This window comes from Ursus americanus, chromosome 17 (genome assembly GCF_024610735.1).
Source record: "Ursus americanus isolate L20-20 chromosome 17, mUrsAme1.1.p, whole genome shotgun sequence".
In the NCBI taxonomy this organism is placed as follows: domain Eukaryota; kingdom Metazoa; phylum Chordata; class Mammalia; order Carnivora; family Ursidae; genus Ursus; species Ursus americanus.
This window is the reverse complement of record NC_142143.1, coordinates 58,381,910-58,453,998: the sequence shown is the minus strand read 5'-3', so window position 1 is coordinate 58,453,998 and position 72,089 is coordinate 58,381,910.

Below are 72,089 nucleotides of genomic sequence, written 5' to 3'. Positions count from 1 at the left end.
GTGAACTTCCACTGTCTGTCCCTTTAGACGATGGACCCTAAACAGAAGGGGGAATGAACCACGAGAGACTATGGACTCTGGGAAACAAACTGAGGGCTTCAGAGGGGAGAGGGGTGGGGGATTGGGATGGGCCAGTGATGGGTATTAAGGAAGGTACATATTGCATGGAGCACTGGGTGTTATATGCAAATAATGAATCACGGAACACTACATCAAAAACTAAGGAAATACTGTATAGTGACTAACATATCATAATAACAAATTATTAGTAGAAAAAAATTAAAGGTAAAAAAAACCAATACAGCTTTTCTGTTTCAAGAACAATCACAATTGAGAAAAAACTAACTTAAATCCCTAAAGCAAAACACAGACCAAGTTCCATTTCACTCCCCTTTATTCACATTCTCTGTGGGTTCTAAGCTATTTCCCTACCTCCTTTCCTGCTCAGCAGGGAGCCCGGGCTCGATCCCAGAACCCTGGGATCATAACCTGAGCCAAAGGCACATGCTTAACTGGCTGAGCCAGCCAGGAGCCCCAGCTCCATGTTTTTCTTAAGCAAAAGGACACTTTCTCACAATGCGTTCACATGACTTCACATGGTACCAGAGACCTGCATTTGCTTCTAGGAGGTTGCAGATGAAGGCAATTGCAATCTCTTACAGTGGTTTATCAAATACAGTGACCTGCCTGGTGACAGTGAAACACTTGTGAGCCCACGAGAGGGTGCTGTGACACTCAGCTGTGGCTGGGCTGGCACAGAGAACCAAATCCATTTCCCTGCCTGATGTCTGTGAGGAACAGATGCCCCCACTGTGAATGAGACCCTGTCACTGAGCTGTCCAGAGATGACCATCCTCACGGAGGATGAGGATAAAGGACAATGCCTGAGTAGACCTCATCTGTCTCTTATCTTTTTATATTTTTGACAGTGGACAAATCACTGCCTAGGAGTCCCCAACTACCTTAGTCTCATCTGTGAATGACCAAGAGGTTTTACAAAACACTTAAGATTTTGACCTCACAAATGCCCACAACCACTTACCATAGGGATTCAACATTAAGCAAAGATACTGTTCGTTGGAAGAGAGGTCCTGCCCACTGTTGTTTCTCACTTATATGCTCATCTTCCTTACCTCATGGTAACATAACCACCTTGATTCCTGCTTCCATCTTCAGGAAGGCTGAGGTGACTTGAAGGGCATTACCCTGACATCGTTCTTTCTTAGCAATAAGATGTGGACATTTCCCTAGTCCTACACACCCAAAGTTGAATTGGAATCAGGATTGAGGAGGCTGATGAGAGTTGAAGGTGTTTTACTGTACAGGGTGGTTTATTACCAATAAGGATGGGTCAGAGTCCTCGAAATTCCAGAACCTTTTCATTAATGCTTCCTACTCCTGAAAGATGATGTACTTTGGTCTTTCCCTGCATAGTGTGGAGACTCAGAGAAAAGTGCTTAGCCCTTTCATCAGACTTCCAGGACCACCTTGGGGCTGGCTTCCATATTCAGAAAGGATGATGTTAGGGCTAAGAGGGTTCCTGTACACTGTTATTTCTTACAGATAAGTGTATGGCATTTTTGTTACATTGCCAGAACCACTTAGCGCTGGGCTTGCCGTCCTCCTGGGGACAAACCCTAACCCTAGTCAGCCCCCAAGGGGCCCCTCCCAAGGGGCCTGGCACCACAACGCCAGGGATTGGGGACCGCCGAGGCCAGCGCCTAAGTCTCCCTGCCGCCCCACAGCAACCCGGGCTGCTAAGGGCGCCGCCAGTCATTCAGGGCGAGAGAATGGGCAGGGCCCTCCAAGCCCCGGCGACATTCAAAGGCCCCCCGCGCCAAAACGCTTGGGCCCACACTCCCTCTCGCCAGCACCTTCACCTCGGCCTGCCCCTCCGCCTGCTGTAGAGCTGGGGGAACGGGCCTGCTGGACTCCTGGGGGCTAACACTTACCCTAGGTCGGCCCCCGAGAGGCCCCTCCCAAGGAGCCTGGCACCGCAATGCCGGGGATTTGGGAACCCCGAGCCCCAGTGCTGGACTCACTCTGCCACCCCACAAGCACCCAGGGCGCTAGGGGCGTTGCCAGTCATTCAGGAAGTGAGAACGGGCAGGGCCCTCCTATCCCCCTGCAACGTTCGAAGGCCCCCCGCGAAAAAACTCTGGCTCCCACGCTCCTGCTTGCCAGCGCCCTCACCTCGGCCCACCCCCCGCACGGTGCAGAGCTGGTGGATGAGGCCTGCCCTCCTCCTGGAGGCTATCCATAACCCTAGGTTTGCCCCTGAAGGGCCCCTCCATAGGGGCTTGGCACCGCAATGCCTGGGATTGGGGACCCCCGAGTCCCAGTGCCGGACTCATCATGTTGCCCCGCCGCCACCTGGGCCGCTAGGAGCACTGTTGGTCATTCATGGAGGGAGCACAGGCAGATCCCTCCAAGCCCCTGGTGACATTCGAAGGCCCCCCGCGCCAAAACGCTTGGGCCCATGCTCCCGCTCGCCTATGCCCTCACCTCGGTCCACCCCTCCGCTCACAGCACAGCCAGTGGATTGGGACTGCCATCCTCCTGGGTGTTACCCTAACCTTTGGTGGGCCCCCGAGGGGCCCATCCCAGGTTCCTATTGCCCCAACACGGGGAATTTGGGAATCCCGAGCCCCAGCGCCCGACTCACCCTCCTGCCCTACTGCCACCTGGACCGCTAGGGGCACCGCCGGTCATTCAGGGAGGGAGAAGGGGCAGGGCCCTCCAAGACTCCAGCGACCTTCGAAGGCCCCCCGCACCAAAACGCTAGGGCCCACGCTCCTGCTCGCCAGCGCCCTTACCTCGGCCATCCCCTCAGCTCGCCACACAGATGGCGGATCGGGCCTGTGGGCCTTCTGGGGGCTAACCCGAACCCTAGGTCGACTCCCTAGTGGCCCCTCCCAAGGGGCCTGGCGCCGCAATGAGGAGGATTGGGGACTTCTGAGCCCCAGCGCCGGACTCACCATGCCTCCCACCGCCACCCGGGCCACAAGGGGCACCACCAGTCATTCAGGGCGGGAGAACGGCAGGGCCCTCCGAGCCCCCAGCGACTTTCGAAGGCCCCCTGCCTCAAAGCGCTTGGGAACACGCTCCCATTCACCATCGCCCTTACCTCGGCCTGACCCTCCTCTCGCCGTACAGCCCACGGATCAGGCCTCCCAGCCTCCTGGGGGCTAACCCTAACCCTAGGTAGGCCCCCCAGGGGCCCATCCCAAAGGGCCTGGCGCAGCAACGCCGGGATTTGGGACTACTGAGCCCCAGCGCCGGACTCACCCTGCAGCTCAGCCACCACCCGGGCCGCTAGGGGAGCCGCCGGTCATTCAGTGCGGGAGAACCGGTAGGGCCCTCTGAGCCCCCGGAGACCTTTGAAGGCTCCCCACGACAAAACGCTTCGGCCCACGCTCCCACTCGCCAGCGCCCTCACCTCGGCCCACCCCTTCGCTGCACACCCGGCTGATAGGGACTGCCGACCTCCTGGGGCCTAAGCCTAACCCTAGGTCGGCCCTCCAGGGGCCCGTCCAAAGGGGCCTGGCGCCGCAACCCCGGGTATTGGGGACCCCTGAACCCCAGCGCTGGACTCACTGTGTTGCCCCGCCGCCACCCGGGCCGCTAGGAGCACTGTCGGTCATTCAGGGAGGGAGTACGGGCAGATCCCTCCGAGCCCCTGGCGACCTTCGAAGGCCCCCCCACGCCAAAACGCTTGGGCCCATGCTCCCGCTCCCTGTGCCCTTACCTCGGTCCGCCCCTCCGCTCGCTGCACAGCTTGTGGATCGGGACTGCCAGCCTCCTGGGTGTTACCCTAACTTTGGTGGGCCCCCGAGGGGCCCATCCCAGGTTCCTATTGCCACAATACCGGGGATAGGGGACCCCCGAGCCCCAGTGCTGGACTCACCCTCCCGCCCTACCGCTCCCTGGGCTGCTAGGGGCACCGCCAGTCATTCAGGGAGGGAGAACGGGCAGGGCCCTCCGAGCCACCGGCGACTTTTGAAGGCCCCCCACACTAAAACGCTTTGGGCCCACGCTCCCGCTCACCTGTGCCCTTACCTCAGTCCGCCACTCCGCTCGCCGCACAGCTGACGGATCGGGCCTCCCAGACTCCTGGTGGATAACCCTAACCCTAGGTAGGCCCCCTAGGGGCCCATCCCAAGGGGCATGGCGCCGCACCGCCAGGGATTGAGGACTCCCGAGCCCCAGCGCTGGACTCACCCTGCAGCTCCGCCACCACCCAGGCCGCTAGGGGAGCCGCCGGTCATTCAGTGCGGGAGAACGGGTAGGGCCCTCTGAGCCCCCGGAGACTTTTGAAGGCTCCCCACGACAAAACGCTTCGGCCCACGCTCCCACTCGCCAGCGCCCTTACCTCGGCCCTCCCCTCCACTCGCTGCACAGCTGGCGGATCGGGCCTGCGGGCCTTCTGGGGGCTAACCCGAACCCTAGGCCTACCCCCTAGTGGCCCCTCCCAAGGGGCCTGGCACCGCAATGACGAGTATTGGGGACTCCTGAGCCCCAGCGCCAGACTCACCATGCCCCCCACCGCCACCTGGGCCACAAGGGGCACCACCGGTCATTCAGGGCGGGAGAACGGCAGGGCCCTCCAAGCCCCCAGCGACTTTCGAAGGCCCCCTGCCTCAAAGCGCTTGGGACCACGCTCCCACTCGCCATCGCCCTTACCTCGGCCTGCCCCTCCGCTCACCGCACAGCCAGCGGATTGGGCCTCCCAGCCTCCTGGGGGCTAACCCTAACCCCATGTAGGCCCCCTAGGGGCCCATCCCAAGGGGCCTGGAGCCGCAACACAAGGGATTGGGGACAACTGAGCCCCAGCGCCAGACTCACTGTGCTGCCCCACTGCCACCCAGGCCCCTAGCTGCACCGCCGGTCATTCAGGGCGTGAGAACAGGCAGGGCCCTCCGAGCCACGGGCGACCTTCGAAGGCACCCCGCATCAAAACGCTTGTGCCCACGCTACCGCTTGTCAGCGCCCTCACCTCGGCCCGCCCCTCCACTCACCGCAAAGCTGGCTGATCTGGCCTGACGGTCTCCTGGGGGCTAACCCTAACCCTAGATTGGCCCACGAGGTGCCCCTCCCAAGGCACCTGCTGCTTCAATGCCGGGGATTGTGGACCCCTGAGCCCCAGCACCGGACTCACCTTGCTTCCCCGCCACCAACCGGGCTGGTAGAGGCGCTGCTGGTCATTCAGGGAGGGAGAACGGGCAAGGCCCCCTTAGCCCCTGGCGACCTTCGAAGGCTACTCACGCCAAAACGCTTGGGCCCATGTTCCCGCTCGCCAGCACCCTCATCTCGGCCCGCCCCTCCGCTCGCCACACAGCCGGCAGATCGGGCCTGCCGGCCTCCCGGGGGCTAAACCTAACCCTAGGTCCGTCCCCAAGGGGACCCTCCCAAAGGCCCTGGCGCCGCAAAGCCGGGGATTGGGGAACCCCGAGCCCCAGTGCCACACTCTCCCTGCCGCCCCGCTGCCAACCGGGCCACAAGGGATGCCGTCGGTCATTCAGAGCAGGAGAATGGGCAGGGCCCTCCAAGCCCCTGGTGACCTTTGAAGGCGCCTCGTGCCAAAATGCTTGGGCCCACATTCCCCGCTGGCCAGTGCTCTCATCTCAGCCCGCCCCTCCGCTCGTCGCACAGCTGGCAGATCGGGCCTACTGGCCTCCTGGGGGTAACCCTAACCCTAGGTCGACCCCCGAGCGGGCCTTCCCAAGGGGCCTGGTGCAGCAACGCCGGATTTTGGGGACCCCGAGCTCCAGCGCTGGACTCACCCTGCCGACCCGACACCACCGGAGCCGCTAGGGGCGCCACCAGTCATTCAGTGCGGGAGAACAGGCAGGGACCTTCAAGCCCCTGGTGACATTTGAAGGCCGCACTTGCGAAAATGCTTGGGCCCACGCTCCTGCTCCCCAGCACCCACATCTTAGCCCACTCCTCCACTTGCCGCACAGGCTGCAGATCAGGCCTGTCGGCATCCTGGGGGCTAACCCTAACACTTGGTTGGCCCACAAGGGGCCCCGCCCAAGGAGCCTTGCGCCGCAACACCGGGGATTGGGGACACCCGAGCCCCAGCGCCAGACTCTAGCTGCTGCCCCACCGCCAACTGGGATGGTAGGGGCACCACCGGTCATTCAAGGAGGGAGAAGGGGCAGGGCCCTCTGAGCCCCAGGCAACCTTCGAATACCTCCCTCACTAAAACGCTTGGGCCCAACTTCCCCATCGCCAGCACCATCACCTTGGCCCTCCCCTCCGCTCACCGCACAACCGGCTGATGAGGCCTGCAGGCCTCCTGTGGGCTAACCCTAACCCTAGGTCGGCCCTCGAGGGGCCCGTCCGATGGGGCCTGGCGCCACAACGCCTGGGATTGCTGACACCCGAGCCCCAGCGCTGGACTAACCGTGCCACCCTGCCGCCACGCGGGCCGCTAGTGGCGCCGCCGGTCATTCAGGGTGGGAGTACGGGCGGGGCCCTCCGAGCCCCCAGCGACTTTCGAAGGACCCCATGCCAAAACGCTTGGACCAATGCTGCCGCTCGCCAGCGCCCTCACCTCGGCCCGCCCCTCCGCTCTCCAAACAGCGGGCGGATCGGGCCTGCTGGACTCCTAGGGGCTAACCCTAACCATAGGTCGGCCCCCGAGGGGCATATCCCAAGGGGCCTGGCTCCGCAACACAGGGCATTGGGGACCCCCGTGCCCCAGTGCCGGACTCACCGTGTCACCCCGCTGCTACCCGGGCCACTAGGGGTGCCGCCGGTCATTCAGGGCGGGAGAACGGGCAGGGCCCTCCGAGCCTCCGGCGACCTTTGAAGGCCCCCCACGCCAAAACGTTTGGACACACGCTCCCACTTGCTAGCGCCCTCACCTCGGCCCACCCTTCGCTGCACACCCGGATGATAGGGACTGCCGACCTCCTGGGGCCTAAGCCTAACCCTAGGTCGGCCCTCGAGGGGCCCATCCCAAGGGGCCTGGCGCCGCAACCCCGGGTATTGGGGACCCCCGAACCCCAGCGCTGGACTCACTGTGTTGCCCTGCCGCCACCCGGGCCGCTAGGAGCACCGTCGGTCATTCAGGGAGGGAGTACGGGCAGATCCCTCCGAGCCCCTGGCGACCTTCGAAGGCCCCCCCGCGCCAAAACGCTTGGGCCCATGCTCCCGCTCCCTGTGCCCTTATCTCGGTCCGCCCCTCCGCTCGCTGCACAGCTTGTGGATCGGGACTGCCAGCCTCCTGGGTGTTACCCTAACCTTTGGTGGGCCCCCGAGGGGCCCATCCCAGGTTCCTATTGCCACAATACCGGGGATAGGGGACTCCCGAGCCCCAGCGCCAGACTCACCCTCCCGCCCTACCGCCCCCTGGGCCGCTAGGGGCACCGCCAGTCATTCAGGGAGGGAGAACGGGCAGGGCCCTCAGAGCCACCGGAGACTTTTGAAGGCCCCCCGCACCAAAACGCTTTGGGCCCACGCTCCCGCTCACCTGTGCCCTTACCTCAGTCCGCCACTCCGCTCGCCGCACAGCTGGCGGATTGGGCCTCCCAGACTCCTGGTGGATAACCCTAACCCTAGGTAGGCCCCCTAGGGGCCCATCCCAAGGGGCATGGCGCTGCAACGCCAGGGATTGAGGACTCCTGAGCCCCAGCGCCGGACTCACCCTGCTGCCCCGCCACACCCGGGCCACTAGGGGAGCCAATTGTCATTCAGGGCGGGAGAACAGATAGGGCCCTCTGAGCCCCTGGAGACCTTTGAAGGACCCCCGCGACAAAATGCTTCAGCCCACGCTCCCGCTCGCCAGCGCCCTCACTCGGCCCACCCCTCCACTCGCCGCACAGCTGGCGGATGGGACCTGCCGGCCTCCTGGGGGCTAACCCTAACCCTAGGTCGTCCCCCGAGGGGCCAGTCCAATGGGGCCTGGCACGACAACGCCTGGGATTGCTGACCCCTGAGCCACAGAGCCGGACTCACCATGCCGCCCCCCCGCCACACGGGCCGCTAGCGGCACCATTGGTCATTCAGGGCATGAGAACAGGAAGGGCCCTCCGAGCCACGGGCGACCTTCGAAGGCCCCCCTCAACAAAACGCTTGTGCCCACACTCCCACTTGTCAGCGCCCTCACCTCGGCCTGCCCCTCCGCTCACCGCAAAGCTGGCCGATCGGGCCTGCTGGCTTCCTGGGGGCTAACCCTAACCATAGGTCAGCCCATGAGGGGCCCCTCCCAAGGCAGCTGGCGCCGCAACGCCAGGGATTGTGGACCCCCAAGCCCCAGCGCCAGAGTCACCCTGCTGCCCCGTTGCCACACGGTCCGCTAGGGGTGCCATTGGTCATTCAGGGCGGGAGAAGGGGCAGGGCCCTCTGAGCCCCAGGCAACTTTCGAAGGCCCCCCGCGCCAAAACGCTTGGGCCCATGCTCCCACGCGCCAGCGCCCTCACCTTGGCCCGTCCCTCCGCTAGACTCACAGCCAGCGGATCGGGCCTGCCGGCCTCCTGGGGACTATCCCTATTCCTAGCTTGGCCCACTAGGGGCCCTTCCCAAGGGGCCTGGCGCAGCAATGCTGGGGATCGGGAACCCCCGATCCCCAGCGCCAGACTCACCCTACTGCCCCGCTGCCACCCGGGCTGGTAGGGGCGCCGCCGGTCATTCACGGCGACAGAATGGGCAAGGCCCTCCGAGCCCCCGGCAACCATCGAAGTCCCCCCACGCCAAAACGCTTGGGCCCTCGCTCCCGCTCTCCAGAGCCCTCACCTCGGCCCACCCCTCTGCTCAACGCACAGCTGGCGGATAGGGCCTGCTGGCCTACTGGGGGCTAACCCTAACCCTAGTTCTGTCCTCAAAGGGCCCCTCCCAAGGGGCCTGGCGCCATAACGCTGGGGATTGGGGAACCCCGTGCCCCAGCGCCGGACTCACCCTGCCGCCCCGCCGCCACCCGGGCCGCTAGGGTTGCCGCTGGATATTCAAGGCTGGAAAACGGGCAGGGCCCTTTGAGCCCCCGGCAAACTTCAAAGATACCCCGCGCCAAAACGCTTGAACCCAGGCTCCCGCATGCCAGCGCCCTCACTTTGTCCTGCCCCTCCGCTCACCGGATAGCCAGTGGATCAGGCCCGCCGGGCTTCTGGTGGCTAAACCTAACCCTAGGTCAGCCCCCGAGGGGCCCCTCTGATGGGGCCTGGCGCCACAACGGCTGGGATTGCTGACCCCGAGCCCCAGCGCGGGACTAACCGTGGCACCCCGCCGCCACCCCCGGTTGCTAGGAGCACCATCAGTCATTCAGGGCGGGAAAACAGGCAGGGCCCTCCAAGGCCCTGGTGACCTTTGAAGACCCCCGTGCCAAAACGATTGGGCCCAAGCTCCTGCTCGCCTGTGCCCATACCTTGCACCACCCCTCCGCTCGCCGCATAGCTGGCGGATCGGGCCTGTGGGCCTCCTGGGGGCTAACTTAACCCAAGGTCGACCCCCAAATGGCCCTTCCCAAGGTCCTGGTGACACAACGCCGGGCATTGGGGACCCCCGAGACCCAGTGCCAGACTCACCCTGCTGCCCCGCTGCCACCAGTACTGTGAGGGGCACCGTCGGTCATTCAGGGAGGGAGAACGGGCAGGACCCTCTGAGCCCCTGGCGACCTTCTAGGACCCTCCCTCTAAAACTTTGGTCCCACATTCCCACTCGCCAACGCCCTCATCTCAACCTGCCCCTCCGCTCGCCACACAGCCGGCAGACCGGGCTTCCCGGCCTCCTGGGGGTAACCCTAACCCTAGGTCGGCACCTGAGGGGGCCCTCCCAAGAGGCCTGGGGCTGCAACGCTGGGGATTGGTGACCCCCGAGCAGCAGCGCCGGACTCACTTTGCTGCTCCACTGCCACCGGGGCCGCTAGGGGCCCCTATGGTCATTTAGGGTGGGAGAACAGGCAGGGCCCTCCAAGTCCCCAACGACCTTCGAAAGCCCCCCCAGGCAAAACGCTTCACCCAACACTTCCGTTCCCCAGTGCCCTCACCTCGGTCCGCCCCTCCGCTCGCCGCACAGCCGGTGGATTGGGTCTGCCGGCCTCCTGTGGGCTAACAGTAATGCTTGGTCGGCCCCCTAGAGCCCTTCCGAAGGGGACTGGCACCCCAACGCCGAGGACTGGGGACCCCGAGCCCCAGCGCCAGACTCACCCTACCACCCTTCCTCTAACTGGGCCGCTAGGGTAGCCGCCTGTCATTCAGGGCGGAAGAACGTGTACGGCACTTCGAGCACTCGGCAACCTTCGAAGGACCCCCCCGCGAAAACTCCTGGGCCCGGGCTCCTGCTTGCCAGTGGCCTCACCTCCGCCCGACACTCCGCTCGCCGTACAGCTGGCGAATCGGGCCTGCCGGCCTCCTGGGTGCTAACCCTAACACTAGGTCGCACCCAAGGGGCCCCTCCCAAGGGGCCTGGCGCTGCAACAACAGGGATTGGGGACCCCCGAGCCCTAGCGCCGGACTCACACTGCTGCCCCTCTGCAACCCGGGCCGCTAGGTGTGCCGTCGGGCATTCAGTGTGGTAGAAAGGGGAAGGACGCTCTGAGCCCCCGACTACTTTCGAATTCCCCCCCACGCCAAAACGCTTGTGCCCATGCTTCCGCTCGACAGCGCCCTCACCTCAGCCTGCCCCTCTACTCGCCACACAGCCGGCAGATCAGGTCTGCCGGCCTTCTGGGGGCTAACAGTAATGCTTGGTCGGTCCCCTAGAGCCCTTCCGAAGGGGCCTGGCGCCCCAACGCCGAGGATTGGGGACCCTGAACCCCAGCGCCTGACTCACCCTACTGTCCGTCCTCTACCCGGGCTGCTAGGGTAGCCACCAGTCATTCAGGGCGGAAGAACGTGCAGGGCCCTCTGAGCCCCCGGCGACCTCTGAAGGCCCCTGGCACCAAAACGCTTGACTCAAGCACCTGCTCGCCAGCACCCTCATCTCGGACCACCCCTCTGCTCCTTGTGGAGTGGGCGGATCAGGACTGCTGGCCTCCTGGGGGCAAACTCTAACCCTAGGTCGGCCACCGAGGGGGCCATCCCAAGGTGCTTATCGCCGCAACGCCTGGGATTGGGGACCCCCGAGCCCCAGCGCCAGACTCTACCCTGCTGCCCTGCCACAACCCGGGCCGCTAGGCGTGCTGCCGGACATTCAGGGCGGGAGAACGGGCAGGGCCCTCCGAGCCCCTGGCGACCTTCGAAGGCTGCCTGCGCCAGAACACTTGGGTCCACGCTCCGGCTCACCAGCGGCCTCCGCTCGGCCAGCACTTCCGCTCTCCACACAGCCGGCGGATCCGGCCTGAGAGCCTCCTGGGGGCTAACCCTAACCCTAGGTCGGTTCCCAAGAGGCCTGGCACCGCAACGCGGGGGATTGGGTACCCACGAGCCCCAGCGCTGGACTCAACTTGCCGCCCCCAGGCCACCCGAGCCGCTAGGGTCGCCGCCGGTCATTCAGGGCAAGAGAACGGGCAGGGCCCTCCGAGCCACTGGTGACCTTCGAAGGCACCCGTGCCAAAATGCCTGGGCCCACACTCCCGCTCGCCAGCGCCCTCACCTCAGCCTGCCCCTCTGGACGCCACACAGCCGGCGGGTCGGGCCTGCCGGCTTCCTGGGGACTTACACTAACCCTAGGTCGGCCCCTGAGGGGCCCCTCCCAAGGTGCTGGTGCCACGACGCTGGGGATTTGGGACCCCCAAGCCCAAGCACCGGACTCACCCTGCCCCCCCTCTTCCACCCAGGCCCCTAGGATAACCGAGGATCATGCAGGGCGGGAGAACCGGCAGGGCCCTCAGAGCCCCCGGGAAATTTCGAATGCCGCACGCGCCAGAACGCTAGGGCCCACGCTCCCGCTCACCAGCGGCCTCACCTCGGCCAGCGCTTCCGCTCTCCACACAGTCGGCGGATCGGGCCTGCCAGCCTCCTGGGGACTAACACTAACCCTAGGTCAGCCCACGAGGGGACCCTCCCAAGGGGCCTGGGACCGCAACGCCGGGTTGGGGACCCCGAGCCCCAGTGCCGGACTCACCCTGCGCCCCACCACCACCCAGGCTGCTTGGGGCGCCACCGGTCATTCAGGGCGGGAGAACGGGCAGGGCACTCTGAGTCTTCGGTGACCTTCGAAGGCCCCCCATGCCAAAATGCTTGGGCCCACGCTCCCGCTCGAAGCGCCCTCACCTCGGGCCACCCTTCCACTCACCGCACAGCAGGCGGATCGGGCCTTCTGGCATCCTGGGTGCTAACGCTAAACCTAGGTCGACCCCTGAGGGGCCCCTCTTAAGTGCCCTTGCACCGCAACGCCGGGGATTGAGAACCCATGAAACCCAGCGTCGGACTCACCACGCCTCCCCATCGCCACCTGGGCCGCTATGGGCGCCGTCGGTCTTTCAGGACGGAAGGACGGGCAGGGCCCTCCGAGCCCCTGGCGACCTCGAAGGCCCCCCAAGCCAATACGCTTGGGTGCACGCTCTCGCTCGCCAGCGACCTCATCTCGGCTCACCCCTCCATTCACCTCACAGCCAGCGGATCAGACCTGCAGGCCTCCTGGGGGCTAACACTAACCCTAGTTGGCCGCAGAGGGGCCTCTCCCAACAGGCCTCGTGCCGGAACGCCCGTGATTTTGGACCCCCGAGCCCCAGCGCCAGACTCACCCTGCCGCCCCGCCTCCACCTGGGCCAATAGGGGCGCCGCCGGTCATTCAGGGCGGGAGAACGGGCAGGGCCCTCTGAGCCCCCTGCAACATTCAAAGGCCCCCCCGCCCCAAAACGCTTAGGCCCATGCTCCTTCTCGCCAGCGCCCTCACCTCTGCCCGTGCCTCCGCTCGCGGCACAGCTGGCGGATCGGGCCTGCTGGCCTCCTGGGGGTTAAACCTAACCGTATGTTGGCCCACGAGGGCCCCTCCAAAGGGGCTTGGCACTGCAAAGTGGGCATTGGGGACCACCGAGCCCCTGTGCAAGACTCAACGTGCCGCCCCTCCTCCACCCTGGCCTATAGGGGCACTGCCGGTCATTCAGGGCGGGAGAACGGACAAGGCCCTCAGAGCACCCGGAGACCTTCGAAGGCTCCCCACGCCAAAACGCTTGGGCCCATGCTCCCACTCGCCAGCAGCCTCACCTCGGCCCGCCCCTCCGCTCGACGCACACCTGGCTGATCGGGCCTGACGGCCTCCTGGGAGCTAACCCAAACCATACGTCGCCCCTTGAGAGGCCCCTCCCAAGGGGCCTGGCACCGCCACGCCGGGGCTTGGGGACCCCCGAGCACCAGCGCAAGACTCACCCTGCCTCCTCGCCGTGACCCTGCCCGCTATTAGCGCCGTCCTCATTCAGGGCGGGAGAACAGGCAGGGGCCTCCGAGCCACCAGCGACTTTCGAAGCCCCCCCCGTAACAAAACGCTTGTGCCCACGCTCCCGATGGCCAGCGCCCTCACCTTGGCCCACCACTCCGCTTGCAGCACAGCTGGCGAATTGGGCCTGCCGGCCTCCTTTGGGCTAACCCTACCCTAGATCGGCCCCCGAGGGACCACTCCCAAGTGCCCGGCGCCACCACGCCGGGGATTGGGGACCCCTCCCCAGTGCCGGACTCACCTTGCCGCCCCGTCACCAACCGGGCCGCTACGGGCGCTGCCGGTCATTCAGGGCAGGAGAACGAGCAGCGCCCTCCGAGCCTATGGCGACTACGAAGGCCATCCGCGCCAAAATGCTTGGGCCGACGCTCCTGGTCGCCAGCACCCTCACCTCAGCACGCCACTTCAATTGGCACAGAGCTGGCGGATCGGGCCTGCCGCCCTCCTGGGGGCTAACCCTAACCCAAGTTGGGCCCCAGAAGGACCCCTCCCAAGGGGACTGGCGCCGCAACGCCGGGGATTGGGGAAGCCGAGCCCCGACTGCGGTCTCACCCTGCCCCCATGCCACCACCCGGGCTGCTAGGGGTGCCCCCGGTCATTCAGGGGGGCAGAACTGGCAGGGCCCTCCAAGCCCCCGGCGACCTTTGAAGGCCCCCGTGCCAAAATGCTTGGGCCCACACTCCCACTCACCAGGGCGCTCACCTCGGTCCACCCCTCTGCTCGCTGGACAGCCAGCAGATAGGGCCTGCTGGTGTCCTGGGGGTTAACCCTAACCCTAGGGCGGCACCCAAGGGGCCCCTCCCAAGGGGCCTGGCGCAGCAACCCCAGGGATTAGGGACCCCCGAGCCCCAAGGCTGGACTCAACATGCCGACCTGCCACCACCGGGGCCGCTAGGAGAGCTGACAGTCATTCAGGGCGGGAGAACGGGCAGGGCACTCCAAGCCCCTGGTGACATCCGAAGGACCTCCGCGCCAAAACGCCTGGGCCCATACTCCCGCTCGCCAGCGGCCTCACCTCCGCCCGCCCCTCCACTCGCCGCATAGCTGCCAGATCTGGCCTGCCGGCCTCCTGGGGTCTAACCCTAACCATAGATCGGCCCCCGAGGTACCCGCCCAAGGGACCTGGAGCCGCAACACCGGGGATTTGGGAACCCCGAGTCCCAGCGCCGGAATCACCCGGACGCCCCGCCGCCACGCGCGACGCTAGAGGCGTCGCCGGTCATTCAGGGCAGGAGAACGGACAGGGCCCTCCGAGACCCCGGCGACATTCGAAGGCCCCCCGCACCAAAACGTTTGGGCCCACGCTCCCACTTGCCAGCCCCCTCACCTCAGCGCGCCCATCCGCTCTCCACACAGCCATGGGATTGGGCCTGTCGGCCCCCTGGGGGCTAACCCTAACACTAGGTCGCACCCGAGGGGCCCCTCCCAAGGGGCCTGGTGCTGCCACACCGGGGATTGGGGACCCCCGAGCCCCAGCGCCGTACTCACCATGCCATGCCGCCACCATCTGGGCGGCTAAGGGCGCCTCTGGCCATTCAGGGCGGGAGGACCGGCAGGGCCCTTGAATCCCCCGGCGACCTTCCAAGGCCCCCCGCGCCAAAATGCTTGGGCCCACGCTCCACCTTGCCGGCGCCTTCACCTTGGCCCGGTCCTAAGCTACCACACAGCTGGCGGATCATGCCTGCTGGACTCCTGGGAGCTAACACTAACCCTAGGAGGGCCCCAGAGGTGCCCCTCCCAAGGGGCCTGGCGCTGCAACACACGGCATTGGGGACCCCCAAACCGTAGTGCCAGACTCACATTGCCACACTGCCACCACCCGGGCCGCTAGGGGCACCGCTGGTCATTAAGGGCGGGATAACGGGCAGGGCCCTCCAAGCCTCTAGCGACTTTCAAAGGCCCCCGGCGACAAAACGCTGGATACCATACTCCCGCTCGCCATCGCCCTCACCTTGGCCCACTCCTCCACTTGCCGCACAGCCGGGGCATAGGTCCTGCTGGCCTACTGGGGTCTAACCCTAACCCTAAACCCTAATGCCTAACCTTAAACCCAAACCTTAACCGCTAATCCTAAACCTAACGCTAACCCCTAACCCTTACCCTAAACCTAACCCTACCCTAAACCTAACCCTAAACCCTAATCCTTAAACCCTAAACCCTGACATTAACACTAAACCCTAAACCCTAACCCCTAACCCTAATCCGGAAACCCTAAACATGAAACCCTAACCTTAACCACTAACCCCAAACCCCAAACCCTAACCCTAAACCCTAACCCTACCCAGACACCTACCATACCCCTAACCCTACCCCTAACCCTACCCCTTCAGCTAACCCTACCCCTAACCCATAACCTAACCCTAAACCTAACCCTAACCCGTACCCTAACCCGTACTCTAACCCTAACTCTAACGCGTACCCTAAACCTAACCCTAACCTGTACCCTAACCCTAACCGTAACCCTAACACGTACTCTAACCCGTACCCTAACCCATACCCTAACCTTAACCGTAAACTGTACCCTAACCCGTAATTTAAACCATACCCTAAACCTAACCGTAACCCTAACAAGTACCCTAACCCGTACCCTAACCTTAACCCTAAACCCTGACCTTAACCCATACCATAACTTGTACCATAACCCGTACCCAAACCCTACCCGTACCCTAACCCTAACCCGTACCCTAACTGTAACCCTAAACCCTAAACTGTAACCCGTACCCTAACCCTAACCAGTACCTTTACCTTAACCTTAACCCATACCCTAACTCGTGCCCTATCCCTAACCCGGACCCTAACCCATACCTACCCCTAACCTGTACCCTAACCCGTACCCTAACCCATAACCTAACCCTAAATCGTACCCTATCCCTATCCCTAACCCGTTCCCTAACCCGAACCCTAAGCCTAAACCTAAACCGTAACCTAACCTGTACCATAACCCTAAACTGTACCCTAACCCTAACCGGTACCCTAACCCTAACCCGTACCCTAAACCGTACCCAAATCGGTAGGCCAATACTTACCCTAAACTGTACCCTAAACCGTACCCTAAACCGTACCCTAATGCGTACCCTAACCCGTACCCTAACCCTAACCCGTACCCTAACCCTAACCCGTACCCTAAACCTAACCCGTACTCCAACCCTAACCCTAAACCCTAAACCCTAACCCGTACCCTAAACCCTAATCTGTACCCTAACCCATAACCTCCAACCTGTAACCCCTAAACCCAACCCTAACCCGTACCCTCTCCTTACCCTATCCCTAACCCATACCGTAACCGTAACCCATACCCTAACCTTAACCTGTACCCTAATCCGTACCCTAACCCCGGGGATTGGGTACACCTGAGCCCCACCACGGGACTCAGCCTGCCACCCCTCAGGAAACCATGCCCCTTGGGGCGCCGCAGAGCATCCCCTGCAGGAGAACTGGTAGGGCCCCCCTGAGCCCCCAGCGATCCTCGGCGACCCCCTACACCCCAACCCTGAGGCCCACGCTCATCCCGCCCCATGCCTTCCCTTCAGCTTGCCACTGAGCTCGTGGCAGAGCCAGCAGATCAGGCCTGCCGGGTTCCTGGGGCCTAGACCTGACCCTAGGTTGGCTGGGTAGGGCCCCTCCCCTGGGGCCCGGTGCCAAAGCCCCAGGGACTGGGGACACCTGACCTCCACTGCAGGACAAAGCCTGCCAGCCTGCAGGAAACCGTGCCCCTTGGGAGTCTGTAGAGCATTCAGGGTGGGAGAACCAGGAGGGCCCCCAGAACCCTGGTGAACTTCGGCGATCCCTAAACCCAACCTTGAAGCCCATGCTCACCCCACCCCGCACCCTCACCTCAGCCCGCGGCGGAGCTCGCCACATAGTGGGCAGATCTGGCCTGCGGGGTTCCTGGGCCCCAACCCTAACCCTAGTTCATCTGTGGAGGGGCCCCTCCCCAGGAGCCTGGAGCCGCAGCCACGGGGATTCGGGACACCTGAGCCCCACAGCAGGACTCAGTCTGCCACCCCGCAGGAAACCGTGTGCCTTGGGAGGCCATAGAGCATTCAGGGCGGGAGAACCAGGAGGGCCCTCCTGAGCCACCAGCGAACTTCAGCGGCCACCCGCACCCCAACCCTGAGGCCCACGCTCACCCTCCCCACACCCTCACCTCAGCCCGTGTAGCTCGCCATACAGCCAGCAGATCCAGCCTGCGGGGCTCCTGGGGCCTTACGCTAGCCCTAAGCTGGCTGCGGGTTTGGGGGTCTCCCCAGGAGCCTTATATCGCAGACCCGGGGAATTGGGATATCTGTGCCCCACCGCAGGACTCAGCTTGCCACCCGACAGGAAACCATGCCCCTTGGGGTTCTACGGAGCCTACAGGGCACGAAAATTGGGGAGGCCCCTGGAGCCCATCCCCATCATTGGCAGCCCCCCTTTCCCCAACCCTGAGGCCCATTCTCACCCTCCCCCATGGCCTCCTCTCAGCCATCCACAGAGCTCGCCCCACAGCCTAAAGATTGTCCCTGCCGGGCTCCTGGACCCTAACCCTTACCCTAGGTTGGCCACAGAGAGGTCCCTCCCTAGATTCCTGGCACCACACTCCGGGGGATTGGGGAAACCCAAGCCCCACCGTAGGACTCAGCCTGCAGCCCACAGTAAACTGCACCATTTTGGGGAACAAGAGAGCATTCAGGGCAAGAGAATTGGGGCACACCCTGAGAGCCCCTTCTGGTGAACCCCGACCTTTGTGGGCGCTTCCGGATGAAACCCCAAGGCTCACACTCACCCACCCTTGTGCCCTCATCTCACTCGGCCTGGGAGTTCTCTGAGCACTGGGCAGTTCGGACCTGCTGTCTCTTGAGGCCTAACTTAACCCTGGGTCCTCTGCTGAGTGTCCCTCCCCATTTGCCTGCCTCCAAGGCGCCAGGCATTGGGCTCACCTCTGCAAGACTAGAGGACTCAGCCTGCCCCACAGCAGGAAACTGTCCATTTGGGGCTGCAGCAAGAATTCATAGGAAAATCGGAGGGCCCCCCCTCAGCCCATCCCAGGCAACCCCCACTTTCAGAGATCTCCCCGGATCCAATTAGTAGCTTCACACTGACCTTTAAACTTGCTCTCCATGGAGATCTTTTGAAATTCTCCACACTTCCAACCGATGGCATCATCCAGCTTCAGAGACTTACCCAGCTTTAGGTCTTGAGATGGATTAAAATGGGAAGTCACTTCACTTATGACGACGTACTGGTGACCAAAAGATACATGCATAAATGCTTCATATCACTTGGCTTAAGGGAAATGCAAATCTAAACCCCTATAAATGCCATATTACACGAGGCCGAATATCTAAAAATAAGAAGACATGAAACTATACATGTTGGAGAGGATGTGGAGAAACGGGAACCCTCTTACACCCCTGTACGAATGCAGTCCGGTACAGCCACTCTTGAAAATGGTACGGAGTATCCTCAAGAAGTTATAAATAAAGCTACCGATGTCCCAGCAATTGCACTACTGGGTATTTACCCCCAGAGACAGAGGTAGTGAAGACGGGACACATGCACACCAGTGTTCATAGCAGCAATATCCATAATAGACAAACTGTGGAAGGAGTGCAGATGACCATGGATAGATGAATGGATAAAGAAGATGTAGATCATATATATAATGGAATATTACTCAGCCATCAGAAAGGATGAATACTTACCATCACACCGACCTGGGTGGAGCTGGAGGGTATTATGCTGAGTGGAATAAGTCAATGAAAGAAAGACAATGATCATATGCTTTCACTCCTATGTGGAATATCAGAAACAAGGAAGAAGACCATAGGGGAAGGAAGGGAAAATAGAATGGGAAGTCATCAGAGAGGGAGAAAACCCATAATGGACGCTTAACTATCGCAAGAAACTGATGATTGTTGGAGGAGAAGTTGGGGGGGGTAACTGGGTGAGTAGCATTAAGGAGGTCACACGATACAATGAGCACTGGGTGTTACACATGACTGAAAATTTATTGAAGACTACATCTGAAACGAATGATGTACTGTAAGTTGGCTAATTGAATTTAAATTAAAGAATAAAAGACCTCGAATAAACAATCCTAAATATTTTTATGGAACCACTAAAGATTCCGAACAGCCAGTGCAATGTGGAAAAGAAAAACAAAGCTGGAGGACTGACAATTTCAGATTTCAGGTTATACTACAAAGCTGCAGTCATCCTAACAAGACAGTACGGCACAAAAATAGACAGAGCAACCAAAGGAACAGGATACAAGTTCAGACAGAAACCCACAATTATGTGGTCCATGAATCTTCCACAAAGCAAGCAACGATATCAAAAGGGAAAAGGACAGTCTCTACAAAAAATGGTATTGGGAAAACTAGACAGCTACGCACAAAAGAATGAAATTAGACTGCTTTCTTACACAATAAAGACAAACACAAAACAGTTTCAAGACCTCAATATGAGACCTGAATCCATAAAAATCCTACAGGAGGGAAGACAGTAACTTCTTGATATGGACCATACCAACGTTTTTCTAGACTGTCTCCTGAGGCAAAGGAAATGAAAGCAAAAATAAACTATTGGGAATACAGCAAAATAAAAAGTTTCCACACGGCAGAAGAACAATGAAAACGTAAAAATAATAAGACAACCTACTCAAAGGGAGAAGATATTTGCAAAGATCATATGCAATAAAGGGATAGTGTCCAAAACATATACAAGTGATTCTACTCAACCCCCCAAAAACAAATAATCCAGTTAAAAAATAGGCAGAAGACATGGACAGACATTTCTCCAAAGAAGAAATACAAATGGCCAACAGTCCCGTGAAAAGATGTTCACCATCATCCATCATCAGGAAAATGTAAACCCAAAGGACAGTGAGGTAATACCTCAAACCTGTCAGAATGGCTAACATCAAAAGCACAACAAAGAGCAGGTGTTGGGAGGATGTGGATAAAGGGGAATCCTCGCGAACTGTGGGTGGGAATGCAAACTGTGGTGGCCACCGTGGAAAACAGTATGAAGGTTCCTCAAAAAATTAAATATAGAACTACCCTACGATCCAACAATCACACTACTTGTATTTACCCAAAGAATAGGAAAACAGTAACTTAAAAGGATATGTGCACCCCTATGTTTCTTGCACCATTATTCACAATATCACCATATGGAAGCAACCCAAGTGTCTGTAGAAAAATTGACAAATGAGATGATAGATGTGTGTATTCACACACACACACACACACACACACACACACACACACACACACACACAATGGAGTATTACTCGGCTTGAAAAAGAATGAAACCTTGCCATTTGCAGACACATGGATGGAGCTAGAGAGTATTATCCTAACTAAAATCAGTCAGTCAGAGAAAGACAAATCCCATACGATGTCACTCTAATGGGGAATTTAAAAAACAAACAAAAATAAATAACTAAAAGAGAAAAAGGAGACACACCAAAATACAAACTCTTAACAATAGAGAACAAACGGATGGTTACCAGAGAGGAGGTGGATAGAGGGATGAGTGAAATAGATGAAGGGGATTAAGAGGACGCTTTTCTTGATGACCACTGAGTAATATATAGAATTACTGAATTACTCTATTGTACACCTGAAACGAATGTAACACTGTATGTTAGTTTTACTGGAATTAAAATAAATTTTAAAAAAGATTTTTCTTTCAGGAACCTCTTTGAAAAAGCTTTTCCTGTGCACTGTGCATAAGCCCTACTTGGGAGGATTCACTCTACAATAATTATTCACTCCATGCCTCAAATTCAGATTTCACTGAGTTCTTCCCGTGGATCCCAGCCCACGGAAGACATGGTCCTTTTCAGTCCAGGCTCAGCACCTATGCATTCAAGATTGTAAGTAGAGACACATGACACTTCACAGTCCAGAAAGCTATTATTGTTTCTGTTTCAGTGTGAGAGAGTCACAGACTTTGGGACAGGTTTCAGAGCAGGTATATTATGGATCCTGGATCTCTACTTCAATGTTCATTGCCAGGATCCATTTGGCTAATACGTTCCCTGTGGATGGGCTTGCTTCCAAGCACATACATGGAAGATGCAAAGGTGGGTGGGCTTGGTGCGGGACAGGAAGAAGACCAAAAACAGACAAGGGTCCGACCCCTCCCCTGATGCAGGAACTGATACGGGAGAGCGTACGGGAGGTAGAATCGATGCGAAACTCCAAGGTCACCAGCTGAACACAGGAGGCATAGGTCAAGGGATCTGGAGATGCAGGGGTTGAAGGCTTCTCTGAGCTACCTCTGGGAGGAAGGGAGGGAAGGAATGAGAAGGAGACACTGCCTGCCCCTGGCCCATGCCAGCTGCCCACCAACACGCATCAGTCTATGAGCTGACACAGCCTGTGCTCAGGATGGGTTGGCACGGGTTCCTCAATCCTCACTGGGATAGCTGGCCCCAGGGCTCAGAGACATGCTGAGGGAGATGAGAGGGAAAGCTACCCCACCCACGTCATCCCCTCCTTGATCAGACAGCCCTTCAGAACTGCTAAAAAAGAAAAAACCCCACTAACGGGGTTGAAAGACATGCCATGGATGAACTAAGGCATAGAGATATGTAAAATAACATTCATTTTTAAGTTCAGAGCTGTCAGCTCAGGAAGTGGGGAGAGCTTCCCTGAAGAAGACTGAGGGGAGGGCAGGCCATGCTGAAAAGGGAGACATGGCTGTCCTGATTGGGGACCTGCAGGCCCCTTCCAGGGCAGGGCATCATCCTCGCATCACAGGAGATCCATGGAAGTGTTCCATCAGGGCCAGATATTTGTCTCAAGAAGGCTACCCTGGCATCGGACTGCACAGGGCACCAGGGACGAGGGCCAGATGGAGGACGGACAATACCCCGGAGGCCATGGGGCAAGAGCAGAGGCACATGACCTTGAAGATGATGATGAAAAGCAGGAGGTGGAAGCATGGAGCTGGCCCGAAAGTACCAAGGGAGCAGTGCCCACAGCTACACTGACTTGGTGCCTTCTGTGCCTTGTGTGGCTGACTTCAGTGGGCTCCAGACTAGTCCTGACCACAACTCTAGGAAGTGTGCACCACCTGCGGCCTCCTCTCCCCTTGCAGCTGCTAGGAATCACAGTCACAGACCCTGGTCAGCTTTCGGGGAAACCAAGCAGTGGCTCCACCGCACGCTGTATCTCTGGTGGTGGTCCAGTGCGACCTTCGTGCCTGGCCAGACACTGATGTCTACCTGTATCCACACAAATCCACAGACAGGAGGGTGTCCCTGAATTCCACAGCACCTGATGAGACAGATCCACAGAACCCAACACCCAGTGGGTCACTCGGGACCTCACCTATGGTCATGGAGCTCACCATATCTTATTTCTGTCACTTCCCACAGAAAGCCTGTTTCTGATCACCCACAGTACCATACATCATGGTTGCTGAACCCACATGGCACCTTTCTTTAAGTGAAGGCTATGCCTACACCTCCTAGAAAATATTTCTAATGAAGTACAAGTCCATCAGGACTATGATGTGAACGGTAGCACACAGCCTGCATGGTAGTAGTCAGTAATTCTAACAAGGGTTATCCCCACCCCCCATCTCATAAAACCTTCCTCCTGCCCACTGAACTCATGGTCTGCCCACAGAAAACCCTCCAGGAAACAAACCTTTCATCTGAATGCTCTCTTCACCTTCTGCTTCAAATCTTATCCAACCACAATGATATGAAACTAGAAATCAGTCTCAAGAAAAAAATGGGACTGTCAAGAATAGGTGGAGATTTTTGGGGCCTGGGTGGCTCAGTCGTTAAGGATCTGCTTTCAGCTCAGGTCGTGATCCCAGGATCCTGGGATCTAGCCCCGAATCAGTCTCCTTGCTCAGTGGGAAGCCCGCTTCACCCTCTCCCACCCCGCTGCTTGCGTTCCCTCTCTCGCTGTCTCACTCTCTGTCAGATACTTAAAGAATCTTAAAAAATATGTGGAGATTTAACAACATGCTACTGAACAACCAACAGTCAAAGAAGAAATCAAAAAAAATTTAGAAGTACCTTGACGCTGATGAAAAAGACAACCTACAAAAACTTATGGGATGCAGCAAAAGTGGCTTTATGGAGGACATTCATAGAAATTCAAGTGTTCATCAATCCATGAGAATGCTCTCCAATAAACAACCTGATTTATGTGGTAATGAATTGGAAAAAAAAAAACAACCAACAAAGCCCCAAATTAGTAGAAATAAGGAAATAACAAAAAGGAAGGCATAAATAAATCCAACAAAGACTAAAAAGACAAAGAAAAAAAACCAATGAAAATGAGAGCTGCCTTTTTTGGAAAGATAAACAAACTGACAAACTTAGCTAGACTCACCAAGAAAGACAGAGGACTCAAATATAATCAGGAAAGAAAGATAATGGATTCCTGTCTCATATCAAAATCAAAAGAACTCTTCGACTTTGGACACAACAACTCTTGCAAGCCACGTCTCTAAAGGCAAAGGAAATAAAAGCAAAAATGAACTATTGGCACTTCATCAGGATAAAAAGCTTCTGCTCGGCAAAGCAAACAATCAACAAAACAAAAGGCAACCTATGGAATTGAAGAAGATATCTGCAAATGATATTACAGATAAAGGGCTGGTATCCAAGATCTATAAAGAACTCCTCAAACTCGACACCCAAAAAATGGGCAGAAGACACAAAGAGATACTTCTCCAGAGAAGACATACAAATGGCCGACAGACACATGAAAAAATGCTCCACATCACTTGCCATCAGGCAAATACAAATCAAAATGACAATGAAATACCACCTTACACCAGTTAGAATGGTTAAAATTAACAAGACAGGGGGCACCTGGGTGGCACAGTGGTTAAGCATCTGCCTTCGGCTCTGGGCGTGATCCTGGCATTATGGGATCGAGCCCCACAACAGGCTCCTCCGCTGTGAGCCTGCTTCTTCCTCTCCCACTCCCCCTGCTAGTGTTCCCTCTCTCGCTGGCTGTCTCTATCTCTGTTGAATAAATAAATAAATTCTTTAAAAAAAAAGGAGGGCACTTGTCATAATGAGCACTAGGTGTTATATGCAAACAATGAATCATGGAACACTACATCGAAAACAAATGAAGTACTGTAGGGTGAATAACAATTTTTAAAAAAAGAGAAGATATGAAATCCATACAGGAAAACTGACACAATTTGCAAATGACATAAAATCCCGAAAGATTCCACACACAAAAAAAAAACTGTTAGAATAAAAAAATTCAAACAAGCTGCAGGATATAAAGTCAATATGCAGAGACCTGTTGTCATTATTTTTCAAATATTATTTATTTATTTGACAGGAAGAGAAAAAGCACGAGCAGTGGGAGTGTCAGAAAGAGGGAAAAGCAGACCCTCGCTAAGCAGGGAGCCCAACACGGGGCTCGATCCCAGAACTCTGGGATCATGACCTGAGCTGAAGGTAGACGCTTCACTTATGGAGCCACCCAGATGACCCAACTTCTTGCATTTCTGTATACTGATGACACACTTTCGCAAAGAGAAATTAAAAAAGCAACGCCATTTAAAATTGCATCAAAAAAAAATCTAGGAATAAAAGTAACCAAGAATGAGAAAGACATAGTACACTCAACACATGGCAGAAAAGAAATGAAAAATATGTTTGTCCAGGGGGGCAGAATGTATGGGTCAAAGATTTGGAAGGGAACACAAACAAATGGTAGCATACGCTATGCTCCTTAACTGGAAGAGTTAATTATGTGAACATGTCCATCGTACCCAAAGCAATCGACAGATGTGATGAAATCCCTATCTGAATTCCTGTGTCATTATTCGAGGAAATAGAAAACAGTCCTCAAACTTGTATGGAATCACAAAAGACACCAAATCCGCAAAGCAACCTGAGGAAAGAGGTGCAGTCAACACACTCCTGGATTTCAAGCTGGATTATAAAGCTGTTGTCATCAAAACAGGATGGTACTGGCATAAACAAAGACACCAGGTCAGTGGAACAGTACAGAAAGCTCAGAAACTTACCCACACGTAGATGATCCTCACTTACGACACAGCAGCAGAAGATATGCCATGAGGGAAGGACTGTCTCTTCAGTGAGCAGTAACAGGCAAAGGGGACACTAAATGCAGAAGAATATAACTGGGTCACTTTCTTACACCACACACAAAATTTTTAATGGATGAATGATTTGAACATAAGACCTGAATCCATAAACCTCCAAGAAGACACAGGTACTAAGTCTATTGACATTAGTTTTGGCAAAGAGTCTTCAGATCGGACACCAAATGCAAAGGCAACAAAAGCAAAAATAAACAAGTGGAACAACATCAAACTGAAATCTTCCACACGGCAAAAGAAACCATCAAAAACTTAAAAGGCCTCTGGCCCAATAAGAAAAACATATCTGCGAATCATATGTGTGAGAAGAGGCTAATATCCAAAATACACACAACACTCATACAAATAAAAAAAAAACTATATAAAAAATGGGAGGAATATGTGAATAGATACTTTCCAAAGATGGCACACAGGTGCCAACAGACAGAAAAAGTTGTTCGACATCACTAATCATCGTCAGGGAAACATCAGTCAAACCCACAATCGGCTATCCTCTCACAACTGTTGGAATAGCAATTGTCCCAGAGACAGACACCAGGTGGGGTCAAGGGTGTGCAGACGAGGAAACACTGTGCACTGTTGGTGGGAATGGAAATTGGTGCAGCCACTGTGACAAATGGTATGGAGGTTCCTGAAAAAATAAATGCAACTACCCCATGACCCAGTAATGGCTCTACTGAGTATTGATTTAAGAACACAAAAATGCTGCCTCAAAAAGACAGATGCACTCCCACGTTCACTGCAGCATTATTCACAAGAACCAGACATGGAAACACAGACCTTGGGGGCCTTATGCCAAGTAACTCAGACACAGAAAGACCAATACCAGATGCTCTCATGTACATTCAATGTGGAATAAACAAATACTGAACGCATAGATACTGAGAGCAGGTTGGTAGGTGCCAGATTCGGGGATGCGGTGGTAGAAAAGGTTGAAGATGGTCAAAGTCTCAATGTTTGAGTGAGAAAATCCTAGTCATGAAATGGTCTGTCAGGCATGGAGACTAAAACTAACCCCGCAGCATGGGGTATAGGTTTCCCTGCTCTTTGAACGTACAGGGCTTCTGAGAAACCTTGCACAGCAGAAATGGTGTCAAGAAGGAATGACCATTAATTTACACGAACAATTAGTGTGCTCAGACTCCAAAATTCCTTCTCTTTGGCTTTTCTTAGGCCTCAGCACACAAGTTTCTAACGGAGGCCCAGCATAAATGAAGATGAAGCACAGCAGAGGCTCACAGACACAATTCAAAGTGCTAGTGGCTGGAAGCAGAGAGCGGTTGACAGAGGAAGGAGCTGGTTGGGGTGCACGCCGCCTCGGTCGTGCTTCTCCCCAGAACAGATGCTGAACGCGATTCTCACTGTTCACCTTTTTTCATAAGATTGAAATCCTCTTCAGGTCTCTTCCTTTTACTGAAGCTGGGTAATAATGTAGTTCTTTCAAGAAAGCCCAGTGTCTTACTGTGAACGTTTAAAAAGTGGGGGATACTTGTACTTGAGCATTGATGAGAGAGGAGATGTGAAAGGTCCTCCCAGACACAAACCTCAGCAGATCCACTGGGAAAGGCACCTTCCTCAGCATGCTGAACACCGACTACCTCCTACCCCCTGAGAAACCCTCTCCTTCCTCTCGATCAGGACAACCCACAACACCTGAGAGTTACCCCAATTCCTCTGTTCTCCTGCTCCTAATAGCTAACCCATCAGCAAATCCTGTGAGCTCCATCTTCAAAATGGACCCAGAAGAGGTCTAACCACTCCATCCAAAGCCACCTGTCCGTTCCACGGTGCCTGAGTTCCTTGAAAAGCTTCATCGTTGACCTGCTTTGCCATCTTCAACCCTCTGTAATCTGTTCTCAACACTGTAGCCAGTATGGCCCAGTGAAACAGCTTCTCATGGGGTTATAGCCCTGGAATAGCTTTCTGTCACCCTCTTTCACCTCTCTGAGCTCATGTCCTAAGCTGTCTCCTGTGGCCACAGGTCCTTCTTGCTGCTCCTGGAAATAACTGGAATTCTCCTGCCCCAGAGCTTTTGCACATGCTTTCCCTTCTGTTAAGAATGCTCTTGATGTATTCTCACTCACCTTCGGAGAAGTCAGAATTGGAGTGACAGGGACAGAAGATGAGGCTGTGTGTGTTGGGTGAGGCTGGTGGCCCAGAAGAAGGTTCTCTGCCAGCTCTCTGCCTGTGCCTCACTTGTCCTCAGCCAGGAACTTGCACAGAGCCCTCACCTGTCACAACTCTCACCCAGGAGACCACAGCCACCCCTGGAGCCCACCCTGTCCACACCCTGCTGCAGAATGCATTCAGCTCTCCTCTGGGACCCCTGTCAGTTTACCCAGACCTGGAACTCCCCTATCTCCTGCAAAGGTCCCGGATTCCACCGTTTCTTCCAAAATCACACTGGCGCAAGGCTTTCATGAGAAAGCTATAACACTAACTAATGAAAGGTTCACACCTACTTTCCCCTTCTGTTGCCTTTCTCTCCACCTTCTTTCCTACCTGTGCAAATTGTAACATATCAGTGGAACATGAACATGCTCTGAGATCTGAATCTTTCATTGCAGCTTTCTGTGGACTCCTTATGTGATAAGAAACTAGTGTATCCTACAACAGGGTGTTTTACAACTCTCATCTATAGAATAGTACAGCCCAAATCACTACAATTTTATCTCACTCTTCATGAAGCAGAACACTTTTTCCTTTCTTCTTTTACTTAAATTCCAGTTAGTTCACATGCCATGGAATATTCGCTTCAGGGGTAGGATTTAGTGATTCCTCATCTGCATACAGTACCCGGCGCTCATCACAAGTGCCCTCCTTAATATCCCTCACCCATTTAACTCTTCCCCCCATGCTCCTGTCCTGCAGCAACACTCAGTTTGTTCTCCAAGGTTGAGTCTATTTCCTTGTTTGCCTCTCTCATCACCCCTCCACTCTGTTCATCTGTTTTCTTTCTGAAATTCCACAAGTGTGAGAGATAGGATATTTGTCTTTCCTCACTGATTTTGCTTAGCTTAATATACTCTAGATCCATCCACATCCTTGCAAATGGTAAGATTTCATTCTTTTTGAAGCTGGGTCATATTCCATTATATATATATGTATCCCACATCTGCTTTATCCATTCATCAGTGCATGGACTTTGGGATTCTCTCCATAGATTGGCTACTGTGGACATCGCTGCTATAAACATCATGGTGCATGTTCCCCCTTTGAATCTGCATTTCTGTATCCTTTGGGTAAATACCTAGGAGAGCACTTGCTGGATCATGGGATTGTTCAATGTTTAACTTTTTGAGGAACCCCCACACTGTTTCCCAGACTGGCTGCACCACTTTGCATTGCCACCAACAGGATGGGAGGGTTCCCCTTTAAGCCGAACATTATCTGCCAGCAATTTCATAAGAGGAAACAAAACCTCTGGGAGATGCACCCAGGGTCAGGCAAGCAGTTGCAGAATTCACCCCAAGGCTCCTGACGCCAAGCCCCTTGAAGCCACCAGCATGCCACTATCCAAAAGAATTCCCAGACTCTTCTTCTGACTCCACCACCAAAGAAACTACAGAGAGAATATGGCACCTCAAAATATCGAGATAATACATTTAGTAAAACTAGAAAGTCAAGCTCAACTTTTAAACAGGAGCAGGCTGCTTTGGATAATTTTCAATTTTCCCTCCACCCTAATTTTAACTCTTCTGATGAATAAACTAATCAATGATGAAACATCACCTTTGTCAAATGACATCATCCAAGTCTGTATCAGATGAAAAAAAGCCACCTAACCCTAGATGCTGGCCACTCAACCATATCTTAGACCCAACTGAATAAACACTGTTAGATGAAGGAACAAATTAGATGTTACAAACAGGCACAGAGTGAATCTCACCTTCCCTTTCTAATAAAAGAGGGTTCCTAGGAAACAGATGGTCAAAATACATGTGTAAGCAATAAATGGACAGAGAAATTGTGATCCCCTGCAAAGTTCTACCTGCAGGGAAACTAAGTAATTCTTGCACCAAACGCAGAATGCTGACAGCTACTTCAATTTTACTTTGTGGCTCAACTAGAGAAAAGAGAAAAGCCCAGGAGGTTTTGGGATAATGAGAGGTTTTACCTCCAGCCCTGACATAGTTAGGACATTTTGCCAAACATTCCTGTGCTTTCTCTGAACACTGGCGTCCTGTGACAAGCTGCCTCGCTGACTCCGATGCTGACGTTCAAACCTCGGGTGTCTTGGAGCCAGAGCAAAGAAGTGCTGTCAGCTGGGGAGAAGAAGGCACCTCTGACCTAAAGCCTGCACACCTGCTTCGGTTTCTGGGCGAAGAGGCAACACATACTTGTTGTTTACCAGTAATTATCTTCATTCTCAATAGACCAATGACCTTGCCTTTTCTGGATAGCAGACTTACTCTTCTAAAGAAACCCTAAATTCGTCTATTCCCAATGCAACTAGAGTGGAACATTTATTTCTCACTTAAATAGAAAACACTGTTATTGTCGACACTGCATGAATGAACTTTTAAAAACATTTTAGAGAGAAAGGAAGAAACCTTTATTCAAACCCAAGTCAGGACAACTGTCTGGGAGACACAATCTTCACCAAGAAGGGAGTGCTCCGGGGAAGGAACATTTGGGGCAGGCTTATATATTTTTTTCTGTTTTGTTTTACATACAGAGTTACACACTACAGTGAGGATCTTCTTAGATCCAGAAAGTGACAGATTCTTTCTTATGTTTTCAGTATGTACATGTCAGTATGACCTTAATCTTATGGGAGCCAAAGAGGTTCTTTATTTTTTCTTATCTTTATGTTGTCATTTTTGGTTATTGTTTTCTCCTCGAAGCAGATGTACAACATGTGCTTGGGGCAGAAATAGGGCCCATGCTTTTAGGTTTTTGCCCAGTCATTTTGAGCCGGGTAAAATGTTAAAGGATAGCTTCCCTGGAAGCCCAGGATCAGGGCCCACAGATGATATAAGATAAAAATTACTTTCATCATTATAATTACTCCTAAATGGAGGAATTTGAGACAAAAGCACCTTTCACAAGAGTACCAAGAAATCAAAATGATACCCACGAAAGCCTGCCTGCTCCATGGCCAAGAAGTCACTCTTGTGTCATAGTTCACTCAGAAATCATGTTGTTGGACTGGTGAGGATGATACGATAGCAACGTCATCACTAAGAGTGGGAAGCTTCTAATTTCCATACGGCCATGTTGACCCCCTTAGCTCAGAGGCACCTGAATGGGCAGCTGTGGAGGGGGCACCATCATCACTATGAGTGGGGAGCTTCCCATTTCCATATGGCCATGTTGACCCCCTTAGCTCAGGGCCACCAGAAAGGAGAGCTGAGGGGCACCACAGGCCAAGGCTGCCAGGTGTGGCTGGGGCAGGCAGAACTCTGACTTAAGGCTCAACTCCTGTCTAGGTTATTATTATGCTCTTCACAAAGAAAGTGCCATTGTGTGTGAGCCCTCATGTAGAAAAGGTTCAGAATTTCCATTGAGATTCCCTCTTTGACCTTTAGGATATGTAGCAAAGTTCCATTTAATTTTAAACATTGAAGGACTTCTTGATTTTCTTTTCGCTATGACTGTGGCTCAATTCCCCTGTGGTCTAAGAATAGAATCTAGTTAATTTCAGGGTTTAACATTTGTAGACTTCATTCGTGGCCCCACCTATCATCTATTTGGGTAAAGAGTCTATGACCACTTGAAAATAATGTATTCTGCACTTATTATGGAATGTTCCCTATATGTCAATTAGGTCACATTTGTTACCAATGTTTTGTCTGCTTTTTCTTTCAGATATTGAGAAAGGTATATTAAAATCTTCAAACAATCCTGCTCTATTCAACGTTGCATCAGAGAATCTACCAGTGTTAGAAGGCAAGAGAAACAAAAAGTATAAGAATTGAGGGGATAAATGTGACTATTCACAGATAATACAATTGTGTACATAGAAAATCCAAAACAGTCTATAAATACCCTATTAGAATTAAAAATGCAATTTATAAATTTGAGATGGATTGTAGCTTCCCATTGGACAGTTTCTGAAAGAAAATGCAGAACCTGTCAATCTTGGGGTAGGACATAGGGTGCTTTAACCATTTAAAAGAATTCAGTGGGACTTCATAAAAATGTGACATTTCTCCTTAACTTATGACCATAAGAAAATGAAATAGTGAACCGCAGGCTGGGAAGTAAACATTTGCAATACACACACTGACAAAGACTTGTCAATAAAGAATTCCTGCTCATCAACCATAGAAAGTCTATTTATAAACGAATACTTCACAAAAGATTGACTGATGGCCAATAACAACAGGAAAGGGTGCTCTACAGTATTATTTTAAGGAAGAGCAAGGCCTTTCCTAAAATGAAAACATACACACAAACTAGTATTCCCTAGATGGATGACGTCCTTATTTCTGAGGACAGCTTGAAGAACAGACTAGCATCAAAGTAAAGTGATGGAATTCCTGACACTCAGAGGATGGATAATTGACCTCAAACTACAGTACAATTTCTAGGCATCATTCGGTCCTCTGAAGGCAGACAACTACCACACCCCTTCCTCCACCACACAGGTTGCTTCCCAACACCTACCATAAAAGATGAAGATGAGAAACAGATAGGACTAGTAGGAAATAGCAAAAATCACATGTGGGGATTATCCTGAAACACACTGATCACATAACTAGTGTAAGGAAGTGTAGGGAACTGACAAGGACAGAGACTCAAGAGGTACTTCTTTGGGAAATGCTGTCTGAAATCGTCACACCTTGGTACCAGCTAATGAGGGCTCTGACCATACCCTAGGGTTTGCTCACAAGGGTCTGCAACACCATCGCTGAGGACTTCAAGACCTCAAAGCTTGCCTGATTGACTATTGGACTAAGAGATTCCCATGTTCTGAAAACAGATACCAACTCATTGAAAGGTTCACCTGGGCTCTCTCGGAGGCCCTACAAGAAGCTGAACCATTCACTGAAAATCAATTACACACACACACACACACACACACACACACACACACACCTGTCATTTCACCAATTACTTAAACATTCAAGGTTCTTCCTACCTTTTCTTTTACACATTGATATTTATACTCACATGAAATGTCATCATTTCTAATGAACACTGATGTCAAAATAGAGATCCATTGACACAATATTCACAAAATGAAACTTCCCTGCTGTAATTTTCAATATAGCATTTTTTAAAGATCATACATATTTTAGATTTTTGGTAACTTTTACAGGAGAAGATCAGCATTGAAAAACTCTGAATACTTGACAATGAGTTTTAAGCCTAGAGAACAAAAATTGTCCAATTTCATAGATAATAAGGAACCAAAGTTAAAGCATGGAAGCTGTAGTCGAATAATTTTACACATATGCATCCTCTCTTATTCTACTACTGAGGGGCGTGTTTTATTACCACTATGCATGCATCAATTGTCTTCCACGTGCACCTGCACAGGTATAATGAATTACTACAGTAGAATGAAATGTTTGGGAACTACTTGGCGGCATCTATCATGAACAATGAAATTTTGATCTTATATTTGGTGAACTTCCACTGTCTGTCCCTTTAGACGATGGACCCTAAACAGAAGGGGGAATGAACCACGAGAGACTATGGACTCTGGGAAACAAACTGAGGGCTTCAGAGGGGAGAGGGGTGGGGGATTGGGATGGGCCAGTGATGGGTATTAAGGAAGGTACATATTGCATGGAGCACTGGGTGTTATATGCAAATAATGAATCACGGAACACTACATCAAAATCTAAGGAAATACTGTATAGTGACTAACATATCATAATAAAAAATTATTATTAGAAAAAAATTAAAGGTAAAAAAAAAAACCAATACAGCTTCTCTGTTTCAAGAACAATCACAATTGAGAAAAAACTAACTTCCAATCCCTAAAGCAAAACACAGACCAAGTTCCATTTCACTCCCCTTTATTCACATTCTCTGTGGGTTCTAAGCTATTTCCCTACCTCCTTTCCTGCTGAGCAGGGAGCCTCGGCTCGATCCCAGAACCCTGGGATCATAACCTGAGCCAAAGGCACATGCTTAACTGGCTGAGCAAGCCAGGAGCCCCAGCCATGTTTTTCTTAAGCAAAAGGACACTTTCTCACAATGCGTTCACATGACTTCACATGGTACCAGAGACCTGCATTTGCTTCTAGGAGGTTGCAGATGAAGGCAATTGCAAACTCTTACAGTGGTTTATCAAATACAGTGACCTGCCTGGTGACAGTGAAACCCTTATGAGCCCACGAGAGGGTGCTGTGACACTCAGCTGTGGCTGGGCTGGCACAGAGAACCAAATCCATTTCCCTGCCTGATGTCTGTGAGGAACAGATGCCCCCACTGTGAATGAGACCCTGCCACTGAGCTGTCCAGAGATGGCCATCCTCACGGAGGATGAGGATAAAGGACAATGCCTGAGGAGACCTCATCTGTCTCTTTTATCTTTTCATATTTTCGACAGTGGACAAATCACTGCCTAGGAGTCCCCAACTACCTTAGTATCATCTGTGAATGGCCAAGAGGTTTTACAAAACACTTAAGATTTTGACCTCACAAATGCCCACAACCACTTACCATAGGGATTCAACATTAAGCAAAGATACTGTTCATTGGAAGAGAGGTCCTGCCCACTGTTGTTTCTCACTTATATGCTCATCTTCCTTACCTCATGGTAACATAACCACCTTGATTCCTGCTGCCGTCTTCAGGAAGGCTGATGTGACTTGTCGGGCATTACTCTGACATCGTTCTTTCTTAGCAATAAGATGTGGACATTTCCCTAGTCCTACACACCCAAAGTTGAATCGGAATCAGGATTGAGGAGGCTGATGAGAGTTGAAGGTGTTTTCCTGTACAGGGTGGTTTATTACCAATAAGGATGGGTCAGAATCCTCGAAATTCCAGAACCTTTTCATTAATCCTTCCTACTTGTGAAAGATGATGTACATTGGTCTTTCCCTGTATAGTGTGGTGACTCAGAGAAAAGTGCTTAGCCCTTTCGTCAGACTTCCACGACCACCTTGGGGCTGGCTTCCATATTCAGAAAGGATGATGTTAGGGCTAAGAGCGTTCCTGTACACTGTTATTTCTTACAGATAAGTGTATGGCATTTTTGTTACATTGCCAGAACCACTTAGCGCGGGCTTGCCGGCCTCCTGGGGACGAACCCTAACCCTAGTTCGGCCCCCGAGGGGCCTCTCCCAAGGGGCCTGGCACCACAACGCCAGTGATTGGGGATCCCCGAGCCCAGCGCCGGAGTCACCCTGCCACCCCACAGCAACCCGGGTTGCTAGGGGGGCCGCCAGTCTTTCAGGGCGAGAGAACGGGCAGGGCCCTCCAAGCCCCCAGCGACTTTTGAAGTCCCCCCGCGCCAAAATGCTTGGGTCCACACTCCCTCTCGCCAGTGCCCTCACCTCGGCCTGCCCCTACGCCTGCCGCAGAGCTGGAGGAACGGGCCTGCTGCACTCCTGGGGGCTAAAACTTACCCTAGGTCGGTCCCTGAGGTGCCCCTCCCAAGGAGCCTGGCATCTCAATGCCGGGGATTTGGGAACCCCGAGCCCCAGTGCTGGACTCACTCTGCCACCCCCAAGCTCCCAGGGCGCTAGGGTCGTTGCCAGTCATTCAGGAAGGGAGAACGGGCAGGGCCCTCTGATCTGCCTGCGACCTTCAAAGGCCCCCCATGCAAAAACTCTGGCTCCCACTCTCCTGCTCGCCAGCACCCTAACCTCGGCCCACCCCTAAGCTCACTGCAGAGCTGGCGGATCAGGCCTGCTGGCTTCCTGGGGGCTAACCCTATCCCTTGGTCGCCCTCAATTGGCCCCTCCCAAGTGGTCTGGCGCCGCATGCCAGGGATTGGGGACTCCCAAGTCCCAGTGCCGGACGCACCCTGCCGCCCCACCACCATGTGGGGCACTAGGGGCTTCGCCAGTCCTTCAGGGCAACAGAACGGGCAGGACCCTCCGAGTCACCTGTGACCTTCGAAGGCACCCTGAGCCAAAGCCAAAATGCTCTGGCCCACGCTCCCGCTCGCCAGCGCCCTCACCTCGGCCTGCCCCTCCACTCGCCCCACAGCTGGTGGAGCAAGCCTGCCAGCCTCCTGTGCGCTAACCCTAACCCTAGGGCGGCGCCGAAGAGGCCGGGTACCGCAACGCCAGGGATGGGGTGCCCCCGAGCCCCTGCACCAGACTCAACTTGCCACCACCCGGCCACCCAGTTTGCTAGGGGCGCCGCGCGTCATTCAGGGCAGGAGAATGGGCAGGGCCCTCCGAGCCTTCTGCGACCTTTGAAGCCCCCCATGCCAAAACGCTTGGGCCCACGCTCCTTCTCACCAGCGCCCTCATCTTGGCCTGCCCCTCCGCTCGCCTGACAGCCGGCTGATCAGGCCTGCCGGCCTCCTGTGGGCTAACACTATCACTAGGGCGGCCCCCGAGGGGCCCCTCCCAAGGGGCCTGGCACCGCAAAGCCGGGGATTTGGGACCACAGAGCCCCAGCGTTAGACTCAACCTGCCGCCCTGCCACTACCCGGGCCGCTAGGGGCGCCGCCGGTCATTCAGGGCGGAAGAATGGGAAGGGCCTTTCGAGCCCCCGGCCACCTTTGAAGGCCCCCCACGCCAAAACGCTTGGGCACACGCTCCCGCTCTCCAGCGCCCACACCTCGGCCTGCCCCTCCGCTCGCTGCACAGCCGGCGGATCGGGCCTCTGGCCCCCTGGGGGCTAACCCTAAACCTAGGTCGGCCCTCGAGGGGCTCATCCGATGGGGCCTGGCGCCACGTCTCTGATTGCTGAACCCCGAGCTGCAGCGCCAGACTCACTGTGCTGCCCCACCGACACCCGGGCCGCTAGCGGCGCTGCCGGTCATTCAGGGCGTGAGAACGGGCAGGGCCCTCCAAGCCCCAGACGACCTTCAAAGGTACCTCCGCCAAAATGCTTCAGCCCACACTCCCGCTCGCCAGCGCCCTCACCTTGGCCCATCCCTCCACTCGCCACACAACTGGCAGATCGGGTCTGCCGGCCTCCTGGGGGCTAATCCTAATCCTAGGTCAGCCCCCGGGGAGCCCCTCCCAAGGGGCCTAGAGCCACAACGCCGGGGATTGGGGACCCCTGATCCCCAGTGTCAGACTCACCCTGCCGGACCGCCGCCACCCAGGCCACTATGGGTGCCACTGGTCACTCAGGGCGGGAGAACGGGCAGGGCCCTCCGAGCCCCTGGCGACTTTCGAAGGTCCCCTGCACCAAAACGCTTGGGCCCGGGCTCACTCTCTCCAGCACCCTCACATCGGCCCGTCCCTCCGTTCGCCACACAGCCAGCGGATCGGGCCTACCGGCCTCCTGGGGGTTAACCCTAAGCCTAGGTCGGCCCCCGAGGGGCACCTCCCAAGGGGCCTGGCGCCACAACACCGGGGATTGGGGACCCCAGAGCCCCAGTGTTGGACTCAACCTGCCACCCCGCCGCCACCCGGGCCAGTAGGGGCGCCACCGGTCATTCAGGGCGGAGGAACGTGAAGGGCCCTCCGAGCCACCAGAGACCTTCGAAGGCCCCCCGCGCCAAAACACTTGGGCCCACGCTCCCGCTGGTCAGTGCCCTCACTTCGGCCCGCCCCTCTGCTCGCCGCACAGCTGGCAGATCGGGCCTGCCGGCTTCCTGGGGGCTAACCCTAACCCTAGGTCGGCCCCCGAGTGGTCCATTCCAAGGAGCCTGGCAGCGCAACACCGGGGATTGCGAACCCCCGAGCCCTAGCGCCGGACTCATCCTGCCACCCCGCCGCCACCCGGCTGCTAGGGGCGCCGCAGGATATTCAGTGCGGGAGAAGGGACAGGGCCCTCGGAGTCCCTGTCGTCCTTCGAAGGCCCACCAAGCCAAAACGCTTGGGCCCACGCTCCGGCTCGCCAGCGCCTTCACCTCCGCGCCCCTCCGCTCGCCGCACAACTGGCGGATCGGGCCTGATGGCCTCCTGGGGGCTGACACTAACCCTAGGTCCGCTCCCTAGGGGCCCCTCCCAAGGGGTCTGGCATGGCAAAGCCGGAGATTGGGACCCCCGAGCCCCAGCCAGGACTCACCTTGCTGTCCCGCTGCCACCTGGACCGCTAGGGGCACCGCCGGTCATTCAGAGCGGGAGAACAAGCGGGGCTCTCCTAGCCCACGACGACATTCGAAGGAGCCCCGTGCCAAAATGCTTGGGCCCACGGTCCCATTCGCCAGTGCCCTCACTTCGGCCCGCCCCTCCCCTCGCCCCACAGCCGGCAGATCGGGCCTGCCGGCCTCCTGGGGGCTAACCCTAACCCTAGGTTGGCCCCCAAGGAGCCCCTCCCAAGGGGCCTGGCCTCGCAACGCAGGGATTGTGAACCCCCGAACCCGAGCTCAGAACACACCATGCCGCCCCGCCACCACCCGGCCCGCTAGGGGCGCTGCCGGTCATTCAGGGCGGGAGAATGGGTAGGTCCCTCTGAGCCCCTGGCGAACTTCAAAGTCTCCCGGCGCCAAAACGCTTGGGCCCACGCTCCCGCTCGCCAACGCTTCACCTCGGCCCGCCCCTCCGATCACCACGCAGCCGGGGGATCAGGCCTGCCAGCATATTTGGGACTAACCCTAACACTAGGTCGGCCCCTGAGGGGCCCTTCCCAAGGGGCCTGGCCCACAACATCAGGGATTCGGACCCCCGAGCCCCAGCGCCGGACTCACCCTGCGGCTCAACTGCCACCCGAGCTGCTAGGGGCTCCGCAGGTCATTCAGGGCGGGAGAACGGGCAGGGCCCTCCAAGTCCCCAGCGACTTTCGAATGCACCCCACGCCAAAACCCTTTGGCCCACGCTCCCGCTCGCCAGCACCCTTACCTCGGCCCGCCCCTCCGCTCACCTCACAGCTGCTGGATCGGAACTGCCGGCCTCCTGGGGGCTCACCCTTACCCTAGGACGGGCCCGGAGCTGCCCCTCCCAACGGGCCTGGCGCCGCAATACCGGGGAGTGGGGACCCCCGAGCCCCAGCACCGGACTCACCCTGCCGCCCCACTGACACCCAGTCCGCTAGGGGTGCCACTGGTCATTCAGGGTGGGAGAACAGACAGGGCCCTCCGAGCCCGCGGCGACATTCGAAGGCCTCCCCATCCAAAACGCTTGAGCCCACGCTCCCGCCCCTCAGCGCCCTCACCTCGGCCCGCCCCTCCGCTTGCCGGAGAGCCGGCGGATGAAGCCTGCCCTCCTCCTGGGGACTACCCATATGCCCTAGGTGGGCCCCTGAGGGGCCTGTCCGAACGGGCCTGGCACCGCAATGCCTGGGATTGGGGACCCCCAGGCCCCACCGCCGGACTCACCCTGTCACCCCGCCGCCACCCCGGGCCGCTAGGGGCGCCGCCGGTCATTCAGGGAGCGAGAATGGGCAGGGCCCTCCGATCCCCTGGCGATCTTCGAAGGCAACCTGCGCCAAAATGCTTGGGTCCACGCTCCCGCTCACCAATGCCCTCACCTAAGCCCACCCCTCCGCTCGCTGCACAGCTGGCAGATTGGGCCTAACAGGCTCTTGGGGGATAACCCTAACCCTAGGTCGGCCCCCGAGGGAATCTCCCAAGGGGCCTGGCTGCCCAACGCCAGGGATTGGGACCCCCAAGCCCCAGCGCCGGACTCACACAGCCGCCGCGATGCCACCGGGCTGCTAGGGGTGCCGCCGGTCATTCAGGGTGGCAGAACGGGCAAGCCCTTCCGAGCCACCTGCGACCTTCGAAGGACCCCCGCACCAAAATGCTTGGGTCCACGCTCCCGCTCGCCAGCGCCCTCACCTCGGCCCGCCCCTCCACTCGTCACACAGCCGGTGGATCGGGCCTGCCTGCCTCCTGGGTGCTAACCCTAACCCTTGGTCGGCCCCCGATGGGCCCCTCCCAAGGGGCCTGGTGCCACAATACAGGGATTGGGGACACGGAGCCCCAGAGCCAAACTCACGCTGCTGCCCCGCCGTCATCCGGGCCGCTAGGGGTGCCACAGGTCATTCAGAGCGGGAGAACGGGTAGGGCCCTCCGAGCCCCTGGCGAAATTCGAAGGCCCCCCGCGCCAAAACGCTTAGGACTATGCTCCCGCTCTCCAGCACCTGCCCCTCGGCCCGCCCCTCCGCTTGCCACACAGCTGGCGGATTGTGCCTGCCAGCCTCCTGGGGGCTAACCCTAACCCTAGGTTGGACCCGAGGGGCCCCTCCCATGGGGCTTGGCGCCTCAATGTTGGGGATTGGGGACCCCCGAGCCCCAGGGCCCAACTCAACCTACCGCCCCTCCGCCACCCGGGCTGCTTGGGGTGGCGCCGGTCATTCAGGGCGGGAGAATGGGCAGGGCCCTCCGAGCCCCCGGCGACCTTCAAAGGCCATCTGCGCCAAAACGCTTGGGCCCACTCTCCTGTTCGCCACCGCCGTCACCTCGGCTAGCCCCTCCGCTCACCGCACATACGGCAGATCGGGCCTGCTGGCATCCTTTAGGCTAACCCTACCCTAGGTCGGCCCCCGAGGGACCACTCCCAAGCGCCTGGCGCTGCCATGCCGGGGTTTGGGGACCCGTGAGCACTTGTTGCGGGCTCACCCTGCCGCCCCTCCACGACCCAGCCTTCTAGGAGCAATGTCCTCATGGGGCGTGAAAATGGGCAGGGCCCTCCGAGCCCCCGGCGAATGTCCAAGGCCTCCTGCACCAAAACGCTTGGGCCAACGCTACCACTCACCAGCGCCCTCACTTCGGACCGTCCCTCCACTCTCTGCACAGCTGGTGGATCGGGCCTGCCATTCTCCTGGGGGCTAACCCTAACCCTAGGTCGGTCTCAGAGGGGACCGTCCCAAGGGGTCTGGCACTGCCACGCCAGGGATTGGGGACCCCCGAGCCACAAAACCAGATGCACCCTGCCACTCCGCCGCCACCCCGGGCCGCTAGGGGCGCCGCCGGTCATTCGGGGCTGGAGAACATGCAGAGCCTTCCGAGCCACCCTCGAACTTCGAAGGCCCCTGTGCCAAAACACCTGGGACCATGCTCCCGCTCGCCAGAGCCCTCACCTTGGCCCACCACTCCGTAATCCGCTCAGCTGGTGGATGGGGCCTGCCGGCCTCCTTTGGGCTAACCCTAACCCCAGGTCGGCTCACGAGGGGCCCCTCCCAAGGGGCCTGGCGCTGCCACGCCAGGGATTGGGGACCCCCGAGCACCAGGGCCGAACTCACCCTGCCACCCCGCTGCGACCCGGCCCGCTAGGGGCACCTTCCTCATTCAGGGCGGGAGATCGGGCAGGGCCCTACAAGCCCCTGGCAACCTTTGAAGGCCCCCCGCGCCAAAACTATTGGGCCCAAGCTCCTGTTCGCCAGTGCCCTCACCTCGGCCCATCCTCCGCTCGTCACACAGCTGGCGGAAAGGGCCTGCCGGCCTCCTGGGGGCTAACCCTAAACCTAGGTTGGCCCCCAAGGGGCCCCTCCCAAGGTGCCTGGCGCCACCACGCCTGGGATTGGGGTCCCCCAAGCCCCCTCGCCTGACTCACCCTGCCGCCCCGCCGCCACCCCGGGCCGCTAGGGGCGCCGCCGTTCATTCAGGGCGTTAGAACGGGCAGGGCTCTCTGAGCCAAGGGCAATCTTTGAAACCCTCTCGCCAAAACGCTTGGGCCCACACTCCCACTCGCCAGTGCATTCACGTCGACCTGTCCTTCGGCTCGCAGTACAGCCTACGGATAGGTCCTGCCGGCCTCCTGGAGCTAACACAAACCCTACGTCGGTGCCCGAGGGGCCCCTCCCAAGGGGCCTGGCTCTGCCATGCCGGGGCTCAGGGACCCCTGAGCCCCCGCGGCAGTCTCACCCTGCCACCGCGCCGTGACCTGGCACACTTGGGGCGCTGTCCTCATTCAGGTGGGAGAACGGGCAGGGCCCTCAGAGCCCCGGGCGACATTCGAAGACCCCCGCGCCAAAACGCTTGGGCCCACGGTCCAGCTCGCCAGCGCCCTCACCTAGGCCAGCCCCTCCGCACACCGCACATGTGGCGGATCGCCCTGCCAGCTTCCTGAGGGCTAACCCAAACCCTACATCAGCCCCCGAGGGGCCCCTCCCAATGGGCCTGGCGCCGCCACGCCGGGGATTGGGGACCCCAGATCCCCAGCTCTGGAGCCACCCTACCGCCCCGCCTCCACCCGGGCCGTTAGGGGCGCTGCCAGTCATTCAGGGCGGGAGAACGGGCAGGGCCCTCCAAGCCCCCGGCGACCTTCGAAGGCCACCCTTGCCAAAATACTTGGGCCCATGCTCCCGCTCGCCAACGCCCTCACCTCGGCCCGCCCCTCCACTCGCCGCACAGGCAGCGGATCGGGCCTGCCGGCCTCCTGGGGGCTAACCCTAAACCTAAGTCAGCCCCCGAGGGGCCTCTCCCAAGGTGCCTGGCGCCACAACACCGGGGTTTCGTGTCCCCCGAGCCCCATTGCCAGACTCACCCTCCCGCCCCGCTGCCACCCGGGCCACCAGGGTCCCCGCCGGTCATTAAGGGCGGGAGAACAGGCAGGGCCCTCCGAGCCAACGGTGACCTTCGAAGGCCCCCGTGCGAAAACACTCAGGCCCACACTCCCGCTCGCCAGAACCCTCACTCCAGCCCGCCACATCACTCGCCGTACAGCGGGCAGATCGGGGCTGCTGGCCTCCGGGGGGATAACTCTAAGCCTAGGTCGGCACCCAAGGGGCCCCTCCCAAGGAGCCTGGCACCGCCATGCCAGGGATTGGGGACTCCCGAGCCCCAGTGCCGGACTCACCGTACCGCCTCACTGCGACCCGGCCCGCTAGGGGCAACGTCCTCATTCAGGGCGGGAGATCGGGCAGGGCCCTCCGAGTCCCCGGCGACCTTTGAACCCCCCCCACGCAAAAACGCTTGGGCCCATGCTCCCGCTCGCCAGCAACCTCACCTCCGCCCGACCATCCACTCGCTGCACAGCTGGCAGATCCGGCCTGCTGGCCTCCTGGAGGCTAACCCAAACCCTAAGTCAGGCCCGAGGGGCACCTCCCAAGGGGTCTGGTGCCGAAACGCCAGGGATTGGGGATTCCCGAGCCCCAGCACTGGACTCACCCTGCCGCCCCTCTGCAACCCGAGCCGCTAGGTGCGCCATCGGGCTTTCAGCGCAGTAGAACCGGAAGTGCACTCTGAACCCCCGGTGACTTTCGAATGCCCCCACGCCAAAACGCTTGGGCCCACGCTCCCGCTCTACAGTGCCATCACCTCGGCCTGCCCCACTGCTCGCTACACAGCTGGCGGATCAGGTCTGCCATCCTCTTGGGGGCTAACACTAACGCTGGTTCGGACCCCGAGGGCCCTTCCCAAGGGGCCTGGCGCCCCAACGCCGAGTATTGGGGACCCCCACGCCCCAGCGCCGGACTTACCATGCCGCCCCACCGCAACCCGGGCCACTAGGGGCATCGCCGGTCATTCAGGTCGGGAGAACGGGCAAGGCCTTCCGAGCCCCCAGGGACTTTCGAAGGCCCCCTGCGCCAAAAGGCTGGGCCCACGCCCCCGTACGCCAGCGCCCTCACCTCGGCGCGCCGCTCTGCTCACAGCACAGCCAGCGGATGAGGCCTGCCAGCTTCCTGGGGGCTAACCCTAAACCTAGGTTGGCCCCCGATGGGCCCCTCCCAAGGAGCCTGGAGCTGCAAGGCCTGGGATTGGGGACCCCCGAGTCCCAGCACCGGACTCACCCGGCCACCCCACCACAACCCAGGGCACCAGGGGCGCAGCTGGTTACTCTGGGCGGTAGAATGGGCAGGGCCCTCCGAGCCCCCGGCAACTTTTGAAGGCCCCCCACGCCAAAACGCTTGGGCCCATGCTCCCACTCACCAGCGCCCTCACCTCAGCCCGCACCACCGTCGCCGCACAGCCAGCGGATCGGGCCTGCCAGTGCCCTGGGGGATAACCCTAACTCTAGGTCGGCGCCCGAGGGGCCCCTCCCAAGGGGCCTGGCACCACAACGACAGAGATTGGGGACCCCCGAGCCCCAACTCTGAACACACCCTGCAGCCCCGCCGTCACCTGGCCCGCTAGGGGCGCCGCAGGTCATTCAGGGCGGGAGAACGGGCAGGGTCCTTCCGAGCCCCCGGCGAACTTCGAAGGCCCCCTCGCCAAAACGCTTGGGCCCACGCTCCTGCTTGCCAGCGCCCTGACCTCGGCCCGCCACTCCCCTCACTGCACAGCTGGTGTATCGGGCCTGACGGCCTCCTTTGAGCTAACCCTAACCCTAGGTCAGCCCCTGAGGTTCCCCCCCAAGTGCCTGGAGCCGCCACACCGGGGATTGGGAACCCCTGTGCCCCAGCTCCAGACTCACCCTGCACCCTGCTGCCACCATGGCCGCTAGAGGCGCCGCCGGTCATTCAGGGTGGGAGAACTGGCAAGGCCCTCCGAGCCCCTGGCGAACATCCAAGGCCTCCCGCACCAAAACGCTTGGGCCAAGCTACCACTCACCAGCGCCCTCACGTCGGCCAGCCCTTCCACTCTCTGAACAGCTGGCGGATCGGGCCTGCAATCCTCCTGGGGGCTAACCCTAACCCTAGGTCGGCCCCAGAGGGGCCCGTCCCAAGGGGCCTGGCACTGCCACGCCAGGGATTGGGGACCCCTGAGCAGCAACACCAGACGCACCCTGCCGCCCCGCCGCCACCAGGGCCGCTAGGGGCGCCGCCGGTCATTCCCGCCTGGAGAACGTGCAGAGCCTTCCGAGCCACCCTCGATCTTCGAAGGCCCCCACGCCAAAACGCCTGGGCCCACTCTCCTGCTCTCCAGCACCTTTACCTCAGCCTGCCCCTCTGCACGCCGCACAGCTGGCAGATCGGGCCTGCCGGCCTCCTGGGGACTAACACAAACCCTATGTCAGCCCCCGAGGTGCCCCTCCCAAGGGGCCTGGAACCGCCATGCCCCTGCTTGGGGACCCCCAAGCACCAGCGCCGAACTCACCCTGCCGCCCTGCAGCCACCTGGGCTGCTAGGGGCACCGACACTCATTCAGGGCCGGAGAACAGGCAGGGACCTCTGAGCCCCCAGCGACCTTGGAAGGCCCCCCGTGCAAAAACACTTGGGCCCATGCTCCAGCTAGCCAGAGCCCTCACCTTGGCCTGCCACTCCATAATCCGCACAGCCGGTGGATGGGGCTTGCTGGCCTCCATTGAGCTAACCCTAACGCTAGGTCGGCACCCAAGGGACCACTCCCAAGTGCCCGGCGCTGCCACGCCGGGGATTGGGGACCCCCGAGCCCCAGCTCCAGACTCACCCTGCTGGCCCACCACCACACCGGCCGCTAGGGGAGCCACCGGTCTTTCAAGGCGGGAGAATGGGCAGGGCCTTCCGAGCCCCCGGTGACATTCAAAGGCCCCCTGTGCCAAAATGCTTGGGCCCACGCTCCTGGTCGCCAGCGTGCTCACCTCAGCCCACCCCTCGCTCGCCGCACAGCCGGCAGATCGGGTCTGCTGGCCTCCTGGGGGCTAACCCTTCCCTAGGTCAGCTCACCAGAGGCCCCTTCCAAGGGGCCTGGCACTGCCACGCTGGTGATTGGGGACCCCCGAGCCAAACTGCCGGACACACCCTGCCACCCCACCGACACCCAGGCCGCTAGGGGCGCCACCGGTCATCTAGGTTGGAGAACGGGCAGGGCCCTCCAAGCCCCCGGTGACATTCGAAGGCCCCCCGCGCCAAAATGCTTTGGCCCACGCTTCTGCTCACCAATACCCTCACCTCGGCCAGCCCCTCGCAAGCTGCACAACCAGCGGATAGGGCCTGGCGGCCTCCTGGGGTCTAACCCTAACCCTAGGTTGGCTGTCGAGGGGCCCCTCCCAAGGGGTCTGGCACCACCACGCCGGGGATTGGGAACCCCCGAGCACCAGTGCCGGACTCACCCTGGTGCCCTGCGAAGACCTGGCTTGCTAGGGTCGCCGTCCTCATTCAGAGTGGGAGAACTTGCAGGGCCCTCCGCGCCCCCTGAGACCTTCAAAGGCAACGTGCGCCAAAACGCTTGGGCCCCCGCTCCTGTTCACCATTGCCCTCACCTGGGCCCCACCCTCCGCTCACCACACAGCCAGTGGATCGGGCCTGCCAGCCTCCTGGGGGCTAACCCTAACCCTAATTCAGCCCCTGAGGAGCCCCTCCCAAGGGGACTGGCGCCATCACTCTGGGGATTGGGGACAATCGAGCCCCAGCGCCAGACTTTCACTGCCACCCCGCCGCCACCCGGGCTGCTAGGGGCGCCGCCGGTCCTTCAGGGCAGAGGAAGGGGCAGGGCCCTCTGAGCCCCCGGCGACCTTCGAAGGCCCCTGCGCCAAAACGCTTGGGCCCACGCTCCTGCTCGCCAGCGCGCTCACCTCAGCCCTCCACTCCGCTCGCAACACAGTTGGCGGATCGGGCCTGCCGGGCTCCTGGGGGCTAACCCTAAACCTAGGTCGGCCCCCGAGGGGCCCTTCCCAAGGGTCCTGGCTCTGCAAGGCCAGATATTGGGGACCCACGAGCATGAGCGCCAGACTCACCCAGCCTCCCCGCCGCCACCCGGGCTGCTAGGGGCGCCGCCAGTCATTCAGGGCGGGAGAAGGGGCATGGATCTCTGAGCCCCCGGCGACTTTTGAAGGAGTCCCGCGCCAAAACCCTTGGGCCCACGCTCCCGCTCGCCAGCGCCCTCACCTTGGACCACCACTCCTCTCACCGCACAGCCGGCAGAACGGGCCTGCCGGCCTCCTTTGGGCTAACCCTAACCCTAGGTAGGCCCCCGAGGGACCACTCCCAAGTGCCTGGCGCCGCCACACTGGGGATTGGGGACCCACGAGCCCTAGCTCCAGACTCACCCTGCCACCCCGCCGTGACCCGGCATGCTAGGGGCAACGTCATCATAGGTCGAGAGAACAGGCAGGGCCCTCTGAGCCCCTGGTGACCTTTGAAGGCCCCCCACGCCAAAACACTTGGGCCCACGCTCCTGCTCGCCAGCGCATTCATGACGGCCCGCACCTCCGCTCGACACACAGCCAGCGGATCAGGCCGCTGGACTCCTGGGGGTAACCCTAAAGCTAGGCAGGCCCCAGAGGGGCACCTCCCAAGGGGCCTGTGGCCACCAAGCCTGGGACTAGGACCACAGGCCCCATCGCCAGACTCACCCTGCCTCCCTGCTGCCACTCAGGCCACTAGGGGCGCCGCCAGTCATTCAGGGTGCGAGAACGGACAGGGTCCTCCGAGCCACTGGCGACCTTCGAAGGCTCCCCGTGCCAAAACCCTGGTGCCCACGCTCCTGCTCCCCAGCGCCCTCACCTCGGCCCGCCCCTCCGCTCCCTGCACAGAGGGTGGATCCACCCTGCCGGCCTTGTGGGGGCTAACCCTAACTGTAGGTCGGCCCTCCAGGGTCCCTCCGAAGGATTCTTGTGCCTATGCGCCAGGGATCAGGGACTCCAAGACCCAGAACCAGACTCACGCTGCCGCAACGCCGCCACCCAGGCCACTAGGGGCGCCACCACTCATTCAGGGCGGGAGAAGGGACAGGGCCCTGGAGAAACTGGCGACATTTGAAGCCTCCCGCGCCAAAATGCAGGGGCCCACGCTCCCGCTCCCCAGGGCCTTTACCTCGGCCCACCCACCTCTTGCCAACCAGCCAGAGGATTGGGCCTGCTGGCCTCCTGGGTGCTAACTCTAACCCTAGGTCGGCACAGGAGGAGCCCCTCCCAAAGGGCCTGGCCCCACAATGCTGGGGATTGGGGATCCCCGAGCCGCAGCTCAGGACTCACCCTGCAACCCCACCGCAATGGAGCCGCTAAGGGCGCCGCTGGTTATTCAGGGCAGGAGAATGGGCAGGGCCCTCCGAGACATGGCAACATTCAAAGGCCCAGGACGCCAAAATGCTGAGGCCCACGCTCCCTCTCCGCATTCCCCTCAACTCGGTCCACACCTCCACTCCTCGCACAGCCGGCGACTCGGGCCTGCCAGCCTCCTGGGCGCTAACCCTAACCCTAGGACGGCCCCTGAGGGTCCCTTCCTAAGGAGCCTTGCAGCACAACGCCGGAGATTGGCGACCAGCAAGCCCCAGCGCCAGACGCACGCTGCCGCCCCGCCCCACACGGGCCGCTAGGGGCGCCGCCATTCATTCGTGGTGGGAGAACTGGCAGGGCCCTCCGAACCCCCGCCGACCTTCGAAGGCGCCCAGAACCAAAACGCTTGGGCCCAGGCTCATGTTCACCAGCACCCTCACTTAGGCCCAACTGTCCTCTCTATGCACAGGCGGTGTATCGGGCCTGCTGGCCTCCTGAGGGCTAACCCTAACTGTAGGTCGGCCACGGAGGGGCCCTTCCCAAGTGGCCTGGCGCCACAATGCCGGGAATGGGGACCCCAACCCAAGTGCCGGTCTCAACCTGCTGCCTTTCAGGCCCCGGAGCCTCTAGGGGCCCCGCCGGTCATTCAGAGCGGGAGAACGGGCAGGTCCTTCTGACCCGCACCGACCTTCGAAGACCCCCCGCACTAAAACACTTGGGCTCATGCTCAGTCTCGCCAGCGCCCTCACCTCGGCCCTACCCTCCGCATGCTGCACAGCCGCTGATCGGGTCGACCGGCTTGCTGGGGGCTAACCGTAACCCTAGATCGACCCCCAAGGGCCCCTCCCAAGGGCCCTGGCACCGCAACACCGGGAATTGTGGACCCCTGAGCCCCAGCGCCAGACTCACCCTGCCGCCCTGCCGCCACACAGGCCGCTAGGAGTGTAGCCGGTCATTCAGGGCGGGAGAACGGGTAGGGCCCTCCAAGCCCCCACCTACATTTGAAGGTGCCCCGAATCAAAACGCTTGGGCCCAGGCTCATGTTCACCAGCACCCTCAACTCGGCCCGCACCTCCGCTCCTTGCACAACCGGCGACTCGGGCCTGCCGGCCTCTTGGGCGTTAACTAGAACCCTAGGACGGCCCCTGAGGGTCCCTTCCTAAGGGGCCTGGCACCGCAACGCCGGGGATTGGGTACCCCCAATCCCCAGCGCCGGATGCACGCTGCCGCCCCACCCCACACGGGCCGCTAGGGGCGCCGCCATTCATTCGGGGTGGGAGAACTGGCAGGGCCCTCCGAACCCCCGCCGACCTTCGAAGGCGCACCGAACCAAAACGCTTGGACCCAGGCTCATGTTCACCAGCACCCTCACTTCGGCCCAACTGTCCTCTCGATGCACAGGTGGTGTATCGGGCCTGCGTGGCTCCTGGGGGCTAACCCTAACCCTAGGTCGACCACCGAGGGGCCCTTCCCAAGGGGCCTGGCATCGCAATGCGGGGATTGGGGAGCCCCAAACCCCAGCACCAGACTAACCTTACCGCTCTGCCGGCGGCCGGGCCGCTAGGGGCGCCACCGGTCATTTAGGGCGGGAGAATGTGTAGGGCCCTCCAAGCCCCCTGTGACATTCGAAGTTCCCCCATCCCAAAACGCTTAGGCCCATGCTCCTTCTCGCCAGCGCCCTCACCTCGGCCCACGCCTCCCCTCGCAGCACAGCCGGCGGATCGGGCCTGCTGGCCTCCTGGGGGTTAACCCTAACCATAGTTCGGCCCACGAGGGCCCCTCCCAAGGGGCTTGGTGCGGCACGTGGGGATTGGGGACCCCTGAGCCCCTGCGCCAGACTCAATGTGTTGCCCCGCCTCCACCCTGGCCGATAGGGGCGCCGCTGGTCATTCAGGGCAGGAGAACGGGCAGGGCCCTCAGAGCACCCAGAGACCTTTGAAGGCTCCCAGCGCCAAAATCCTTGGGCCCGTGCTCCCGCTCGCCAGCAGCCTCACCTCGGCCCGCCCCTCCGCTCACCGCACAGCTGGCTGATTGGGCCTGAAGGCCTCCTGGGAGCTAACCCAAACCATACGTCGGCCCAAGAGGGGCCCCTCCCAATGGGCCTGGCACAGGTAAGCCGGGGCTTGGCGACCCCCGAGCACCAGTGCAAGACACCCTGCCACCTTGCCAGGACCCGGCCCGCTAGGAGCGCTGTCCTCATTCAGGGCGGGAGAACGTGCGGGGACCTCAGAGCCACCAGCGACCTTCGAAGGCCCTCCGTACCAAAACGCCTGGGCCCACGCTCCCGATCGCGAGCGCCCTCACCTCTGCCAACCACTCCGCTCGCCGCACAGCTGGCGGATCGGGCCTGTGGGCCTCCTGGGGGCTAACCCTAACACTAGGTCGCACCCGAGGGGCCCCTCCCAAGGGGCCTGGCGCTGCAACACCGGGGATTGGGGACCCCCGAGCCCCAGCACCAGACTCACTCTGCCGCCCCTCTGCAACCCGAGCCGCTAGGTGCACCGTCGGGCTTTCAGTGCAGTAGAACCGGAAGTGCGCTCTGAACCCCTGGCAACTTTTGAATGCCCCCACGCCAATAGCTTGGGCCCATGCTCCCGCTCTACAGTGCCCTCACCTTGGCCTGCCCCACTGCTCTCTACACAGCTAGCGGATCGGCCTGTCGGCCTCCTGAGGGCTAATACTAACGCTGGTTTGGACCCCGAGGGCCCTTCCCAAGGGGCCTGGCGCCCCAACGCAGAGTATTGGGGACCCCCATGCCCCAGCTCCGGACTTACCGTGTTGCCCCACCGCAACCCGGGCCACTAGGGGCACCACCGGTCTTTCAGGTCGGGAGGACGGGCAGGGCTTTCCGAGCCCCCAGCGACTTTCGAAGGCCCCGCACGCCAAAAGGCTGGGCCCACGCCTCCGTATGCCAGCGCCCTCACCTCAGCGCGCTGCTCTGCTCGCAGCACAGCCAGTGGATGAGGCCTGCCAGCTTCATGGGGTCTAACCCTAAACCTAGGTTGGCCCCCAGTGGGCCCCTCCCAAGGAGCCTGGAGCTGCAAGGCCTGGGATTGGGGGCCTCCGAGCCCCAGCACTGGACTCACCCAGCCACCCCACCACAACCCGCGGCACCAGGGGCGCCGCCGGTTATTCAGGGCGGGAGAACGGGCAGGGCCCTCCAGTCCCCTGGCAACTTTTGAAGGCCCCCCACGCCAAAACGCTTGGGCCCACGCTCCCGCTCACCAGCGCCCTCACCTCAGCCCACCCCACCGTTGCCACACACTGGCGGATCGGGCCTGCCGGTGCCCTGGGAAATAACCCTAAATCTAGGTCGGCGTTCGAGGGGCCCCTCCCAAGGGGCCTGGCACCGCAACGACAGAGATTGGGGACCCCCGAGCCCCAGCTCCAAACACACCCTGCAGCCCCACCGCCAACGGAGCTGCTAGGGGTGCCGCTGGTTATTCAGGGCAGGAGAATAGGCAGGGCCCTCCGAGACATGGCAACATTCGAAGGCCCAGGACGCCAAAATGCTGGGGCCCCCACTCCCGCTCGGCATCCCCCTCAACTCGGCCCACACCTCCACTCCTCGCACAGCTGGCGGATCGGGCCTGCCGGCCTCCTGGGCGCTAACCCTAACCCTAGGATGGCCCCTGAGGGTCCCATCCTAAGGAGCCTTGCGGCGGAACTCTGGGGATTGGCAACCCCCAAGCCCCAGCGCCCAGTACACCCTGCCGCCCCGCCCCACACAGGCCGCTAGGGGCGCCACCATTCATTCTGGGTGGGAGAACTGGCAGAGTCCTCCGAACCCCCAGTGGCGCCCAGAACCAAAATGCTTGTGCCCAGGCTCATGTTCACCAGCAACCTCACCTCGGCCCAACTCTCCGCTCCACGCACAGGTGGTGTATAGGGCCTGCCAGCCTCCTGGGAGCTAACCCTAACTGTAGGTCGGCCCCCGAGGGGCCCTTCCCAAGTGGCCTGGTGCCCCAACGCCGGGGATGGGGCAACCGAGCCCAAGTGCCGGACTCACCCTGCTGCCCTTCAGCCACCTGAGCCACTAGGGGCCCCGCCGGTCATTCAGAGTGGGAGAATGGGCAGGTCCCTCCGAGCCCCCACTGACCTTCGAAGACCCCCCACGCTAAAACGCTTGGGCTCATGCTCAGGCTCGCCAGTGCCCTCACCTCGGCCCACCCTGCTGCGTGCCGCTCAGATGGTGATCGGGTCCACCAGCCTCCGGGGGGCTAACTGTAACCCTAGATCGACCCCCGAGGGGCCCCTACCAAGGGGCCTGGCGCCGCAATGCCGGGGATTGGGGACCCTGAGCCTCAGCACCTGACTCACCCTGCCACCCAGCCGCCACCCAGGGGCTTGGGGTGCTGCCGTTCATTCAGGGCGGGAGAACGGGCAGGGCCCTCTGAGACACGGTGACTTTCGAGTCCCCCCCGCGCCAAAACGCCCGGGCCCTCGCACCCAAACACCAGCGCCCTCACCTCGGTCCGCCGCTCCACTCTCCACGCAGCTGGCGAATAGGACCTGCCGAGTTCTTAGGGGCTAAACCTAACCCTAAGTTGTCATCCGAGGGGCCCCACCCAAAGGGCCTGGCACCGCATCCCTGGGGATTGGAGATACCCGAGCTGTAGGGCCTGACTCACCCTGCCACCCCTCACCACCTGGGCCGCTAGGGGCGCCGCCATTCATTCAGGGTGGGAGAACCTGCAGGGCACTTCGAACCCCCGCCGACCTTTGAAGGCGTTCTGAACCAAAACGCTTGGGCCCAGGCTCATGTTCACCACCACCCTCACCTCGGCCCAACTCTCTGCTTCATTCAGACCCGTTGGAAAGGGCCTGCCGGGCTCTTGGTTCTAAGGAAAACCCTAGGTCGGCCCCGTGGGGCACATCCCAAGGGGCCTGGCTCCGCAACGCTGGGGATTGGTGACTCAGAGCCCCAGAGCCGGACTCACCCTGCCGCACTATCGCCACCTGGGCCTCTAGGGGCGCCACCGGTCATGCACAGTGAGAGAAGGGCAGGGCCTTCTGAGTCCCCAGTGACCTTCAAAGGTTCCCCGCGCCAGAACACTGGTGCCCATGCTCCCGCTCCCCAGCGCCCTCACCTCGGCCCGCCCCTCCGTTTGCTGCAGAGCCAGTGGATAGTGCCTGCCATGCTCCTGGGGGCTAACTAAAACCCTAGGTCGGCCCCGTGGGGCACATCCCAAGGGGTCTGGCTCTGCAATGCTTGGGATTGGTGACTCAGAGCCCGAGAGCCAGACTCACCCTACCACACTGTCGCCACCCAGGCAGCTAGGGGCGCCTCTGGTCATTCAGGGCGAGAGAAGTGGCAGGTCCTTCAGAGTACCCAGTGACCTTCAAGGTCTCCCTGCACCAAAACACCTAGGTCCACCCTCCCACTCACCAGCGCCCTCACCTAGGTCTGCTACTCTGCTCTCCACACAGCTGGTGAATAGGGCCTGCTGGCCTCCTAGGGGCTAAACCTATCCCTAGGTTGGCCCCCGAAGGGCCCCTCCCAAGGGGCCTGGTGCCACAACGCCGGAGATTGGGGATCCCCAAGCCCCAGTCCGGATGCAACCTGTCGCCACTCCCCATCCAGGCCGCTAGGGGCACCGCCATTCATTCAGGGTGGGACGATAGTCAGGGCCCTCCGAATCCCCGCCAACTTTCGAAGGCGCCCCGAACCAAAACGCTTGGGCCCAGGCTCATGTTCACCAGCACCCTCACCTCGCCCCAACTCTCCCCTCGACGCACAGGTGGTGTATCGGGCCTGCGGGGCTCCTGGAGGCTAACCCTAACCATAGGTCGGCCCCTGAGGGGCCCTTCCAAAGGGGCCTGGCGTCGCAACGCTGGGGATGGGGACCCCGAGTCCATGTGCCGGACGCACCCTGCTGCCCTTCAGCCACCCGAGCCACTAGAGGCCCCGCCGGTCAATCAGGGCAGGAGATCGGGCAGGGCCTTCCGAGCCCACGCTGACCTTTGAAGGCTCCCCGCGCAAAAACTTTGGCTCCCAGGATCCTGCTCGCCAGCGCCCTCACCTCAGCCCGCCCCTCCGCTTGCTTCAGAGCCGGTGGATAGGGCCTGCCGGGCTCCTGGCAGCTAACCAAAACCCTAGGTCGGCCCTGTGGGGGCATCCCAAGCTGCCTGGCTCTGCAATGCTGGGGATTGGTGACTCAGATCCCCAGAGCCAGACTCACCCTCCCACAACGCTGCCACCCTGGCCGCTAGGGGCGCCGCTGGTCATTCAGGGCGGGAGAACAGACAGGGCCCTGGAGAAACCAGGGACATTTGAAGCCTCCCTTGCCAAAAGGCAGGGGCCCACAATCCCACTCCCCAGTGCCTTTACCACAGCCCGCCCACCTCTCGCCGCCCAGCCAGAGGATCGGGCCTGCCGGCCTCATGGGGGCTAACTCTAACCCTAGGTCGGCCCATGAGGAGCCCCTCCCAAGGGGACTGGCCCTGCAATGCTGGGGATTGGGGATCCCCAAGACGCAGTGCGGGACTCACCCTGCCGCCCCACTGCCAATGGAGCCGCTAGGGGCGTCGCTGGTTATTCAGGGCAGGAGAAAGGGCAAGGCCCTCCGAGCCATGGCAACATTCGAAGGCCCAGGGCGCCAAAATGCTGGGGACCACCCTCCTGCTGGGCATCGCCCTCAACCTGGCCCGCACCTCTGCTCCTCGCACAGCCGACGACTCCGGCCTGCCGGCCTCCTGGGCGCTAACCCTAACCCTAGGACAGCCCCTGAAGCTCCCTTCCTAAGGGGCCTGGTGCAGCAACGCCGGGGATTGGGGACCCCCAGGCCCCAGCGCCGGATGCACGCTGCCGCCCCGCCCCACACGGGCCGCTAGGGGCGCCGCCATTCATTCGGGGTGGGAGAACTGGCAGGGCCCTCCGAACCCCCGCCGACCTTCGAAGGCTCCCAGAACCAAAACGCTTGGGCCCAGGCTCATGTTCACCAGCACCCTCACTTCGGCCCAACTGTCCTCTCGATGCACAGGTGGTGTATCGGGCCTGCGTGGCTCCTGGGGGCTAACACTAACCATAGGTCGGACCCCGAGGGGCCCTTCCCCAGGGGCCTGGCATCGCAACGCTGGGGATGGGGACCCCATGCCCAAGTGCCGGACTCACCCTGCTGCCCTTCAGCCACCCAAGCCGCTAGGGGACCACGGGTCAATCAGGACAGCAGAACGAGCAGGGACCTCCGAGCCCGTGCTGACCTTTGAAGGCCCCGTGCGCAAAATCGTTGGCTCCCATGCTCCTGCTCCTAGGGCCCTCACCTCGGCCCGCCCCTCCGCTTGATTCAGAGCCGGTGGATAGGGCCTGCCGGGCTCCGGGGGGCTAACCAAAACCCTAGGTCTGCCCCATGGGGCACATCCCAAGTGGCCTGGCTCTGCAACACTGGGGATTGGTGACTCAGAGCCCCAGAGCCAGACTCACCCTGCTGCACTATCGCCACCTGGGCCACTAGGGGCGCCGCCGGTCATTCGGGGGAGAAAAGGGGCAGGGACTTCTGAGCCCAAGGTGACCTTCAAAGGCTCCCCGCACCAAAACGCTGGTGCCCACACTCACACTCCCCAGCGCCCTCACCTTGGCCCACCCTTCTACTCGCCGCACAGCGGGCAGATAGGGCCTGCCGGCCTCCTGGGGGCTAACCCTAACCCTAGGTCGGCCCCCCAGGGGCCCCTCCCAAGGGTCCTGGTGCCGCTACGCCAGGGATCGGGGACCCCAAGCCCCAGAGCCAGACTCACCCTGCCGCAACCCTGCCACCCAGGCCGCTAGGGGCACCGCCAGTCATTCAGGGCGGGAGAAGGGACAGGGCCCTGGAGAAACCGGAGACATTTGAAGCCTCCCGTGCCAAAATGCAGAGGCCCAGACTCCCGCTCGCCAGCGCCTTTACCTCCTCCCACCCACCTCTCCCCTCCCAGCCAGAGGATTGGGCCTGCCGGCCTCCTGGGTGCTAACTCTAACCCTAGGTCGGCCCACGAGGAGCCCCTCCCAAGGGGCCTGGCCCCGCAACGCTGGGGATTGGGGATCCCTGAACCGCAGCGCAGGACTCACCCTGCCGCCCCACTGCCAACCGAGCCCCTAGGGGTGTAGCTCGTTATTCAGGGCAGGAGACAGGGCAGGACCCTCTGAGCCATGGCAACATTCGAAGGCCCAGGGCGCCAAAATGCTGGGGACCACGCTCCTGCTGGGCATCGCCCTCAACCTGGCCCACACCTCCGCTCCTCGCACAGCCTGCGACTGGGGCCTGCCGGCCTCCTGGGCGCTAACCCTAACCCTAGGACAGCCCCTGAAGCTCCCTTCCTAAGGGGTCTGGAGCCGCAACGCCGGGGATTGGGGACCCCCAGGCCCCAGCGCCAGATGCACGCTGCCACCCCGCCCCACAGGGGCCGCTAGGGGCGCCGCCATTCATTCAGTGTAGGAGAAGTGGAGGGCCCTCCGAACCCCTACAGACATTCGAAGGTACACCAAACCAAAATGCTTGGGCCCAGGCTCATGTTCACCAGCACCCTCACCTCGCCCCAACTATCCCCTCGACGCACAGGTGGTGTATCGGGCCTGCGGTGCTCCTGGAGACTAACCCTAACCATACATCAACCCCCGAGGAGACCTTCCCAAGGGGCCTGGCGTCGAAACTCTGGGGATGGGGATCCCGAGCCCATGTGCCTGACTCACCCTGCTGCCCTTCAGCCACCCGAGCCACTAGAGGCCCCGCTGGTCAATCAGGGCAGGAGATTGGGCAGGGCCCTCTGAGCCCACGCTGACCTTTGAAGGCTCCCCGCGCAAAAACGTTGGCTCCCAGGATCCTGCTCACCAGCGCCCTCACCTAGGCCCACCCCACCGCTTGCTTCAGAGCCGGTGGATAGGGCCTGCTGGGCTCCTGGCAGCTAATCAAAACCCTAGGTCGGCCCTGTGGGGACATCCCAAGAGGCCTGGCTCTGCAATTCTGGGGATTGGTGTCTCAGAGCCCCAGAGCCAGAGTCACCCTGCCGCACTGTACCCACCCGGGCCACTAGGGGAGCTGTCGGTCATAGAGAGCGAGAGAAGGGCAGGGCCATCTGAGCCACAGGTGACCTTCACAGGCTCCCCACACCATAACGCTGGTGCCCACGCTCCCGCTCCCCAGCGCCCTCTCCTCGGCCCACACCTCCGCTCGCCGCACAGTGTGCGGATTAGGCCTGAAGGTCTCCTTGGGGCTAATCCTAACCCTAGGTCGGCCTCCCAGGGGCCCCTCCCAAGGGTCCTGATGCCACTATGCACGGGATCTGGGACTCCAAGCCCCAGAGCCAGACTCACCCTCCCACAACGCTGCCACCCTGGCCACTAGGGGCGCCGCCGGTCATTCAGGGCGGGAGAAGGGACAAGGCCCTGGAGAAACCAGAGATATTTGAAGCCTCCAGCGCCAAAATGCAGGGGCCCACAATCCTGCTCCCCAGCGCCTTCACCTCGGCCCACCCCTCCGCTCGCCCCACAGCCATCGTATTGGGACTGCAGGCCTCCTGGGGGCTAACCCTAACCCTAGGTCGGCCCCCGAAGGGCACTCCCAAAGGGCCTGGCACCGCGATGCCGGACATTGGGGACCCCCAAGCCCCAGCGATGTACTCAAAATGCCCCTCTGCTGCCACCCGGGCCACTTGGGGCGCCGCCGGTCATTCAGGGTGGGGGAATGGGCAGGACCCTCCAAGCCAAAGAATAGGAAAACAGTAAGTAAAAAGGATACGTGCACCCCTATGTTTCTTGCACCATTATTTACAATGTCACAATATGTAAGCAACCCAAGTGTCTGTAGAAAAATTGACAAATGAGATGATAGATGTGAGTATTCACACACACACACACACACAGACACAGACACACACACACACACACATACACACACACAATGGAGTATTACTCGGATTGCAAAAGAATGAAACCTTGCCATTTGCAGACACATGGATGGAGCTAGAGAGTATTATCCAAACTAAAATCAGTCAGTCAGAGAAAGACAAATCCCATATGATGTCACTCTAATGGGGAATTTAAAAAACAAACAAAAATAAATAACTAAAAGAGAAAAAGGAGACACACCAAAATACAAACTCTTAACAAGAGAGAACAAACGGATGGTTACAAGAGAGGAGGAGGATAGAGGGATGAGTGGAATAGATGAAGGGGATTAAGAGGACACTTCTTGATGACCACTGAGTAATATATAGAAATACTGAATCACTCTACTGTACACCTGAAACTAATGTAACACTGTATGTTAGCTTTAATGGAATTAAAATAAATTTTAAAAAAAGATTTTTCTTTCAGAAACCTCTTTGAAAAAGCTTTTCCTGTGCAATGTGCAAAAGCCCTACTTGGGAGGATTCACTCTACAATAATTATTCACTTAATGCCTAAAATTCAGATTTCACTGAGTTCTTACCATGGATCCCAGCCCACGGGAGCCATGGTCCTTTTCAGTCCAGGCTCAGCACCTATGCATTCAAGATTGGAAGTAGAGACACATATCACTTCACAGTCCAGATAGCTATTATTGTTTCTGTTTCAGTGTGAGAGAGTCACAGACTTTGGGACAGGTTTCAGAGCAGATTTATTATGGATCCTGGATCTCTACTTCAATGTTCATTGCCTGGATCCATTTGACTAATAGGTTCTCTGTGGATGGGCTTGCTTCCAAGCACATACATGGAAGATGCAAAGGTGGGTGGGCTTGGTGCGGGACAGGAAGAAGACCAAAAGCAGACAAGGGTCCGATCCCTCCCCTGATCCAGGAACTGCTATGGGAGAGGGTACGGGAGGTAGAATCCATGTGAAACTCCAAGGTCACCAGCTGAACACAGGAGGCACAGGTCAAGGGATCTGGAGATGCAGGGGTTGAAGGCTGCTCTGAGCTACCTCTGGGAGGAAGGGAGGGAAGGAATGAGAAGGAGACACTGCCTGCCCCTGGCCCATGCCAGCTGCCCACCGCTCCGACACGCATCAGTCTATGAGCTGACACAGCCTGGGCTCAGGATGGGCTGGCTTGGGTCCCTCAATCCTCAGTAGGACAGCTGGCCCCAGGGCTCAGAGACATGCTGAGGGAGATGAGAGGGAAAGCTGCCCCACCCAGGTCATCCCCTCCTTGAGCAGACAGCCCTTCAGAACTGCTAAAAAAACCCCACTAACGGGGTTGAAAGACATGCCATGGATGAACTAAGGCATAGAGATATGTAAAATAACATTCATTTTTAAGTTCAGAGCTGTCATCTCAGGAAGTGGGGAGAGCTTCCCTGAAGAAGACTGAGGGGAGGGCAGGCCATGCTGAAAAGGGAGACATGGCTGTCCTGATTGGGGACCTGCAGCCCCCTTCCAGGGCAGTGCATCATCCTCGCATCACACGAGATCCATGGAAGTGTTCCATCAGGGCCAGATGTTTGTCTCGAGAAGGCTACCCTGGCATCGGACTGCACAGGGCACCAGGGACGAGGGCCAGATGGAGGACGGACAATACCCCGGAGGCCATGGGGCAAGAGCAGAGGCACATGACCTTGAAGATGATGATGAAAAGCAGGAGGTTGCAGCATGGACCTGGCCCAAAAGTGCCATGGGAGCAGTGCCCAGAGCTACACTGACTGGGTGCCTTCTGTGCCCGGTGCGGCTAACTTCAGTGGGGTCCAGACTAGTCCTGACCACAAGTCTAGGAAGTGTGCACCACCCCCGGCCTCCTCTCCCCTTGCAGCTGCTAGGAATCACGGTCACAGACCCTGGTCAGCTTTCATGGAAACCAAGCAGTGGCTCCCCCGCACGCTGTATCTCTGGTCGTGGTCCAGTGCGACCCTCGTGCCTGGCCAGACAGTGATGTCTACCTGTCTCCACACAAATCCACAGACAGGAGGGTGTCCCTGAATTCCACAGCACCTGATGAGACAGATCCACAGAACCCAACACCCAGTGGGTCACTCGGGACCTCACCTATGGTCATGGAGCTCGCCATACCTTATTTCTGTCACTTCCCACAGAAAGCCTGGTTCTGATACCCCACAATACCGTACATTCTGGTTGCTGACCTGGGGTCATGCCATGAACCCACATGACACCCTTCTTTAAGTGAAGGCTATGCCTATATCTCCTAGAAAATATTTAATGAAGTACAAGTCCATCAGGACTATGGTGTGAACAGTAGCACACAGCCTGCATGGTAGTAGTCAGTAATTCTAACAAGTGTTAACCCCACCCCCCGTCTCACAAAGCCTTCCTCCATCCCCACTGAACTCATGGTCTGCCCTCAGAAAACCCTCAAGGAAACAAACGTTTCATCTGAGTGCTCTCTTCACCTTCTGCATCAAATCTTGTCCAACCACAATGATAGGAAATTAGAAATCAGTCTCAAGAAAAAAATGGGACAGTCAAAAATAAGTGGAGATTTTTGGGGCCTGGGTGGCTCTGTCGTTAAGGATGTGCTTTCAGCTCAGGTCTTGACCCCGGATCCTGGGATCTAGCCCCAAATCAGGTCCTTGCTCAGTGGGAAGCCCGCTTCTCCCTCTCCCACCCCCCTGCTTGCGTTCCCTCTCTCGCTGTCTCACTCTCTGTCAGATACTTAAATAATCTTAAAAAATATGTGGAGATTTAACAACATGCTACTGAACAACCAACAGTCAAAGAAGAAATCAAAAAAATTTTAGAAGTACCTTGACATTGATGAAAAAGACAACCTACAAAAACTTATGGGATGCAGCAAAAGTAGCTTTATGGGGGACATTCATAGAAATTCAGATCTTCATCAATCCATGAAAATGCTCTCCAATAAACAACCTGATTTATGTGGTAAAGAAGTAGAAAAAAAATAACAAAGCCCCAAATTAGTAGAAATAAGGAAATAACAAAAATGAATACATAAATAAATCCAACGGAGACTAAAAAGAAAAAAAAATGAAAATGAGAGCAGCCTTTTTTGGAAAGATAAACAAAACTGACAAACTTAGCTAGACTCACCAAGAAAGACAGAGGACTCGAATACAATCAGGAAAGAAAGATAATGGATTCCTGTCTCATATCAAAATCAAAAGAACCCTTCAACCTTGGACACAACAACATCTTGTAAGCCACGTCTCTAAAGGCAAAGGAAATAAAAGCAAAAAATGAACTATTGGCACTTCATCAGGATAAAAAGCTTCTGCTCGGCAAAGCAAATGATCAAAAAACAAAAAGGCAACCTATGGAATTGAAGAAGATATCTGCAAATGATATTACAGATAAAGGGTTGGTATCCAAGATCTATAAAGAACTCCTCAAACTCGACACCCAAAAAATGGGCAGAAGACAAAAAGAGATACTTCTCCAGAGAAGACATAAAATGGCCAACAGACACATGAAAAAATGCTCCACATCACTTGCCATCAGGCAAATACAAATCAAAACTACAATGAGATACCACCTTACACCAGTTAGAATGGTTAAAATTAACAAGGCAGGGGGCACCTGGGTGGCACAGAGGTTAAGCATCTGCCTTCGGCTAAGGGCGTGATCCTGGCATTATGGGATCGAACCCCACATCAGGCTCCTCCGTTATGAGCCTGCTTCTTCCTCTCCCACTCCCCTGTTTGTGTTCCCTCTCTCGCTGGATGTCTCTATCTCTGTGGAATGAATAAATAAAATCTTGAAAAAAAATTAACAAGACAGAAATAAAAAAAAGTCAGAGAGGATGTGAAGAAAGGGGAGCCCTCTTACACTACTCATGAGAATTCAAGCTGGAACAGCCACTTTTGAAAACAATATGGAGGTTCCTCAAGACGTTAAACACAGAGCTATCCTATGACCCACCAATTGCACTACTGGGTATTTACCCCATCGACACAGAGTAATGAAAAGAAGGGGCACCTGTATCCCAATGTTCATAGCAGCAATGTCCATAATAGCCAAACTGTGGAAGGAGCCAAGATGTCCTTCAGCAGATGAATGGACAAAGAAGATGTGGTTCATCTATACAATGGAATATTACTCAGTCATCAGAAAGGATGAATACCCCCCATTTGCACCAACGTGGATGGACCAGGAGGGGATTATGCTAAGTGAAATTAAGTCAAGCAGAGAAAGACAATTATCATATGGTTTCACTCCTATGTGGAACGGAAGGAATAGCATGGAGGACATTAGAAGAAGGAAGGGAAAACTGAAGGGGTGGGAATGAGAGGGGAAGATGAACCATGAGAGACTACTGACACTGGGAAACAAACTGAAGGTTGCAGAAAGGGAGGGGAAGAGGAATGAGTTATCCTGGTGATGGGTATTAAGGAGGGCACGTGTTGGGGCGCCTGGGTGGCACAGCGGTTAAGCGTCTGCCTTCGGCTCAGGGCGTGATCCCGGCGTTATGGGATCGAGCCCCACAACAGGCTCCTCCGCTGTGAGCCTGCTTCTTCCTCTCCCACTCCCCCTGCTTGTGTTCCCTCTCTCGCTGGCAGTCTCTATATCTGTCGAATAAATAAATAAATTCTTTAAAAAAAAAGGAGGGCACGTGTCATAATGAGCACTAGGTGTTATATGCAAACAATGAATCATGGAACACTACATCAAAAACAAATGAAGTACTGTAGGGTGACATCATTTTAAAAAAAGAAAGATATGAAATCCATACAGGAAAACTGTCACTATTTGCAAATGACATGAAATCCCGAAAGATTCCACAAAAAAAAAAAAACTGTAAGAATAAACAAATTCAAGAAAGCTGCAGGATATAATGTCAATATACAGAGACCTGTTGTCTTTATTTATTTTCAAATTTTATGTATTTATTTGAAAGGAAGAGAAAAAGCACAAGCAGTGGGAGTGTCAGAAAGAGGGAGAAGCAGACCCTCGCTAAGCGGGGAGCACAACACGGGGCTTGATCCCAGAACTCTGGGTTCATGACCTGAGCTGAAGGCAGACGCTTCACCTATGGGGCCACCCAGATGACCCAACTTCTTTCATTTTTGTATACTGATGACACACTGTCGTAAAGAGAAATTAATAAAGCAATGCCATTTACAATTGCATAAAAAAAATCTAGGAATAAAAGTAACCAAGAATGAGAAAGACATAGTACACTCAACACATGGCAGAAAAGAAATGAAAAGCATGTGTGTCGAGGGGGGCAGGATGAATGGGTCAAAGATTTGGAAGGCAACACAAACAAATGGAAGCATACGCCATGCTCCTTAACTGGAAGAGTTAATTATGTGAACATGTCCATCGTACCCAAAGCAATCGACAGATGTGATGAAATCCCTAACTGAATTCCAGTGGCATTATTCCAGCAAGTAGAAAACAGTCCTCAAACTTGTATGGAATCACAAAACACCCCAAATACCCAAAGGAACCTGGAGAAAGAAAGGTGCAGTCAACACACTCCTGGATTTCAAGTTAGATTACAAAGCTGTTGTCATCAAAACAGGATGGTACTGGCATAAACACAGACACCAGGTCAGTGGAACAGAACAGAAAGCTCAGAAACTTACCCACACGTAGATGATCCTAACTTACGACACAGCAGCAGAAGATATGCCATGAGGGAAGGACTGTCTCTTCAGTGAGCGGTAACAGGCAAAGGGGACACTAAATGCAGAAGAATATAACTGGGTCACTTTCTTACACCACACACAAAATTTTTAATGGATGAATGATATGAATGTAAGACCTGAATCCATAAACCTCCAAGAAGACACAGGTACTAAGTCTCTCGACATTGGTTTTGACAAAGTGTCTTCAGATCGGACACCAAATGCAAAGGCAACAAAAGCAAAAATAAACAAGTGGAACAACTTCAAAGTGAAATCTTCCACGCGGAAAAAGAAACCAGCAAAAACTTACAAGGCCACAGACCCAATAAGAAAAAAAAAATCTGTGAATCATATGTGTGAGAAGACGCTAATATCCAAAATACACACAACACTCATACAAATCAAAACAAACAAACAAAAAAAAAAACGGTATAAAAAATGTGGGGAATATGTGAATAGATACTTTCCAAAGACGGCACACAGGTGCCAACAGACAGAAAAAGTTGTTCCACATCACTAAATATCGTCAGGGAAACATCAGTCAAACCCACAATTGGCTATTCCCTCACAACTGTTGGAACACCTATTGTCCCAGAGACAGACACCAGGTGGGGTCAAGGGTGTGCAGACGAGGAGACTCTGTGCACTGTTGGTGGGAATGGAAATTGGTGCAGCCACTGTGACAAACGGTATGGAGGCTCCTGAAAAAATAAAAGCAACTACGACATGACCCAATAATGGCTCTACTGAGTATTGATTCGGAGAACACAAAAATACTGCCTCAAAAAGACAGATGCACTCCCACGTTCACTGCAGCATTATTCACAAGAACCAGACATGGAAACACAGACCTTGGGGGCCTTATGCCAAGTAACTCAGACACAGAAAGACCAATACCAGATGCTCTCATGTACATTCCACGTGGAATAAACAAATACTGAACGCATAGACACTGAGAGCAGATTGGTAGGTGCCAGATTCAGGGTTGGGGTGGTAGAAACGGGTAAAGGTGGTCAAAGTCTCAATGTTTGAGTGAGAAAATCCGACAGTCATGAAATGTTCTGTCCAGCATGGAGACTAAAACTAACCCCGCAGTATGAGGTATAGGTTTCCCTGCTCTTTGAAAGTACAGGGCTTCTGAGAAACCTTGCACAGCAGAAATGGTGTCAAGAAGGAATGGCCATTAATTTACACGGAACAATTAGACAGTGTGCTCAAACACCAAAATTCCTTCTCTTTGGCTTTTCTTAGGCCTCAGCACACAAGTTTCTAAGGGAGGCCCAGCATAAATGAAGATAAAGCACAGCAGAGGCTCACAGACACCATTCAAAGTGCTGGTGGCTGGATGCGGAGAGCGGTTCCCAGCGGAAGGAGCTGGTTGGGGTGCACGCCGCCTCTGTTGTGCTTCTCCCCAAAACAGATGCTGAACGTGATTCTCACTGTTCACCTTTTTTCATAAGAGGGAAATCCTCTTCAGGTCTCTTCCTCTTACTGAAGATGGGTAATAACATTGTTCTTTCAAGAAAGCTCAATGTCTTACTGTGAACGTTTAAAAAGTGGGGGATACTTGTACTTGAGCATTACTGAGGGAGGAGATGTAAAAGGTTCTCCTAGACACAAATCTCAGCAGATCCACCGGGAAAGGCACCTTCCTCACCATGCGGAACATGGACTACATCCTACCCCCAGAAACCCTCTCCTTCCCCTCGATCAGGACAACCCACAACAGCTGGGAGTTACCCCAACTCCTCCGTTCTCCTGCTCCTAATAGCTAACCGATCAGCAAATCCTGTGAGCTCCATCTTCAAAATGGACCCCGAATAGGTCTAACCACTTCATCCAAGGCCACCTGTCTGGTCCACAGTGCCTGAGTTCCTGGAAAAGCTTCGTCATTGATGTGCCTTGCCGTCTTCAACACTCTGTCATCTGTTCTCAACACTGTAGCCAGGATGGCCCAGTGAAACAGGGTCTCATGGGGTTATAGCCCTGGAATGCCTTTCTTTCACCTCTCTGAGGTAATGTCCTAAGGTGTCTCCTGTGGCCACAGGGCCTTCTTGCTGCTCCTGGACATACCTGGAATTCTCCTGCCCCAGAGCCTTTGCACATGCTTTCCCTTCTGTTAAGAATGCTCTTGATGTGTTCTCACTCACCTTCGGAGAAGTCTGAATTGGAGTGACAGGGACAGAAGATGAGCCTGTGTGTGTTGGGTGAGGCTGGTGGCCCAGAAGAGGGTTCTCTGCCAGCTCTCCGCCTGTGCCTCACTTGTCCTCAGCCAGGAACTTGCACAGAGCCCTCACCTGTCACAACTCTCACCCAGGAGACCCACAGCCACCCTTGGAGCCCACCCTGCCCATACCCTGCTGCAGAATGCATTCAGCTCTCATCTGGGACCCCTGTCAGCTTTACCCAGACCTGGAACTCCCCCATCTCCTGCAATGCTCCTGGATTCCCCCTCTTCTTCCAAAATCACACTGGCGCAAGGCTTTCATGAGAAAGATATAATGCTAACTAATGAAAGGTTCACACCTACTTTCCCCTTCTGTTGCCTTTCTCTCCACCTTCTTTCCTACCTGTGCAAATTGTAACATATCAGTGGAACATGAACATGCTCTGAGACCTGAATCTTTCATTGCAGCTTTCTGAGGACTCCTTATGTGATAAGAAACTAGTGTATCTTACAACAGGGTGTTTTACAACTCTCATCTATAGAATAGTACAGCCCAAATCACTACAATTTTACCTCACTCTTCATGAAGCAGAACACTTTTTCCTTTCTTCTCTTACTTAAATTCCAGTTAGTTCACATGCCATGGAATATTCGCTTCAGGGGTAGGATTTAGTGATTCCTCACCTGCATACAGTACCCGGTGCTCATCACAAGTACCATCCTTAATACCCCTCACCCATTTAACTCTTCCCCCCACGCCCCTGTCCTGCAGCAACACTCAGTTTGTTCTCCAAGTTTGAGTCTATTTCCTTGTTTGCCTCTCTCATCACCCCTCCACTCTGTTCATCTGTTTTTTTTTCTGAAATTCCACAAGTGTGAGAGCATAGGATATTTGCCTTTCCTCACTGATTCTGCTTAGCTTAATACACTCTAGGTCCATGCACATCCTTGCAAATGGTAAGATTTCATTCTTTTTGAAGCTGGGTCATATTCCATTATATATAGGTATCCCACATCTGCTTTATCCATTCATCAGTGCATGGACTTTGGGATTCTCTCCATAGTTTGGCTACTGTGGACATTACTGCCATAAACATCATTGTGCATGGACCCCCTTCGAATCTGCATTTCTGTATCCTTTGGGTAATTACATAGGAGAGCAATTGCTGAATCATGGGGTTTTTCAATGTTTAACTTTTTGAGGAACCCCCACACTGTTTCCCAGACTGGCTGAACCACTTTGCATTGCCACCAACAGGATGGGAGGGTTCCCCTTTAAGCAGAACATTATCTGCTGGCAATTTCATAAGAGGAAACAAAACCTCTGTGAGATGCACCCAGGGTCAGGCAAGCAGTTGCAGACTTCACCCCAAGGCTCCTGACGCCAAGCCCCTTGAAGCCACCAGCATGCCACTATCCAAAAGAATTCCCAGACTCTCCTTCTGACTCCACCACCAAAGAAACTACAGAGAGAATATGGCACCTCAAAATATCGAGATAATACATTTAGTAAAACTAGAAAGTCAAGCTCAACTTTTAAACAGGAGCAGGCTGCTTTGGATAATTTTGAATTTTCCCTCCACCCTAATTTTAACTCTTCTGACGAATAAACTAATCAATGATGAAACATCACCTTTGTCAAATGACATCATCCAAGTCTGTATCAGATGAAAAAAAAGCCACCTAACTCTAGATGCTGGCCACTCAACCATATCTTAGGCCCAATTGAATAAACACTGTTAGATGAAGGAACAAATTAGATGTTACAAACAGGCACAGAGTGAATCTCACCTTCCCTTTCTAATAAAAGAGGGTTCCTAGGAAACAGATGGTCAAAATACATTTGTAAGCAATAAATGGACAGAGAAATTGTGATCCCCTGCAAAGTTCTACCTGCAGGGAAACTAAGTAATTCTTGCACCAAACCCAGAATCCTGACAGCTACTTCAATTTTACTTTGTGGCTCAACTAGAGAAAAGAGAAAAGCCCAGGAGGTTTTGGGATAATGAGAGGTTTTACCTCCAGCCCTGACATAGATAGGACATTTTGCCAAACATACCTGTGCTTTCTCTGAACACTGGCGTCCTGTGACAAGCTGCCTCGCTGACTCCGATGCTAACGTTCAAAACCTCGGGTGTCTTGGAGCCAGAGCAGAGAAGTGTTGTCAGCTGGGGACAAGAAGGCACCTCTGACCTAAAGCCTGCACACCTGCTTCGGTTTCTGGGCGAAGGGGCAACACATACTTGTTGTTTGTCAGTAATTATCTTCATTCTCAACAGACCAATGACCTTGCCTTTTCTGGAAAGCAGACTTACTCTTCTAATGAAACCCTCAATTCATCTATTCCCAATGCAACTAGAGTGGGGTCTGGTTTACGCACGCCTCCAGGCCCCCACCTGGAGGATTTTCCTGCATGATTCTAATAGCCAATTACCACTAACCCGGGGGCACAGGGGGCATAATGCTGAAGTTGGGGGATGGCTCTGGGGCTTGCTACTGCCACACCTGTGCCTGGGGGACCAGGGCACACTCTGCTGAACTCGGGGTACTGCTCAAGAGGCATCACCTGCACTGTGTCAGAGAACTAAATGTGGGGATTGTGTGAGGTCCTTTCCCGCACTCTTCCAGGGGAACAGGGGAAACCCTGAAATTCTGCAACCCATCCCACCAAAGCTCAGGGGAGCGGGCGCCCTGGAGTTCACGGGTATGGAGATAAGGCCAGTTGAGGACATGGGGCGGAAGAGACTTTAAAGGGAAAAAGAAAACTCACCTGAGTCCCCACAATGAAACCTCTCCACGTGCCCTTCCAGAACCCTGCCTCCCACCTGAGGCGCACCCTACCCCCGGACCCCCACCCCAGTGCATGCTGCTCACTCACCAGCAGGGATCTCCACAGGGCAACTCTCTCTCTCTCAGTGCCCCTTCTTTGCCCCAAGTCTGCAACCCACTGCAAATCTGGGCCAGCCCACAGTGATGTAGCTCTACCCCCAAGTGGTGAATGGTCTGGGAGGGTGGTGCCTGAGCTCCTTGGATGCTGCGCAACCAGTCCTCAAGCCCCTGGAACCCTGAAAGTGCAGGGGGCACAAGAGGAGCCTCCTCTACCCAACACCAGGCACAGGCATGGGTGGGCTCGTGGGCTGGGGCCCCCACACAACCTGGCCCCTTCTAGGGACCTCTCTAGCTACAGACCACCCTCAGAGTCCTGCCCCTTCCCTTTCTGCACCAGCCCTCCCTGCTGGGGTGTGCCTGGTTCTGGGCATAGTCAGTGACTCTCAGACCCTCCAAGACTTGGGCTTTAGGAAATGCAATGTTTTCATGCATTTTCAGTATGCACATGTCAGTATGACTTTAATCTTATGGGAGCCAAAGAGGTTCTTTATTTTCTCTTATCTTTATGTTGGCATTTTTGGTTATTGTTTTCTTCTCGAAGCAGATGTACAACATGTGCTTGGGGCAGAAATAGGGATCATGCTTTCAGGTTTTGCCCAGTCATTTTGAGCTGGGTAAAATGTTAAAGGATAGCTTACCTGGGAGCCCAGGATCAGGGCCCACAGATGATATAAGATAAAAATTACTTTCATCATTATAATTACTCCTAAATGGAGGAATGTGAGACAAAAGCACCTTTCCCAAGAGTACCAAGAAATCAAAATGATGTCCACAGAAGGCGGCCTGCTCCATGGTCAGCACAGGTGACAGAAGTGTTCACAGTCTCTGAACTCCTGCCCTTCTCCTGCCCAAATCTCTGAAGCACACAGACCACTTAAAATCAGAATTGTAGAACTGCTAGACACCTTAGAGATGTCTGGCACCATTCCCTTGGACTGCAGAATAAAACACAGTAGCTCATTGTCACAAACTAATTTCAACATGAAGTGCCCCCTGGATGCACTAAGTTCTTTCTCTGCAAATGTTGACTAATGTAAGTCACAGTCATACCATATAAACACTACGATGGCTGGGAAGTCATTGTAGGTAAGGGAATATTTTAGCCATGTTTATAAGCATTGGCTCACGTTGTAGAAGAGGCTGAGCTGAGTGTTTTTAAATACTATTTCAGACCTGTTTTACAGCACCCTCTGAACATACCAGAGCCTGAATCGACTAAAAGAGATAGTTGGTTTCAGTAACTTTAATACCAGGAAAATATTATACTGTCTGTATTCCTAAGGATCTTTGAGTATCTTACCCAGAGGTCCTCCACTGAGATAATGATCTTAATGATCACCATTGGCAGAGGTGAAAAGGCCCGCTGAATTCGTTCCAGTTTTCCACATGACAAGAAAATCCTGATACTTGATAGGTTCCAGATCGAGAAGACCAGAGATAAGAGGGAAATAGTACCCTGTATGTAACAACAGGGGATTTGGAGTCAATTTGGGGATCCCACTTAGGTTTCTGACACTAAAATCCTCTGTGACTCATATCATCTAAGTCCCTGTCTAACCACCTGAACATGTGCCTAAAAATATCTACACCCTAGTTGAGAAGTTTAAGAGGCAGAATGCTACAAAGAGCCAGTATGATGTCTCTCAAGAACAGGTGCTCAGGAAGCCCTAATTGCCATTGGGTCTATTTCTTTTCCAGAAGAAAGAACACATGTTGAATCCATATTCCTAATAGATGACTCACCAGATGATTTTCAAACCTGAAGGAAGGCCAAGAAGTCGCTCTTGTGTCATATTTCACTCAGAAATCATGTTGTTGGACTGGTGAGGATGATACGATAGCAACGTCATCACTAAGAGTGGGGAGCTTCTAATTTCCATACGGCCATGTTGACCCCCTTAGCTCAGAGCCACCAGAAAGGGCAGCTGGGGAGGGGGCACTGCCATCACTATGAGTGGGGAGCTTCCCATTTCCTTATGGCCATGATGACCCCCTTAGCTCAGGACCACCAGAAAGGACAGCTGAGGGGGACCACAGGCCAAGCCTGCCAGGTGTGGCTGGGGCAGGAAGAACTCTGACTTAAGGCTCAACACCTGTCTAGGATATTATAATGCTCTTCACAAAGAAAGTGCCATTGTGTGTAAGCCCTCATAGAAAAGGTTCAGAATTTCCATTGAGATTCCCTCTCTGGCCTTTAGGATATGTAGCAAACTTCCATTTAATTTTTAAACATTAAAGGACTTCCTGGTTTTCTTTTCGCTATGACTGTGGCTCAATTCCCCTGTGGTCTAAGAACAGAATCTAGTTAATATCAGGGTTTAACATTTGTAGCCTTGATTCGTGGCCCCACCTATCATCTATTTGGGTAAAGAGTCTATGACCACTTGAAAATAATGTATTCTGCACTTATTATGGAATGTTCCCTATATGTCAATTAGGTCACATTTGTTACCAATGATTTGTCTGCTTTTTCTGTCAGATATTGAGAAAGGTATATTAAAATCTTCAAACAATGCTGCTCTATTCAACGTGGCATCAGAGAATCTACCAGTGTTAGAAGGCAAGAAAAACAAAAAGTATAAGAATTGAGGGGATAATTTGACTATTCACAGATAATACAATTGTGTACATAGAAAATCCAAAACAGTCTATAAATACCCTATTAGAATTAAAAATGTAATTTATAAATTTGAGATGAATTGTGTTTCCCATTGGACAGTTTCTGAAAGAAAACGTAGAACCTGTCAATCTTGGGGTAGGACATAGGGTGCACTAACCATTTAAAAGAATTCAGTGGGACTTCATAAAAATGTGACATTTCTCCTTATCTTATGACCATAAGAATGTGAAAAAGTGAACCGCAGGCTGGAAAGTAAAGATTTGCAATACACACACTGACAAAGACTTGTCAATAAAGAATTCCTGCTCATCAACCATAAAAAGTCTATTTATAAACAAATACTTCACAAAAGATTGACTGATGGCCAATAAGTACAGGAAAGGGTGCTCTACAGTATTATTTTCAGGAACAGCAAGGCCTTTCCTAAAATGAAAACATACACACAAACCAGTATTCCCTAGATGGATGGCGTCCTTATTTCTGAGGACTGCTTGAAGAGCAGACTAGCATCAAAGTAAAGTGATGGAATTCCTGACACTCAGAGGATGGACAATTGACCTCAAACTACAGTACAATTTCTAGGCATCATTCGTTCCTCTGAAGGCAGACAACTACCACATCCCTTCCTACGCCACACAGGTTGCTTCCCAACCCCTACCATAAAAGAAGATGAGAAACAGATAGGACTAGTAGGAAATAGCAAAAATCACATGTGGGGATTATCCTGAAACACTGATCACATAACTAGTGTAAGGAAGTGTAGGGAATGAGAAGGACAGAGACTCAAGAGGTACTTCTTTGGGAAATGCTGTCTGAAATTGTCTCACATTGGTACCAGCTAATGAGGGCTCTGAACATACCCTAGGGTTTGCTCACAAGGGTCTGCAACACCATCGCTGAGGACTGAAACTCTTCAAGACCTCAAAGCTTGCCTGATTGACTATTGGACTAAGAGATTCCCATGTTCTGAAAACAGATACCAACTCATTGAAAGGTTCACCTGGGCTCTCTCGGAGGTCCTACAAGAAGCTGAACCATTCATTGAAAATCAATTACACACACACACACACACACACACACACACACACACACACACACACCTGTCATTTCGCCAATTACTTAAACATTCAAGGTTCTTCCTACCTTTTCTTTTTCACATTGATATTTATACTCACATGAAATGTCATCATTTCTAATGAACACTGATGTCAAAATAGAGATCCATTGACACAATATTTACAAAATGGAACTTCCCTGCTGTAATTTTCAATATAGCGTTTTTTAAAGTTCATACATATTTTAGGTTTTTGGTATCTTATACAGGAGAAGATCAGCATTGAAAAACTCTAAATACTGACAATGAGTTTTAAGCCTAGAGAACAAAAATTGTCCAATTTCATAGATAATAAGGAACCAAAGGCAAAGCATGGAAGCTATAGTCGAATAATTTTACACATGTGCATCCTCTATTATTCTACTGCTGAGGGGCGTGTTTTATTACCACTATACATGCATCAATTGTCTTCCACGTGCATCTGCACAGGTATAATGAATTACTACAGTAGAATGAAATGTCTGGGAACTACTTGGCGGTATCTATAATGAACAATGAAATTTCGATCTTATATTTGGTGAACTTCCACTGTCTGTCTCGTTAGACAATGGACCCTAAACAGAAGGGGGAATGAACCACGAGAGACTATGGACTCTGGGAAAC